General features: G+C 50.6%; 3 protein-coding genes across 4 annotated transcripts in view; 1 reads left to right on the top strand and 2 right to left on the bottom strand.

The window, feature by feature from the left end:
* The first annotated feature begins 657 nt into the window (after positions 1 to 657).
* On the top strand, positions 658 to 8,055 carry LOC109886668 (proteasome adapter and scaffold protein ECM29-like). Its single transcript, XM_031817285.1, has 12 exons — positions 658 to 1,217; positions 1,513 to 1,604; positions 1,974 to 2,040; positions 2,729 to 2,926; positions 3,624 to 3,835; positions 4,105 to 4,148; positions 4,376 to 4,568; positions 4,669 to 4,807; positions 5,391 to 5,496; positions 6,190 to 6,284; positions 6,963 to 7,034; positions 7,650 to 8,055. The coding sequence occupies exons 1-12, from the start codon at positions 1,115 to 1,117 to the stop codon at positions 7,787 to 7,789; spliced, it is 1,461 nt and encodes a 486-aa protein (XP_031673145.1). The 5' UTR covers positions 658 to 1,114; the 3' UTR covers positions 7,790 to 8,055.
* Positions 8,056 to 11,671: 3,616 nt separating this feature from the next.
* Positions 11,672 to 60,720, bottom strand: smc2 (structural maintenance of chromosomes 2). Of its 2 annotated transcripts, XM_031817283.1 has the most exons (27): positions 60,386 to 60,720; positions 60,033 to 60,182; positions 59,234 to 59,356; positions 56,494 to 56,532; positions 55,195 to 55,305; positions 54,761 to 54,805; positions 53,997 to 54,098; positions 53,338 to 53,469; positions 52,544 to 52,693; positions 52,070 to 52,303; positions 48,700 to 48,859; positions 42,556 to 42,673; positions 37,720 to 37,858; positions 37,051 to 37,170; positions 34,263 to 34,467; positions 31,946 to 32,081; positions 26,939 to 27,063; positions 25,870 to 25,934; positions 24,463 to 24,591; positions 23,690 to 23,833; positions 22,612 to 22,686; positions 20,823 to 20,942; positions 19,487 to 19,687; positions 17,952 to 18,068; positions 14,343 to 14,503; positions 12,585 to 12,732; positions 11,672 to 12,099 (listed from the first exon to the last, which is right to left on the bottom strand). In XM_031817283.1, the coding sequence occupies exons 1-27, from the start codon at positions 60,551 to 60,553 to the stop codon at positions 11,920 to 11,922; spliced, it is 3,597 nt and encodes a 1,198-aa protein (XP_031673143.1). In that variant the 5' UTR covers positions 60,554 to 60,720; the 3' UTR covers positions 11,672 to 11,919. The 2 variants fall into 2 exon arrangements, with proteins under 2 accessions (XP_031673143.1, XP_031673144.1); XM_031817284.1 differs by lacking the exons at positions 11,672 to 12,099; positions 12,585 to 12,732 and adding an exon at positions 13,264 to 13,384 and having other exon boundaries at positions 60,386 to 60,691.
* Positions 60,721 to 63,996: 3,276 nt separating this feature from the next.
* Positions 63,997 to 65,846, bottom strand: part of LOC116363970 (exocyst complex component 1-like) — a 2,383-nt gene continuing 533 nt past the window's right edge. Inside the window, exons 2-4 of the mRNA XM_031817286.1 lie at positions 65,748 to 65,803; positions 64,550 to 64,761; positions 63,997 to 64,327 (exon numbers count right to left, since the gene is read on the bottom strand). Coding sequence (XP_031673146.1) covers positions 64,061 to 64,327; positions 64,550 to 64,761; positions 65,748 to 65,803 — 535 coding nt within the window. The 3' untranslated portion in view covers positions 63,997 to 64,060. The remainder of the gene's footprint in view (positions 64,328 to 64,549; positions 64,762 to 65,747; positions 65,804 to 65,846) is intronic.

Raw genomic sequence — 65,846 nt, 5'->3', positions numbered from 1 at the left:
CCCCCCCCCCCCCCCCCCCCCCCCCCCCCCCCAGTGACATTTCATCACTGTAGCAGTTGTTAATATATATAGATGTTTGTTAATGCTCCCCCCCCCCCCCCACCCCAGTGACATTCATCACTGTAGCAGTTGTTAATATATATAGATGTTTGTTAATGCTCCCCCTATGCCGCCCCCCCCCCCCCCCCCCAGTGACATTCATCACTGTAGCAGTTGTTAATATATATAGATGTTTGTTAATTTAAACACTGTCTCCTCCAATCACAGCTGCAACCCTGAACATGTGACCATTTAAACACTGTCTCCTCCAATCACAGCTGCAGCCCTGAACATGTGACCATTTAAACACGGCCTCCTCCAGTCACAGCTGCAGCCCTGAACATGTGACCATTTAAACACTGTCTCCTCCAATCACAGCTGCAGCCCTGAACATGTGACCATTTAAACACTGTCTCCTCCAATCACACCTGCAGCCCTGAACATGTGACCATTTAAACACTGTCTCCTCCAATCACAGCTGCAACCCTGAACATGTGACCATTTAAACACTGTCTCCTCCAATCACAGCTGCAACCCTGAACATGTGACCATTTTAAACACCGTCTCCTCCAATCACACCTGCAGCCCTGAACATGTGACCATTTAAACACTGTCTCCTCCAATCACAGCTGCAGCCCTGAACATGTGACCATTTAAACACCGTCTCCTCCAATCACACCTGCAGCCCTGAACATGTGACCATTTAAACACTGTCTCCTCCAATCACAGCTGCAGCCCTGAACATGTGACCATTTAAACACTGTCTCCTCCAATCACACCTGCAGCCCTGAACATGTGACCATTTAAACACTGTCTCCTCCAATCACAGCTGCAACCCTGAACATGTGACCATTTAAACACTGTCTCCTCCAATCACAGCTGCAACCCTGAACATGTGACCATTTAAACACCGTCTCCTCCAATCACACCTGCAGCCCTGAACATGTGACCATTTAAACACTGTCTCCTCCAATCACACCTGCAGCCCTGAACATGTGACCATTTAAACACTGTCTCCTCCAATCACACCTGCAGCCCTGAACATGTGACCAGTCAACAGTCTGAATCTGAATTAATGTCACAATTACCAGTGTCTCCTCTGTTGTTCCAGGGTGGTTGTGCCAGTGTGATCGTGTCCCTCACCGTCCAGTGTCCCCAGGACCTCACCCCCTACTCAGGTAACCACGTTACCCTCTGGGGTACAGGTAGACTTTACCGTACCGACCCCCCCCAGATGTCCTGTCTGGTCAACATCCAAAAGGATAAATGGAGAGATGGAGTAGAGTTTTGTCTTTGTCAGTTCACTAAAACCTCTCCTCTATGGTCTGGTTTCCCTGGACTGGGCCTTCTTTACTGTCTCTGTCATGGTGTGTGTGTGTCTCTGTCTGTGTGTGTGTGGTGTGTGTGTGTGTGTGTGTGTGTGTATCTCTGTGTGTGTCTCTGTCTGTGTGTCTCTGTGTGTGTGTGAGACAGGTAAACTGATGAGTGCCCTACTGAATGGGATTCATGACCGTAGCAGTGTGGTCCAGAAAGCCTTCTCCTTCGCTCTGGGACATCTAGTCAGGGTGAGTAGGATGGCGTTATCTAACTAACTGCATCAGTGTTATACTGTATATCCATATAAACTGAGTACACCCCTCACATTTTTGTAAATATCTGAGGTTATCTTTTCATGTGACAACACTGAAGAAATGACACTTTGCTACAATGTAAAGTAGTGAGTGTACAGCTTGTATAACAGTGTACATTTGCTGTCTCCTCAAAATAACTCAACACACACCCATTAATGTCTAAACCGCTGGCCACAACAGTGAGAGCACCCCTAAGTGGAAATATCCAAATTGGGCCCAATTAGCCATTTTCCCTCCTCGGTGTCATGTGACTCGTTTAACCTGAAGTCAGGTTGTATTAATAGAACTGTCTTGTCTCCTCAGACAGCAAAGGACAGCAGTGTAGAGAAACTCCTACTGAAACTCAACACCTGGTACCTGGAGAAAGAAGGTGAGACAACAGGATCTGTCCCATCTACTTCCTCCTCTGATTGCCCAGTCCCCCAAAACAACCACGAGATACTGCTCCTAGATCAGCGGTGTCCGGCTCACTTCCTGGAGGGCCGAGTTATTGCCCAGTCCCCCAAAACAACCACGAGATACTGCTCCTAGATCAGCGGTGTCCGGCTCACTTCCTGGAGGGCCGAGTTATTGCCCAGTCCCCCAAAACAACCACGAGACACTGCTCCTAGATCAGCGGTGTCCGGCTCACTTCCTGGAAGGCCGAGTTATTGCCCAGTCCCCCAAAACAACCACGAGACACTGCTCCTAGATCAGCGGTGTCCGGCTCACTTCCTGGAGGGCCGAGTTATTGCCCAGTCCCCCAAAACAACCACGAGACACTGCTCCTAGATCAGCGGTGTCCGGCTCACTTCCTGGAAGGCCGAGTTATTGCCCAGTCCCCCAAAACAACCACGAGATACTGCTCCTAGATCAGCGGTGTCCGGCTCACTTCCTGGAGGGCCCGAGCGTCGGTGGGAATTCACTTGGTAGTTGATTTAGTTAGACAACCAGGTCACGAGAGTTCCTGTCTTTTTGTCATTGAAAGGATGAACAAAACTCAGCGGCCGTCCAGGAAGTGAGTTGGACGGCGTCTCTTCAGTCTCTAAAGATGACATGACTCTTTGTCTCCCCCCCAGAGCCGGTGTACAGGTCGTCGTGCGCCCTGACGGTCCACGCTATCAGCCACTACAGCCCTGATGTCCTGAAGGGGCATGCGGTGGTAGCGTTGCCGCTAGCCTTCTTGGGTATGCACCAGGCGCCGGGACCAGACGAGGAGAAGGGAGAGAGCCACGACGCCACGTTGTGGAACGAAGTCTGGCAGGAACACGTACCAGGTTAGAGAGAGAGAGAGGAGAGGAAGACACACCTGGTCAGAGAGAGAGGAGGGTAACACACCTGGTCAGAGAGAGAGGAGAGAAACACACCTGGTCAGAGAGAGAGAGAGAGGAGAGAAACACACCTGGTCAGAGAGAGAGAGAGAGGAGAGAAATGCTGCCCCCTACCCTAGTGAAGTTAAAGTGACAGTGCATATATGATGAACAGAGAGTAGCAGTAGCGTAAAAAGAGGGGTTGGCGGGTGGTGGGACACAATGCAGATAGCCTGGTTAGCCAATGTGCGGGAGCACTGGTTGGTCGGCCCAATTGAGGTAGTATGTACATGAATGTATAGTTAAAGTGACTATGCATATCTGATAAACAGAGAGTAGCAGCAGCGTAAAAGAGGGGTTGGGGGGGGCACACAATGCAAATAGTCCAGGTAACCATTTGGTTACCTGTTCAGGTGTCTTATGGCTTGGGGGTAAAAACTGTTGAGAAGCCTTTTTGTCCTAGACTTGGCACTCCGGTACCGCTTGCCGTGCGGTAGTAGAGAGAACAGTCTATGACTGGGGTGCCTGGGGTCTTTGACAATTTTTAGGGCCTTCCTCTGACTACCACTTGGATACCACGAAGACACAGGTTAAAAATATATCAATAGGAAAGACAAAACATTTGGACTTTTTCAACCCCTGACCTCTCGTCGTCGTCTTCCAGGAAGCTTTGGGGGCATCCGCCTCTACATGACGGAGCTGATCGACATTACCCAGAAGGCCTTGCAGTCCCAGTCGTGGAAGATGAAGGCCCAGGGCGCGGCTGCCATGGCGTCCATCGCTAAGCAACAGACGGGTTCTCTGGTCGCCCCTCACCTGGGTATGGTGTTGTCCGCTCTACTGCAGGGACTGGTTGGACGCACCTGGACTGGAAAGGTGTGTGTGTGTGTGTGATAAAGTGGTCAGTAGAAGGGGGGGGTGCTTATAAGAGTTGAGGTTGTAATTAACTTGACCAACTTGTGTTTAGTACAGATGTCTAGTGTCTAGTACAGATGTCTAGTGTCTAGTACAGATGTCTAGTGTCTAGTACAGATGTCTAGTGTCTAGTACAGATGTCTAGTACAGGTGTCATCTAGTACAGATGTCTAGTACAGGTGTCATCTAGTACAGATGTCTTCTCACTCCAGTTGTTTGTTTGTCCGCAGGAGGAGCTGTTGAACGCCATCGGCTCTGTGGTGTCTAAGTGCAGGTACGGTTTCTCCTCTCCTTCTGACACTAGGAGCAGTCTGTCTCTTGTCCCTGTGATGAGGATGTTGGTGACAATGGGGATGTTGGTGATAATGAAGGGGGATGTTGGTGATAATGAAGGGGGATGTTGGTGATAATGAAGGGGGATGTTGGTGATAATGAAGGGGGATGTTGGTGATAATGAAGGGGGATGTTGGTGATAATGAGGATGATGATGATGTGTGTTAGTGGTGAACTCCAGAAGTCCTCCCCGGGCCAGCCCAGTGTACCAGAGGTGATAGATCTGGTGTTGAAGGAGTGTCGTAAAGACAACCTGGTCTACAAGATGGCTGCCCTGGGCTGTGCTGCTGACGTCCTGCAGGCCACACAGGAAGACCGCTTCAGTGATATGGCAGACATACTCATACCACTCATTAAGAAGGTGAGAGAGACAGATGGACAGAGTTTGTGTATTTCTCCTTGATGACATCAGTGTTCTATCGATTGGTCCAAAATGTGTGATGTCTAATCCTGTGTTACAGAACTCTGCAGCAACTTCGAGGTTGAGACATGATAGTGATGACGATCGGGATGAGAAGGAGAAGGAGCTGCAGACTGAAGCGCTACTCTGTGCCTTCCAGACGCTGGGCAAGACTTGGCCCAACAACACACAAACCCAGGGTAAGGTTCTGACTGGCCCAACGGCGGCACAAACCCAGGGTAAGGTTCTGACTGGCCCAACGACGGCACAAACCCAGGGTAAGGTTCTGACTGGCCCAACGGCGGCACAAACCCAGGGCAAGGTTCTGACTGGCCCAACGGCGGCACAAACCCAGGGCAAGGTTCTGACTGGCCCAACGGCGGCACAAACCCAGGGCAAGGTTCTGACTGGCCCAACGGCGGCACAAACCCAGGGCAAGGTTCTGACTGGCCCAACGGCGGCACAAACCCAGGGTAAGGTTCTGACTGGCCCAACGACCGCACAAACCCAGGATAAGGTTCTGACTAGCCCAACGGCGGCACAAACCCAGGGTAAGGTTCTGACTGGCCCAACGACGGCACAAACCCAGGGTAAGGTTCTGACTGGCCCAACAGCGACACAAACCCAGGGTAAGGTTCTGACTGGCCCAACAGCCCGCACAAACCCAGGGTGAGATTTGTAAATGTCTAATTTCAATAGAAGCGTAAACATTAAGGTGATTATATCAGAAGTGATTGTAATTGTATTGTAGTACTGTGTGTTTAATGCTGTGTCTCTTCCCAGAGCGTTTCCAGTTGGACCTGTGCTGTCTGATGTGTGAGAGGTTGAAACTCAGTACATGGAGGGTCCAGGTGGGGGTGCTACAGTCTATGAAGACATACTTCCAGAGGTAAGGACACAAACACACAGTCTAGGAAGGTTGTAGAGGGTTAACCTACAGGAGGGTTTCTCTACAGGAGGGTCTCTCTACAGGAGGGTAACCTACAGGAGGTTCTCCAGGAACAGGGTTGGAGTTAAAACCTACAGGAGGGTTTCTCTACAGGAACAGGGTTGGAGTTAAAACCTATAGGAGGTTCTCTAGGAACAGGGTTGGAGTTAAAACCTACAGGAGGGTTTCTCTACAGGATGGTTTCTCTACAGGAACAGGGTTGGAGTTAAAACCTACAGGAGGTTCTCCAGGAACAGGGTTGGAGTTAAAACCTACAGGAGGGTCTCTCTCCAGGAACAGGGTTGGAGTTAAAACCTACAGGAGGTTCTCCAGGAACAGGGTTGGAGTTAACCTACAGGAGGTTCTCCAGGAACAGGGTTGGAGTTAAAACCTACAGGAGGGTTTCTCTACAGGAGGGTTTCTCTACAGGAGGGGTAACCTACAGGAGGGTTTCTCTACAGGAACAGGGTTGGAGAGCCCTGTTCTACCCCTATCTAGATCTGAAAGACTTAAAACATATTTCTAGCCTATTGGAGGGCGAGGTGGAGATGCTGCCATGTCTCTCCTGTCCTTTCTGACTCCCATCTGACTGGTACATGTTGTTCTCCATCTGATTTGATAAATGATTTTCTCTTGTTGTTCCTTCCTGTGTAGGTTGCTACTGTTGGAGAAAGAGAAAGACAACCAGAACTTCACAGCCTTGTCCCTTATTCTCACTGAGACATGCAGCGCTCTCACACACCCACTAGGTAAGACCTGTACACTGCTCTCACACACCCACCAGGGAAGACCTGAACACTACTCTCACACACCCACTAGGGAAGACCTGTACACTGCTCTCACACACCCACTAGGGAAGACCTGTACACTGCTCTCTCACACCCACTAGGGAAGACATGTACACTGCGCTCTCACACCCACTAGGGAAGACCTGTACACTGCGCTCTCACACCCACTAGGGAAGACCTGTACACTGCGCTCTCACACCCACTAGGGAAGACCTGTACACTCACACCCACTAGGTAAGACCTGTACACTGCGCTCTCACACCCACTAGGTAAGACCTGTACACTGCGCTCTCACACCCACTAGGTAAGACCTGTACACTGCGCTCTCACACCCACTAGGGAAGACCTGTACACTGCGCTCTCACACCCACTAGGGAAGACCTGTACACTGCGCTCTCACACCCCCACTAGGGAAGACCTGTACACTGCGCTCGCACACCCCCACTAGGGGAGACCTGTACACTGCTCTCAAACACCCACTAGGGAAGACCTATACACTGCTCTCACACAGCCACTAGGTAACATTTAACTTTCTGAGTAAATCATGATTTTTTAAATCCAGGTGTAGCGAAATTGATCCTAGATGTTTCTTATTAGAAAGATTCACCATGTTTTCATTTAAAATGTTTCCTCCTGTAGAGAATAAGAGTTACTCCTCTGTGAGGACCGAAGCGTTGTCTGTTGTGGAACTACTGGTGAAGAGGACAGGAGGTGAGTCTCCGTTCCGTCTGTTTACGGGGCTATATGACTAGTCCCACTTCTCTCAACTCTTCTAAAGGAGGTTTTTAACCCAGGAAGTAAAAGCACCAGTGTGCAGGACTTGACCTTCCATGCCTAGAATATAGGACTATGTTTGAGTTGAATTTTGATGCACAATGTCTATCTAGGAGGTAATTTTACTCAAACCTGAGGCAACATTTGAGAACAAAATATATTCATGATCACTGCGTCATCTTCTGTTTGAAAACTATTTACCTCCTAAACTCTGAAGGGGATGAATTATTTCCCCTCCTAGACCCCGAGGGGGACAGGTTGTGTCTCCCCTCCTAGACCCCGAGGGGGACAGGTTGTGTCTCCCCTCCTAGACCCCGAGGGGGACAGGTTGTGTCTCCCCTCCTAGACCCCGAGGGGGACAGGTTGTGTCTCCCCTCCTGGACCCCGAGGGGGACAGGTTGTGTCTCCCCTCCTGGACCCCGAGGGGGACAGGTTGTGTGTGTCGTTCCAGAGAGCAGTCAGTGGGAGTGTGTCTCCACTCCTATACCCCCTAGGGGGACAGAGTGTCTCCCCTCCTAGACCCTGAAGGGGACATTGTGTGTGTCGTTGCAGAGAGCGGTCAGTGGGAGTGTGTCTCGGGAAAGAGTCGCGAACAGCTGCAACGGTCACTGTCCACCCTGCAGACAGACAGCAGACCTGACCTCCGAGACAAGGCCCAGGAACTACGGAGGAACATCCAGAGTCAACCCTGAACACACACACGCCTACCTAGTCCACCCTGAACACACACACACCTACCTAGTCCACCCTGAACACACACACACACACCTACCTAGTCCACCCTGCAGACAGACAGCAGACCTGACCTCCGAGACAAGGCCCAGGAACTACGGAGGAACATCCAGTCAACCCTGAACACACACACACACCTACCTAGTCAACCCTGAACACACACACAAACCTACCTAGTCAACCCTGAACACACACACAAACCTACCTAGTCAACCCTGAACACACACACACCTACCTAGTCAACCCTGAACACACACACACACACACACACACACACACACACACACACACACCACCTACCTAGTCAACCCTGAACACACACCTACCTAGTCAACCCTGAACACACACACACACCTACCTAGTCAACCCTGAACACACACACACCTAGTCAACCCTGAACACACACACACCTAGTCAACCCTGAACACACACACCCTAGTCAACCCTGAACACACACACACACCTAGTCAACCCTGAAACACACACACCACCTAGTCAACCCTGAACACACACACACCACCTAGTCAACCCTGAACACACACACACCTACCTAGTCAACCCTGAACACACACACACCTACCTAGTCAACCCTGAACACACACACACCTACCTAGTCAAACCCTGAACACACACACACCTACCTAGTCAACCCTGAACACACACACACACCTACCTAGTCAACCCTGAACACACACACACACACCTACCTAGTCAACCCTGAAACACACACACACACCTACCTAGTCAAACCCTGAACACACACACACACCACCTACCTAGTCAACCCTGAACACACACACACACACCTACCTAGTCAACCCTGAACACACACACACACACACCTACCTAGTCAACCCTGAACACACACACACACACACCTACCTAGTCAACCCTGAACACACACACACAGACCACCTACCTAGTCAACCCTGAACACACACACACACACACCTACCTAGTCAACCCTGAACACACACACACACCACCTACCTAGTCAACCCTGAAACACACACACACACACCTACCTAGTCAACCCTGAACACACACACACAACACCTACCTAGTCAACCCTGAACACACACACACACACACCCTACCTAGTCAACCCTGAACACACACACACCACACACACCTACCTAGTCAACCCTGAACACACACACACACACACACACCTACCTAGTCAACCCTGAACACACACACACACACACACACCTACCTAGTCAACCCTGAACACACACACACACCTACCTAGTCAACCCACCACACACACACCCTACCTAGTCAACCCTGAACCACACACACACAACACTACCTAGTCAACCCTGAACACACACACCACACCACCTACCTAGTCAAACCCTGAACACACACACACACACACCTACCTAGTCAACCATGAATCACACCACACACACACTACCTAGTCAACCCTGAACACACACACCACACACACACACCTACCTAGTCAAACCCTGAACACACACACACACACACCTAGAGTCAACCCTGAACACACACACACACACACCTACCTTAGTCAACCCTGAACACACACACACACACCTACCTAGTCAACCCTGAACACACACACACCACACCTACCTAGTCAACCCTGAACACACACACACACACACCTACCTAGTCAACCCTGAACACACACACACACACACCTACCTAGTCAACCCTGAACACACACCACACACACACTACTACCTATCAACCCTGAACACACACACACACACCTACCTAGTCAACCCTGAACACACACACACACACACCTACCTAGTCAACCCTGAACACACACACACACACCTACCTAGTCAACCCTGAACACACACACACACACCTACCTAGTCAACCCTGAACACACACACACACACCTACCTAGTCAACCCTGAACACACACACACACACCTACCTAGTCAACCCTGAACACACACACACACACCTACCTAGTCAACCCTGAACACACACACACACACCTACCTAGTCAACCCTGAACACACACACACACACCTACCTAGTCAACCCTGAACACACACACACACACACCTACCTAGTCAACCCTGAACACACACACACACACACCTACCTAGTCAACCCTGAACACACACACACACACCTACCTAGTCAACCCTGAACACACACACACACACACACCTACCTAGTCAACCCTGAACACACACACACACACACACACACACACACACCTACCTAGTCAACCCTGAACACACACACACACACACACCTACCTAGTCAACCCTGAACACACACACACACACACACCTACCTAGTCAACCACTGAACACACACACCTACCTAGTCAACCCTGAACACACACACACACACACACACACACACACACACCTACCTAGTCAACCCTACACACACACACACACCTACCTAGTCAACCCTGAACACACACACACCTACCTAGTCAACCCTGAACACACACACACACCTACCTAGTCAACCCTGAACACACACACACACACCTACCTAGTCAACCCTGAACACACACACACACACCTACCTAGTCAACCCTGAACACACACACACACACCTACCTAGTCAACCCTGAACACACACACACACCTACCTAGTCAACCCTGAACACACACACACACACCTACCTAGTCAACCCTGAACACACACACACACACACACACCTACCTAGTCAACCCTGAACACACCCCCCAGATCTGTGGACAGGTGTGATGATTATAATGTCAATGGGTGGACGGCTGGCTGGGTCATTTATAATTGTAAACGCCATATCAACTCACTATGTAAACAAACAGCACCCTATTCCCTATATAGTGCACTGCTCTGAAGTAGTGCACTATTGTCGTCCAGGGATCATCAACTAGATTCAGCCGCGGGACAATTTATCATTTCTTTTCTTGAGCAGATGGATCACAATTGACTAAAAACATCAATTTTAAAATCTTGTTTGGATTTGTAAAGGATCACATGCATCTCTTGGAGACTTTGGAATAGATTTCCCAAACTAAAATCATTTAGAGATGTTTTTTTTTAGTCTTACATACTTTCTTTAAAAAAAACAAGTCCTGGGCAGTTTGGGAATCTGGTGCCGTTGGGTCCTGTGTAACAGCTTCTCTCCTACAGCAGCCAGTACAGTCCACCCCTACGTCCCACATGGTGCCCTGATTCCCTAAACACTACTAGTGGGAATAAGGGGTTGCCATTTGGGACGTAAACCCAGGATGATACTGCAACTTTATTTAATACATTGTCTGTCAACTCCTTGGTCCTGGAGAGCTACTGGGTGTTATGGAGGCTGTTGTTCCAGCCAATCAGATCATTCCACAGAGGGCTGAGTGTGTGTTTTGCCTTCTCCCTCAATGAATTTAAGGTCACTAATTAGTAAGGACCTCCCCTCACCTGGTTGTCTAGGTCTTTAATGGAATGAGATGATCAGCAGGCTTTTGTTCCAGCCCAACACTTATCACGGTTTGGACTGAAATAGGTGCCGGGGAGCTCCACAATACTGTTAATTTTCTGTCGAACGCCTGATAGGTAATGTTAACTAGTGCTGGGTTGGACCAAAAGCCTGCACCTACCTCTGGAGCTCTTCAGAACTAGAGTTGGTGACCAGTGATGTTTCTCTGTCTGAACTTGGTAATTACTTCTTTCTCTCCCCCAGTTTGCATGTGTAAAAAATATATTTTCAGCCATGTTGATTAAAAACCCAACAATGAACAGTGAGGGGTCGGTTGGTGTGAGAGGGAGGCATGTAATTCTTGTGAATTTGTCTCCAAAAATAAACTACCTTGAGCTTTGAAGATGTCATTATTTGGGTTTTAAACAACGCCAGACTGTGTTTGTGAAAACGGCTTTTATTTTAAGCAACAAGACATTGATAATATTCATGGTGTAGAACCAGTATGTTTCAGACACACAAACATCTGTATACAAGGACAGAAGAATTGCTATATGCAGGTTATGTTAAGCCAGACGGCTCGTTGGATGGACAAGTAAATCATTGTAGAAAGGCCTTAACGTACATAAGGACAAACAAGACGCGTAGAAACATCAGTTAGCCTCTCTAGCTAGCTACAGACATGAACTAGTTAGCGATTCTTTTTTGTGCCTGCGGCCGATGAGACGTGCCTTTCCGCGGCCCCCTGTTCTGGTCTGGTTGGGCCTGGGTGGTACGGGACACGGCAGACACCCCGTCTACAAACTTGGTCTTGAACAGAACGTTGGCGTTGGTGAACATGCCATCCTTCAGAGAGACCACCACAAACTACAGAGGAGAAACAAAAGTGGGTTCTGTTTAACATATTTTATTAGGCAAGTCAGTTTCAGGTGCAGAACGACCAGTGTGTATCCCCCGTGCTGACAAGGTAAAATCTTGCAACCTTTACGGTTACTAGGCTACTACCACCCCCAGTGTGTGTAGGACTGGTGTGTTACCTCCTCTAACCACTAGGCCACCCTGCCGCCTCTACACTCTAACCACTGGGCTACCCTGCCTCCTCTACACTCTAACCACTAGGCTACCCTGCCGCCTCTACACTAACCACTGGGCTACCCTACCTCCTCTACACTCTAACCACTAGGCTACCTCCTCTACACTCTAACCACTAGGCTACCCTACCACCTCTACACTCTAACCACTAGGCTACCCTACCTCCTCTACACTCTAACCACTAGGCTACCCTGCCACCTCTACACTCTAACCACTAGGCTACCCTGCCGCCCCCAGTGTGTGTAGGACTGGTGCGTTACCTGGGAGTGTGTGAAGTGTGTCCTCAACATCTGTCCTATGTTCTGTGTGTGTGAGAGGTCCAGGGCAGCATCCACTTCGTCCAAGATGTAGATGGGAGCAGGTTTAAACAGCAACATGGCCAGGATCAGAGACAAGGCTACTAGAGACCTGGAACACAGGTTTAAATAGGATCAGAGACAAGGCTACCAGAGACCTGGAACACAGGTTTAAATAGGATCAGAGACAAGGCTACCAGAGACCTGGAACACAGGTTTAAATAGGATCAGAGACAAGGCTACCAGAGACCTGGAACACACAGGTTTAAAACAGCAACATGGCCAGGATCAGAGACAAGGCTACCAGAGACCTGGAACACAGGTTTAAAAACAGCAACATGGCCAGGATCAGAGACCTGGAACACACAGGTTTAAACCGCAACATGGCCAGGATCAGAGACAAGGCTACCAGAGACCTGGAACACACAGGTTTAAACAGCAACATGGTCAGGATCAGAGACAAGGCTACCAGAGACCTGGAACACACAGGTTTAAAAACAGCAACATGGCCAGGATCAGAGACAAGGCTACCAGAGACCTGGAACACAGGTTTAAAAACAGCAACATGGCCAGGATCAGAGACCTGGAACACACAGGTTTAAACAGCAACATGGCCAGGATCAGAGACAAGGCTACCAGATACCTGGAACACACAGGTTTAAAACAGCAACATGGCCAGGATCAGAGACAAGGCTACCAGAGACCTGGAACACACAGGTTTAAACAGCAACATGGCCAGGATCAGAGACAAGGCTACCAGAGACCTGGAACACACAGGTTTAAAACAATACACAGTTACACGCGCTACTATAACACTGTCCAATACACTGTTACACACGCTACTATAACACTGTCCAATACACACAGTTCCACGCGCGTTCGGCCAGAGGACCATTCTGTACACAGTTCCACGTGCGTTCGGCCAGAGGACCATTCTGTACACAGTTCCACGCGCGTTCGGCCAGAGGACCATTCTGTACACAGTTACGTGCGTTCGGCCAGAGGACCATTCTGTTCACAGTTCCACGTGCGTTCGGCCAGAGGACCATTCTGTACACAGTTCCACGTGCGTTCGGCCAGAGGACCATTCTGTTCACAGTTCCACGTGCGTTCGGCCAGAGGACCATTCTGTACACAGTTACACGTGCGTTCGGCCAGAGGACCATTCTGTACACAGTTACACGTGCGTTCGGCCAGAGGACCATTCTGTACACAGTTACACGTGCGTTCGGCCAGAGGACCATTCTGTTCACAGTTCCACGCGCGTTCGGCCAGAGGACCATTCTGTTCACAGTTCCACGCGCGTTCGGCCAGAGGACCATTCTGTTCACAGTTCCACGCGCGTTCGGCCAGAGGACCATTCTGTTCACAGTTCCACGCGCATTCGGCCAGAGGACCATTCTGTTCACCGGAGTCCACTTCAATAGAATCCAAGCTAGTGTTACTGATCACTAGCCAATAAAAAAAGAGCTGTCTTAATCCATCATCTGACCTTTGACACCTTCTGGCTGCGCGTACACAGGCAGGACAATTCTGATATTTTTCACACCAATTGATGTTTTGGCCAAATCATATCAGATTTTTTCCCCCCAGAGCTGATCTGGGTAAACGGCCATTGTGTTTGCAGAGGTGAGGAAACTAGAAATTAGTAGCACAAGTCTAACACACACACTGTATGTATCAATAACCAATCAGTTAATGATTCAATTGATCCCCCGGTACCTCTGTCCTCCGCTGAGTTCAGTGAGGTTCTCCTTCCACGTGTTTCCCAGAGCCACCTTGAACTCCAGGCCCTCTAAGGCCCCGCAGCCCTCAGGAGGGGCCAGACGGGCATCAGCCCCCGGCAGCAGGGTGGAGAAGATACTGCCAAAGTCTTTATTCACCTGGAGACACACAGACAGGAGAACGAGAGGAGACAGGAGACAGGAGAGGAGACAGGAGACAGGAGAACGAGAGGAGACAGAGACAGGAGAACGAGAGGAGACAGAGACAGGAGAACGAGAGGAGACAGAGACAGGAGAACGAGAGGAGACAGAGACAGGAGAACGAGAGGAGACAGAGACAGGAGAACGAGAGGAGACAGAGACAGGAGAACGAGAGGAGACAGAGACAGGAGACCGAGAGGAGACAGGAGACCGAGAGGAGACAGAGACAGGAGACCGAGAGGAGACAGGAGACCGAGAGGAGACAGGAGACCGAGAGGAGACAGGAGACCGAGAGGAGACAGGAGACCGAGAGGAGACAGGAGACCGAGAGGAGACAGGAGACCGAGAGGAGACAGGAGACCGAGAGGAGACAGGAGACCGAGAGGAGACAGGAGAACGAGAGGAGACAGGAGAACGAGAGGAGACAGACAGGAGACAGGAGAACGAGAGGAGACAGGAGACCGAGAGGTAGACAGAGACCGAGAGGAGACAGGAGACCGAGAGGAGACAGGAGACCGAGAGGAGACAGGAGACCGAGAGGAGACAGGAGACCGAGAGGAGACAGGAGACCGAGAGGAGACAGGAGACCGAGAGGAGACAGGAGAACGAGAGGAGACAGGAGAACGAGAGGAGACAGGAGAACGAGAGGAGACAGGAGAACGAGAGGAGACAGGAGAACGAGAGGAGACAGGAGAACGAGAGGAGACAGGAGACCGAGAGGAGACAGGAGAACGAGAGGAGACAGGAGAACGAGAGGAGACAGACAGGAGAGGAGACAGGAGACCGAGAGGAGACAGGAGAACGAGAGGAGACAGGAGACCGAGAGGAGACAGGAGACCGAGAGGAGACAGGAGACCGAGAGGAGACAGGAGACCGAGAGGAGACAGGAGAACGAGAGGAGACAGGAGACCGAGAGGAGACAGGAGACCGAGAGGAGACAGGAGACAGGAGACCGAGAGGAGACAGGAGAACGAGAGGAGACAGAGACAGGAGAACGAGAGGAGACAGAGACAGGAGAACGAGAGGAGACAGGAGAACGAGAGGAGACAGGAGAACGAGAGGAGACAGGAGACCGAGAGGAGACAGAGACAGGAGAACGAGAGGAGACAGAGACAGGAGAACGAGAGGAGACAGAGACAGGAGAACGAGAGGAGACAGAGACAGGAGAACGAGAGGAGACAGAGACAGGAGAACGAGAGGAGACAGAGACAGGAGAACGAGAGGAGACAGGAGAACGAGAGGAGACAGGAGAACGAGAGGAGACAGGAGAACGAGAGGAGACAGGAGAACGAGAGGAGACAGGAGAACGAGAGGAGACAGAGACAGGAGACCGAGAGGAGACAGGAGACCGAGAGGAGACAGAGACAGGAGACCGAGAGGAGAAAGAGACAGGAGACCGAGAGGAGAAAGAGACAGGAGACCGAGAGGAGACAGGAGACCGAGAGGAGACAGGAGACCGAGAGGAGACAGGAGAACGAGAGGAGACAGGAGAACGAGGAACACGAGAGGAGAACAGGAGAACGAGAGGAGACAGGAGAACGAGAGGAGACGAGACAGGAGAACCGAGAGGGACAGCGAGACCGAAGAGGAGACAGAGACCGGCGAGAGGAGACAGGAGACCGAGAGGAGACGAGAAGGAGACCGAGAGGAGACAGGAGACCGAGAGGAGACAGGAGACCGAAGGAGACAGGAGACCGAGAGGAGACAGGAGAACGAGAGGAGACAGGAGAACGAGAGGAGACAGGAGAACGAGAGGAGACAGGAGACAGGAGAACGAGAGGAGACAGGAGAACGAGAGAGACAGGAGAACGAGAGGAGACAGGAGACAGGAGACCGAGAGGAGACAGGAGACCGAGAGGAGACGAGAGAGACCGAGAGGAGACAGGAGACAGAGGAGACGAGAGGAACAGGAGACCGAGAGGAGACAGGAGAACGAGAGGAGACAGGAGACGAGAGGAGACAGGAGAACGAGAGGAGACAGGAGACGAGAGGAGACAGGAGAACGAGAGGAGACAGGAGAACGAGAGGAGACAGGAGAACGAGAGGAGACAGGAGAACGAGAGGAGACAGGAGACCGAGAGGAGCAGGAGACCGAGAGGAGACGGAGACGAGAGGAGACAGGAGACCGAGAGGAGACAGAGAGGAGACAGAGACAGGAGAACGAGAGGAGACAGAGACAGGAGAACGAGAGGAGACAGAGTCAGGAGAACGAGAGGAGACAGAGACAGGAGACCGAGAGGAGACAGGAGAACGAGAGGAGACAGGAGAACGAGAGGAGACAGGAGAACGAGAGGAGACAGGAGAACGAGAGGAGACAGAGACAGGAGAACGAGAGGAGACAGAGACAGGAGAACGAGAGGAGACAGAGACAGGAGAACGAGAGGAGACAGAGACAGGAGAACGAGAGGAGACAGAGACAGGAGACCGAAGAGGAGACAGAGACAGGAGACCGAGAGGGAGACAGAGAGACAGGAGACCGAGAGGAGACAGGAGACCGAGAGGAGACAGAGACAGGAGACCGAGAGGAGACAGAGACAGGAGACCGAGAGGAGACAGAGACAGGAGACCGAGAGGAGACAGAGACCGAGAGGAGACAGAGACAGGAGACCGAGAGGAGACAGAGACAGGAGACCGAGAGGAGACAGAGACAGGAGACGAGAGGAGACAGAGACAGGAGACCGAGAGGAGACAGAGACAGGAGACGAGAGGAGACAGAGACAGGAGAACGAGAGGAGACAGAGACAGGAGAACGAGAGGAGACAGAGACAGGAGAACGAGAGGAGACAGAGACAGGAGAACGAGAGGAGACAGAGACAGGAGAACGAGAGGAGACAGAGACAGGAGAACGAGAGGAGACAGAGACAGGAGAACGAGAGGAGACAGAGACAGGAGACCGAGAGGAGACAGAGACAGGAGACCGAGAGGAGACAGAGACAGGAGACAGAGACAGGAGACCGAGAGGAGACAGAGACAGGAGACCGAGAGGAGACAGAGACAGGAGACGGAGAGGAGACAGAGACAGGAGAACGAGAGGAGACAGAGACAGGAGAACGAGAGGAGACAGAGACAGGAGAACGAGAGGAGACAGGAGACCGAGAGGAGACAGAGACAGGAGAACAAGAGGAGACAGAAAAGTTTGATGAGTCACTTTGCCAGAGACATGAAGACTTTGAGACTTTGTCTCAGAGGACAAACACAGTCTGGTGATGAAATAATGTCTTTGTCTCAGAGGACTGACAGTCTGGTGATGTCACTAACAGTCTGGTGTCTTTTTACCACAACTTGTTTTCACATCAAAATGGTTCTGTATCATTAAGACATTTATCAAACACAGAGACAGACAGACACACAGAGACAGAGACAGACAGACCTTCTGCCAGACAGACAGACAGACAGACAGACAGACCTTCTGCCAGGCGATGTTGAGGGCCTCCTTCTTCTTCTGGTCCAGCTCCTCTATGGTCTGGAGGATCTTAGACTTGTCATTCTCTACGATCCTCTTCTTCTTCATCAGGTCATTATACTGACGGGGCAAAAACAGGGTCACGGGTCACGTTCTCAACTCTCCTCCAATCATATCAAAGCTACCATTACCTATTGAGACCTGCCAGAACCTCGAGAAGGGCCCAAGAGGGGAAGGAGGAATCCAAATAGATTTGATATAAGGTCCAAAGGAAACACACACACACACCTCCCCAAACTCACCCTCTCCTCAGCCTGACTCAACATGTAAAACACACACCTCCCTAAACTCCCCCTCTCCTCAGCCTGACTCAACATGTGAAACACACACCTCCCCAAACTCACCCTCTCCTCAGCCTGACTCAACATGTAAAACACACACCTCCCCAAACTCCCCCTCTCCTCAGCCTGACTCAACATGTGAAACACACACCTCCCTAAACTCACCCTCTCCTCAGCCTGACTCAACATGTAAAACACACACCTCCCCAAACTCCCCCTCTCCTCAGCCTGACTCAACATGTAAAACACACACCTCCCCAAACTCCCCCTCTCCTCAGCCTGACTCAACATGTGAAACACACACCTCCCCAAACTCCCCCTCTCCTCAGCCTGACTCAACATGTGAAACACACACCTCCCTAAACTCACCCTCTCCTCAGCCTGACTCAACAAGGTCCAAAGGAAACATACACCTCCCCAAACTCCCCCTCTCCTCAGCCTGACTCAACATGTGAAACACACACCTCCCTAAACTCACCCTCTCCTCAGCCTGACTCAACATGTAAAACACACACCTCCCCAAACTCCCCCTCTCCTCAGCCTGACTCAACATGTGAAACACACACCTCCCCAAACTCCCCCTCTCCTCAGCCTGACTCAACATGTAAAACACACACCTCCCCAAACTCCCCCTCTCCTCAGCCTGACTCAACATGTAAAACACACACCTCCCCAAACTCCCCCTCTCCTCAGCCTGACTCAACATGTGAAACACACACCTCCCTAAACTCACCCTCTCCTCAGCCTGACTCAACATGTGAAACACACACCTCCCCAAACTCCCCCTCTCCTCAGCCTGACTCAACATGTAAAACACACACCTCCCCAAACTCCCCCTCTCCTCAGCCTGACTCAACAAGGTCCAAAGGAAACATACACCTCCCCAAACTCACCCTCTCCTCAGCCTGACTCAACATGTGAAAAACACACCTCCCCAAACTCACCCTCTCCTCAGCCTGACTCAACATGTGAAACACACCTCCCCAAACTCACCCTCTCCTCAGCCTGACTCAACATGTGAAACACACACCTCCCCAAACTCCCCCTCTCCTCAGCCTGACTCAACATGTAAAACACACACCTCCCCAAACTCCCCCTCTCCTCAGCCTGACTCAACATGTAAAACACACACCTCCCCAAACTCCCCCTCTCCTCAGCCTGACTCAACATGTAAAACACACAACTCCCCAAACTCACCCTCTCCTCAGCCTGACTCAACATGTTCATGGCTCTCTTGTTGACAGATCTCTCCAGTCGTGTCTTGGACTCTTCCAGCTTCCTCAGCCTCTGGCCCGCCTCTTTAGGGTTGTTGACCTTGAAGTCGTATCCCGTGTTGGGCTGGCCGAACAGGCCTCTCTCCTGACTGATCCACTCGTGTTCCTCTAACATACGAGACACCTGGAGAGAGGGATGGATAGAGGACAGGGAGAGATGGATAGAGAGAGCGGAGATGAGGGATGGATAGAGGACAGGGAGAGAGATGGATAGGGAGAGAGATGGATAGAGGACAGAGAGAGATGGATAGAGAGAGGGATGGATAGAGGACAGAGAGAGATGGATAGATAGAGGACAGAGAGAGATGGATAGACAGAGGGATGGATAGAGGACAGAGAGAGATGGATAGAGAGAGGGATGGATAGAGGACAGAGAGAGATGGATAGACAGAGGGATGGATAGAGAGAGCGGAGATATGAGACAGAGGCATGGATAGACAGAGGGATGGATAGAGGACAGGGAGAGATGGATAGGGAGAGAGATGGATAGAGGACAGAGAGAGATGGATAGACAGAGGGATGGATAGAGGACAGAGAGAGGGATGGATAGAGGACAGAGAGAGATGGATAGACAGAGGGATGGATAGAGAGAGCGGAGATATGAGACAGAGGCATGGATAGAGAGAGCGGAGATATGAGACAGAGGGATGGATAGAGAGAGCGGAGATATGAGACAGAGGGATGGATAGAGAGAGCGGAGATATGAGACAGAGGGATGGATAGAGAGAGCGGAGATATGAGACAGAGCGATGGATAGAGAGAGCGGAGATATGAGAGAGCGAGAGAGAGAGAGAGAGAAAAGAGATGTTAGTCTGGCTAGCGGAACTCTCACGGTCCTCTAGCAGAAGGAACATCTAGTGCTGTGATTTAGTCTCTTCTGAAGAGACGAACAGATCGATCTGGAAACAGACAGAATATGAACAACATAAAGAGATGAGACGACAGATCAAATGGAGATTAGAAAGCAGAGTTGATCAGTAACTGACGTCTTTACGGTGTTTGATCAGTAACTACCTTAGCAGCAGCATCCTGACTGTCTTTACGGTGTTTGATCAGTAACTACCTTAGCAGCAGCATCCTGACTGTCTTTACGGTGTTTGATCAGTAACTACCTTAGCAGCAGCATCCTGACTGTCTTTACGGTGTTTGATCAGTAACTACCTTAGCAGCAGCATCCTGACTGTCTTTACGGTGTTTGATCAGTAACTACCTTAGCAGCAGCATCCTGACTGTCTTTACGGTGTTTGATCAGTAACTACCTTAGCAGCAGCATCCTGACTGTCTTTACGGTGTTTGCTGATGTTGTGTTCCAACTCTTTAATCTTCAACTGAGACTCATTGGTTCTCTCTCTCATATGGTTGGCTTCTGTACTTTTACCCTGGAACACACACACACACACACCACACACCACACACCACACACCACACACCACACACCACACACACACACACACACACACACACACACACACACACACACACACACACACACACACCACACACCACACACACACACACACACACACACACCACACACACACCACACACACCACCACACACACACACACACATCCACACACACACACACACACACACACACACACACACACCACACACACACACATCCACACACACACACACACCACACACACACACATCCACACACCACACACACACACCACACACACACACATCCACACACACACACACACCACACACACACACACATCCACACACCACACACACACACACCACACACACCCACACACCACACACACACCACACACACACACACACACACACACACTTTGTTATTACATCTTCAAAGTAGCTCATAAGAGTTGGGTAGAACTGAGATATTTTTTTACAAAGTGATCTGATCCTAGATCAGAGGTTATAATAATCTCTCATGGACAGATGCACGTAACAACTGATATTGTAGCGTCTCTAGGAGCCTCTATTTTCTCAATTTTATTCTCAAAAATCTAACTTCAAGTCCATAACAATGTTTAAACCATATCAGGAGACCACTTGAGGTCTGTGTAAAATCTCACGACATGTTCATTTTGGGATATAGGATCCTCTTTAAATGGGTTGTAGATACTATGGATGTAGGACCCTCTTTAATTGGGTGGTAGATACTATGGATGTAGGACCCTCTTTAATTGGGTGGTAGATACTATGGATGTAGGACCCTCTTTAATTGGGTGGTAGATACTATGGATGTAGGACCCTCTTTAATTGGGTGGTAGATATATGGATGTAGGACCCTCTTTAATTGGGTGGTAGATACTATGGATGTAGGACCCTCTTTAATTGGGTGGTAGATACTATGGATGTAGGACCCTCTTTAATTGGGTGGTAGATACTATGGATGTAGGACCCTCTTTAATTGGGTGGTAGATACTATGGATGTAGGACCCTCTTTAATTGGGTGGTAGATACTATGGATGTAGGACCCTCTTTAATTGGGTGGTAGATACTATGGATGTAGGACCCTCTTTAATTGGGTGGTAGATACTATGGATGTAGGACCCTCTTTAATTGGGTGGTAGATACTATGGATGTAGGACCCTCTTTAATTGGGTGGTAGATACTATGGATGTAGGACCCTCTTTAATTGGGTGGTAGATACTATGGATGTAGGACCCTCTTTAATTGGGTGGTAGATACTATGGATGTAGGACCCTCTTTAATTGGGTGGTAGATACTATGGATGTAGGACCCTCTTTAATTGGGTGGTAGATACTATGGATGTAGGACCCTCTTAATTGGGTGGTAGATACTATGGATGTAGGACCCTCTTTAATTGGGTGGTAGATACTATGGATGTAGGACCCTCTTTAATTGGGGTGGTAGATACTATGGATGTAGGACCCTCTTTAATTGGGTGGTAGATACTATGGATGTAGGATCCTCTAATTGGGGCGGTAGATACTATGGATGTAGGACCCTCTTTAATTGGGTGGTAGATACTATGGATGTAGGACCCTGAGGAGCAGCATGGTAATAACACCAGTACTACTGACAATAATGTAGTGATCATACCTTGATCTCTTTGTCCTGGGCTACGATCACCTCTTTCTGTCTAGTCAACTCCTCCTGGGCCTTACGCACAGACTCCTGGAGAGAGAGGGGAGGAGAGAGAGGTTGAGGAAAGAGAGAGAGAGAGGGGAGGAGAGAGGGGTTGAGGAAAGAGAGAGAGAGAGAGGGGAGGAGAGAGGGGTTGAGGAAAGAGAGAGAGAGAGAGGGGAGGAGAGAGGGGTTGAGGAAAGAGAGAGAGAGAGAGGGGAGGAGAGAGGGGTTGAGGAAAGAGAGAGAGAGAGAGAGGGGAGGAGAGAGGGGTTGAGGAAAGAGAGAGAGAGAGAGAGAGGGGAGAGAGGGGTTGAGGAAAGAGAGAGAGAGAGAGAGGGGAGGAGAGGGGTTGAGGAAAGAGAGAGAGAGAGAGAGGGGAGGAGAGAGGGGTTGAGGAAAGGGAGAGAGAGAGAGAGAGGGGAGGAGAGAGGGGTTGAGGAAAGGGAGAGAGAGAGAGAGAGAGAGGGGAGGAGAGAGAGGTTGAGGAAAGAGAAAGAGAGAGGGGAGGAGAGAGGGGTTGAGGAAAGAGAGAGAGAGAGGGGAGGAGAGAGGGGTTGAGGAAAGAGAGAGAGAGAGAGGGAGGAGAGAGGGGTTGAGGAAAGAGAGAGAGAGAGAGGGGAGGAGAGAGAGGTTGAGGAAGGAGAGTGTTGTCAGTGATAAAGTATATAAACAAATATAGCTAGTTCATGTCAACAATCCAGACACACCCGGGCCGGGCTAACTGATGAGGTGGACACTCAGGGCCGGGCTAACTGATGAGGTGGACACTCAGGGCCGGGCTAACTGATGAGGTGGACACTCAGGGCCGGGCTAACTGATGAGGTGGACACTCAGGGCCGGGCTAACTGATGAGGTGGACACTCAGGGCCGGGCTAACTGATGAGGTGGACACTCAGGGCCGGGCTAACTGATGAGGTGGACACTCAGGGCCGGGCTAACTGATGAGGTGGACACTCAGGGCCGGGCTAACTGATGAGGTGGACACTCAGGGCCGGGCTAACTGATGAGGTGGAGGACATTTGACAGTATTGGACCAGGAGGTAAACGGTACCTTGTTCTCTGCCACGGTGGTGGACATGTTGTCTATCTGTTCCTGGATCGTCTTCATGGCTTCGTCTACTGCCAGGATCTGTTGTTCATAGCCAGTCTGCTCCCTCTTCAACTCCTCCAACTCTAGGACCAGGGACTCAGCCTCCTGCACACACACACACACACGCACACACACACCTCATGTCAAAAGTGCAACCCCTTGTTTGTACACTGTGGAGGGTCTTGAATAATGTAACCCGGGTTACGGCTGGGGTAATGTAACCCGGGTTATTGTGCTGTGTCTTTGGTTTTGGGAACATTTGTCACAGAATTAAAGTGTGTGTGTGTGTTTTGTGTGTGTGTCTCAGTGTGTGTGTGTGTGTGTGTGTCTCAGTGTGTGTGTGTGTGTCTCAGTGTGTGTGTGTGTGTCTCAGTGTGTGTGTGTGTGTGTGTGTGTGTCTCAGTGTGTGTGTCTCAGTGTGTGTGTCTCAGTGTGTGTGTCTCAGTGTGTGTGTCTCAGTGTGTGTATGTCTCAGTGTGTGTGTGTCTCAGTGTGTGTGTGTCTCAGTGTGTGTGTGTCTCAGTGTGTGTGTGTCTCAGTGTGTGTGTGTCTCAGTGTGTGTGTGTCTCAGTGTGTGTGTGTCTCAGTGTGTGTGTGTCTCAGTGTGTGTGTGTCTCAGTGTGTGTGTGTCTCAGTGTGTGTGTGTCTCAGTGTGTGTGTGTGTCTCAGTGTGTGTGTGTGTCTCAGTGTGTCTCAGTGTGTCTCAGTGTGTGTGTGTGTGTGTGTCTCTCCACCTGTTGTCTCTCCTTCAGTTTCTTGCTGAACGCGTCAGCCTTGGTTTTAGCAGAGTTGACTTTCTGTTGAGCAGCTTTCAGTTCCTTCTCCCTCTCTGCCTCCGCATTCTTCATCTTATCCTCCAACACCTGGTGGAGCAAGGAGAGGTTTAACACATCAACACCTGGTGGAGCAAGGAGAGGTTTAACACATCAACACCTGGTGGAGCAAGGAGAGGTTTAACACATCAACACCTGGTGGAGCAAGGAGAGGTTTAACACATCAACACCTGGTGGAGCAAGGAGAGGTTTAACACATCAACACCTGGTGGAGCAAGGAGAGGTTTAACACTCCAACACCTGGTGGAGCAAGGAGAGGTTTAACACCACATCAACACCTGGTGGAGCAAGGAGAGGTTTAACACCACATCAACAGAGAGAGGAGAGGTTTAACACCACATCAACAGAGAGAGGAGAGGTTTAACACCACATCAACAGAGAGGAGAGGTTTAACACCACATCAACAGAGAGAGGAGAGGTTTAACACCACATCAACAGAGAGAGGAGAGGTTTAACACCACATTAACAGAGAGAGGTTTAACACCACATTAACAGAGAGAGGTTTAACACCACATCAACAGAGAGAGGAGAGGTTTAACACCATATCAACAGAGAGAGGTTTAACACCACATCAACAGAGCTAGGACAGAGGTTTAACACCACATCAACAGAGCCAGGACAGAGGTTTAACACAATATCAACAGAGCCAGGACAGAGGTTTAACACCATATCAACAGAGAGAGGTTTAACACCATATCAACAGAGCCAGGACAGAGGTTTAACACCACATCAACAGAGAGAGGTTTAACACAATATCAACAGAGCCAGGACAGAGGTTTAACACCATATCAACAGAGAGAGGTTTAACACAATATCAACAGAGCCAGGACAGAGGTTTAACACCATATCAACAGAGCCAGGACAGATGGTTCCCGAGACCCATTCATATGGGGAAAAAACTAATTATGCACAGATGACTAAGTGGCTTTATAAGGGCGCCAGGTAGCCTAGCGGTTAAGAACATGGGGCCAGTAACCGAAAGGACACTGGTTTAAATACCCGAGCCGATGTGCCGCTGAGCAAGGCACTTAAATATATTAAAGAGTTTAATATGGTTTATGTTTTAATTGGGAGGGGAGGAAGGGGGGGGGGGGGTAATTAGGTTTGCTAAATGGGTAGATATGACCCATGTGATCCTGAATGGGGTCCACTGATAGGTCTAGATATGACCCGTGGGGATAATAAGTCATGTGATCCTGAAAGGAGACCACTGATAGGTCCAGATATGACCCATTGGGATAATAAGTCATGTGATCCTGAAAGGAGACCACTGATAGGTCCAGATATGACCAATGGGGATAATCTGACCTTGTACTTCTCATCTGCCTTCTTCTGGACCTCCTTACTGCTGCGCAGGGTCTCCTCACACTCCTCTGAGAGAGAGACACACACACTTTTAATGTGAGTCATACTGTATTAACAGGAAGTTTAAAATGCAGAAGGATAAAAAGTGTTTGTTCGACATGGTGGGATCTGTTCCGTGTTTGTTAAATGTAATTATGTGAGAAATGGGAGGTGGAAACATCTTTAATGGTGTAAATATCGATACAGTATAATAACTATCGTATATAACTCAACATGGAGTCACGCTGTGACGTGGTGTCTGGTCCTCCCGCTACGACTCAGGATAACATGCAGTTTAATGAGGCTACAGATTATATAAACGATGATGATGATGGACATCACAGGATGATGAAAGTGAAAAGGTGATGAGTTTGATGCTCCTTCTTATTCTGGTGACATGATGATCTGTCCACACTGTATCCTACCAGCTGTTGGCGAGAGAACAAGTGCCAACACCATCTGCTATTTAAAGTAACAGTTTTTATAAAAACAAAAACGACCAAATCAGCCACTTTGGGTTCATCCTGTTTTAATCTGCACCTGGAGTTATCTTATCTTAACCCCCCGACCCCTGACCTAATTTCCCAGATACCAGGAAGTCTAAGAACCATTGAGGCCTTTGTTCTACTCCTCTCTATCTCAGTTACAACCACCCCACTTCCTGTCACAGGAATACCAGCTGTAGGTTTAAATACCACCCCACTTCCTGTCACTGGAATACCAGCTGTAGGTTTAATCACCAAGTCAATCAATCGTCAGCTTCAAGCTACCTCTAGTAAAACCCATGTCCTCGACACACAGACTAGCTACAGGAAGCTAGAGTGGACACTATAAAACTCAGCATGAGGAGGGCACAAATATCTTACTGTTTGTTATTAACTAAATAATTGTTACGTTAACCAACAAATAAAAGGTAACTACATTCATTTTTTTCGCCTCACAGTTCAACTCTTTGGGATCAAGTGTTGTCCCACCTTAAGTGAGAGAGAGAGAGTGAGAGAGTGAGAGTGTGAGAGTGTGTGTGTGTGCTCACCGATGGTCTTCAGTAACATCTTCAGTTCTTCCTGTTGTTTATGGAAGGAGCTCTGATGGAGTTTAACCTGGAGAATATCTAACTCTTCTGTCTTCATGTCTAACTGCTGCTTGAACAGACGATACCTAGAGAGGAGAGGGGAGGGAGAGGGGAGGGGAGGGGAGGGAGAGGGGAGGGAGAGGGGAGGGAGAGGGGAGGGAGAGGGAGAGGGGAGGGGAGGGGAGGGAGAGGGGAGGGGGAGGGAGAGGGGAGGGAGAGGGGAGGGAGAGGGTAGAGGGTAGGGGAGGGAGAGGGTAGGGGAGGGAGAGGGGAGGGAGAGGGGAGGGGAGGGTAGGGGAGGGAGAGGGGAGGGAGAGGGGAGGGGAGGGGAGGGAGAGGGGAGGGGAGGGGGAGGGTAGGGGAGGGAGAGGGGAGGGAGAGGGGAGGGGAGGAGAGGGGAGGGGAGGGGAGGGAGAGGGGAGGGAGAGGGGAGGGAGAGGGAGAGGGTAGGGAGAGGGGAGGGGAGGGAGAGGGTAGAGGGTAGGGGAGAGAGAGGGGAGGGGAGGGAGAGGGGAGGGGAGGGGAGGGAGAGGGGAGGGGAGGGAGAGGGTAGGGGAGGGAGAGGGGAGGGGAGGGAGAGGGGAGGGGAGGGAGAGGGGAGGGGAGGGAGAGGGAGGGAGAGGGTAGGGAGAGGGGAGGGAGAGGGTAGGGAGAGGGGAGGGAGAGGGGAGGGGAGGGAGAGGGTAGGGGAGGGAGAGGGGAGGGAGAGGGGAGGGGAGGGGAGGGAGAGGGGAGGGGAGGGGGAGGGAGAGGGGAGGGAGAGGGGAGAGGGGAGGGGAGGGAGAGGGAGGGGAGGGAGAGGGAGAGGGGAGGGAGAGGGGAGGGGGAGGGAGGGAGAGGGGAGGGAGAGGGGAGGGAGAGGGGAGGGGAGGGGGAGGGGGAGGGAGAGGGGAGGGAGAGGGGAGGGGGAGGGAGAGGGGAGGGAGAGGGGAGGGGAGGGGGAGGGGGAGGGAGAGGGAGGGAGAGGGAGGGGAGAGGGGAGGGGGAGGGGAGGGTAGAGGAGGGAGAGGGGAGGGGAGAGGGGAGGGGAGGGAGAGGGGAGGGAGAGGAGAGGGGAGGGGAGGGAGAGGGAGGAGAGGGTAAGAGGAGGGAGAGGGGAGGGAGAGGGGAGGGAGAGGGAGAGGGAGAGGGAGAGGGAGAGGGAGAGGGGAGGGGAGGGAGAGGGGAGGGAGAGGGGAGCGGAGAGGAGAGGGGAGGGGAGGGGAGGGAGAGGGAGGGAGAGGGGAGGGAGAGGGGAGGGAGAGGGGAGGGAGAGGGTAGAGGAGGGAGAGGGGAGGGAGAGCGGAGGGAGAGGGGAGGGAGAGGGTAGAGGAGGAGAGGGTAGAGGAGGGAGAGGGAGGGAGAGGGGAGGGAGAGGGGAGGGTAGAGGAGGGAGAGGGGAGGGAGAGGGGAGGGGAGGAGAGGGGAGGGAGAGGAGAGGGGAGGGGAGGGAGAGGGGAGGAGAGGGTAGAGGGGAGAGGGGAGGAGAGGGAGGGAGAGGGAGAGGGAGAGGGAGAGGGAGAGGGAGGGAGGAGGGGAGGGGAGGAGAGGGAGGGAGAGGGAGAGGGGAGGGAGAGGGGAGGGAGAGGGGAGGGAGAGGGGAGGGAGAGCGGAGGGAGAGGGTAGAGGAGGGAGAGGGTAGAGGAGGAGAGGGAGGGAGAGGGGAGGAGAGGGTAGAGGGGAGGGGAGGGAGAGGGGAGGGAGAGGGTAGAGGAGGGAGAGGTAGGGTTAGAGAGGGAGAGGGTAGAGGAGGGAGAGGAGAGGGGAGGGAGAGGGGAGGGAGAGGGTAGAGGGAGGGGAGGGAGAGGGGAGGGAGAGGGTAGAGGAGGGAGAGGGTAGAGGAGGGAGAGGGTAGAGGAGGGAGAGGGTAGAGGAGGGAGAGGGTAGAGGAGGGAGAGGGGAGGGGGAGGGAGAGGGTAGAGGAGGGGAGAGGGGAGGGGAGGAGAGGGTAGAGGAGGGAGAGGGTAGAGGAGGGAGGAGGGTAGAGGAGGGAGAGGGTAGAGGAGGGAGAGGGTAGAGGAGGGAGAGGGTAGGGAGGGAGAGGTAGAGGAGGGAGAGGGTAGAGGAGGGAGAGGTAGGGAGGTGAGAGGGGGGGGAGGGGAGGGAGAGGGTAGAGGAGGGAGAGGGTAGAGGAGGGAGAGGGTAGGGAGAGGGTAGAGGAGGGAGAGGTAGGGGAGGGAGAGGGTAGAGGAGGGAGAGGGTAGGGGAGGGAGAGGGTAGAGGAGGGAGAGGGTAAAGGGTAGAGGAGGGAGAGGTAGGGGAGGGAGAGGGTAGAGGAGGGAGAGGGTAGAGGAAGGGAGAGGGTAAAGGGTAGAGGAGGGAGAGGGTAAAGGTAGAGGAGGGAAAGGGTAAAGCGGTAGAGAGGGAGAGGGTAAAGGGTAAGAGGAGTGAGAGGTAAGGGTAGAGGAGTGAGAGGGTAGAGGGTAGAGGAGGGAGAGGGTAAAGGGTAAGAGGAGGGAGAGGGTAAAGGGTAGAGGAGGGAGAGGGTAAAGGGTAGAGGAGGGAGAGCGGTAAAGGGTAGAGGAGGGAGAGGGTAAAGGGTAGAGGAGGGAGAGGTAAAGGGTAGAGGAGGGAGAGGGTAAAGGGTAGGGAGTGGAGAGGGTAAAGGGTAGAGGAGTGAGAGGGTAAAGGTAGAGGAGTGAGAGGGTAAAGGGTAGAGGAGTGAGAGGGTAAAGGGTAGAGGAGTGAGAGGGTAAAGGGTAGAGGAGTGAGAGGGTAAAGGGTAGAGGAGGGAGGGGTAAAGGAGGGAGAGGGTAAAGGTAGAGGAGGGAGGGGTAAAGGGTAGAGGAGGGAGAGGGTAGAGGAGGGAGAGGGTAAAGGGTAGAGGAGGGAGAGGGTAGAGGAGGGAGAGGGTAAAGGGTAGAGGTAAAGGGTAGAGGAGGGAAGAGGGTAGAGGAGGGAGAGGGTAGGGGAGGGAGAGGGTTAAAGGGTAGAGGAGGGAGAGGGTAGAGGAGGAGAGGGTAAAGGGTAGAGGGTAAAGGGTTAGAGGGTAAAGGGTTAGAGGGTAAAGGGTAAAGGGTTAGAGGGTAAAGGGTAGAGGAGGGAGAGGGTAGAGGAGGGAGAGGGTAAAGGGTAGAGGAGGGAGAGGGTAGAGGAGGGAGAGGGTAAAGGGTAGAGGAGGGAGAGGGTAGAGGAGGGAGAGGGTAGAGGAGGGAGAGGGTAGAGGAGGGAGAGGGTAGAGGAGGGACGAGGGTAAAGGGTAGAGGAGGGAGAGGGTAGGGGAGGGAGAGGGTAGAGGAGGGAGAGGGTAGGGGAGGGAGAGGGTAAAGGGTTAGAGGAGGGAAAGGGTAGAGGAGGGAAAGGGTAAAGGGTAGAGGAGGGAGAGGGTAAAGGGTAGAGGAGGGAGAGGGTAGAGGAGGGAGAGGGTAAAGGGTAGAGGAGGGAGAGGGTAGAGGAGGGAGAGGGTAAAGGGTAGAGGGTAAAGGGTAGAGGAGGGAGAGGGTAGAGGAGGGAGAGGGTAGGGGAGGGAGAGGGTAAAGGGTAGAGGAGGGAGAGGGTAGAGGAGGGAGAGGGTAAAGGGTTAGAGGGTAAAGGGTAGAGGGTAAAGGGTAGAGGGTAAAGGGTAAAGGGTAGAGGTAAAGGGTAGAGGAGGGAGAGGGTAGAGGAGGGAGAGGGTAAAGGGTAGAGGAGGGAGAGGGTAGAGGAGGGAGAGGGGTAAAGGGTAGAGGGTAAAGGGTAGAGGAGGGAGAGGGTAGAGGAGGGAGAGGGTAGAGGAGGGAGAGGGTAGAGGAGGGAGAGGGTAGAGGAGGGAGAGGGTAAAGGGTAGAGGAGGGAAGAGGGTAGGGGAGGGAGAGGGTAGAGGAGGGAGAGGGTAGGGGAGGGAGAGGGTAAAGGGTAGAGGAGGGAAGGGTAAAGGGTTAGAGGAGTGAGAGGGTAAAGGGTAGAGGAGTGAGAGGGTAGAGGGTAGAGGAGGGAGAGGGTAAAGGGTAGAGGAGGGAGAGGGTAAAGGGTAGAGGAGGGAGAGGGTAAAGGGTAGAGGAGGGAGAGGGTAAAGGGTAGAGGAGGGAGAGGGTAAAGGGTAGAGGAGTGAGAGGGTAAGGGTAGAGGAGTGAGAGGGTAAAGGGTAGAGGAGTGAGAGGGTAAGGGTAGAGGAGTGAGAGGGTAAAGGGTAGAGGAGTGAGAGGGTAAAGGGTAGAGGAGTGAGAGGGTAGAGGGTAGAGGAGGGAGAGGGTAAAGGGTAGAGGAGGGAGAGGGTAAAGGGTAGAGGAGGGAGAGGGTAAAGGGTAGAGGAGGGAGAGGGTAAAGGGTAGAGGAGGGAGAGGGTAGAGGAGGGAGAGGGTAAAGGGTAGAGGAGGGAGAGGGTAGAGGAGGGAGAGGGTAGAGGAGGGAGAGGGTAGAGGAGGGAGAGGGTAGAGGAGGGAGAGGGTAGAGGAGGGAGAGGGTAGAGGAGGGAGAGGGTAAGGGTAGAGGAGGGAGAGGGTAAAGGTAGAGGAGGGAGAGGGTAGAGGAGGGAGAGGGTAGAGGAGGGAGAGGGTAGAGGAGGGAGAGGGTAGAGGAGGGAGAGGGTAGAGGGTAGAGGAGGGAGAGGGTAGAGGTAGAGGAGGGAGAGGGTAGAGGAGGGAGAGGGTAGAGGAGGGAGAGGTAAAGGAGGGAGAGAGAGAGAGGGTAGAGGAGGGAGAGAGAGAGAGGGTAGGGTAGAGGAGAGGGGTAGAGGAGGAGAGGGGTAGAGGAGGGAGAGAGAGAGAGGGGAGAGGAGGGAGAGGAGAGAGGTAGAGGAGGGAGAGGAGAGAGGTAGAGGAGGGAGAGGAAGAGGAGGGAGAGGAGAGGGGTAGAGGAGGGAGAGAGAGAGGGGAGAGGAGGGAGAGAGAGAGGGGAGAGGAGGGAGAGGGAGGGGAGAGGAGAGGAGAGAGAGAGAGAGAGAGAGGGTAAAGGGAGAAGGTAGAGCGAGGAGGGATGGGGGAGAGAGAAGGAATATATAGAGAAATGTTTCAGAAATATTGAATTAGCTGAACTCCTAAAGCTACATAGTAAATGTTCCAGGACAGCCACCTCTCAGCGGTCCCCTTGAGACCAGACAGTTGTTTGTCCAGGGCCTGTAGCTCCGTCTCCGTGGCTGACAGACTGTCCTGAACCTCTCTCAGCTCCTGGAGGCTGGACAACACGGAGGCCGACTGGGAACGGGCTCCTACAGGGAGATGGAGAATAATCACCACATTACCGAGGAGGGAAGGAGAGATACACACAGTAAGACTGGACAACACAGACTGACTGACTCCTAGAGGGAGAGAGACACATGACAACACAGACTGACTGACTCCTAGAGGGAGAGAGACACATGACAACACAGACTGACTGACTCCTAGAGGGAGAGAGACACATGACAACACAGACTGACTGACTCCTAGAGGGAGAGAGACACATGACAACACAGACTGACTCCTAGAGGGAGAGAGACACAGGACAACACAGACTGACTCCTAGAGGGAGAGAGACACACGACAACACAGACTGACTGACTGCTAGAGGGAGAGAGACATGACACACACACAGACTGACTCCTAGAGGGAGAGAGACACACAACAACACAGACTGACTCCTAGAGGGAGAGAGACACACGACAACACAGACTGACTCCTAGAGGGAGAGAGACACACGACAACACAGACTGACTCCTAGAGGGAGAGAGACACATGACAACACAGACTGACTCCTAGAGGGAGAGAGACACATGACAACACAGACTGACTGACTGACTCCTAGAGGGAGAGAGACACACAACAACACAGACTGACTCCTAGAGGGAGAGAGACATGACACACAGACTGACTCCTAGAGGGAGAGAGACACACGACAACACAGACTGACTCCTAGAGGGAGAGAGACACACGACAACACAGACTGACTCCTAGAGGGAGAGAGACACATGACAACACAGACTGACTCCTAGAGGGAGAGAGACACACGACACACAGACTGACTCCTAGAGGGAGAGAGACACACGACAACACAGACTGACTCCTAGAGGGAGAGAGACACACGACAACACAGACTGACTCCTAGAGGGAGAGAGACACATGACAACACAGACTGACTCCTAGAGGGAGAGAGACACATGACAACACAGACTGACTCCTAGAGGGAGAGAGACACATGACAACACAGACTGACTCCTAGAGGGAGAGAGACACATGACAACACAGACTGACTGACTCCTAGAGGGAGAGAGACATGACACACAGACTGACTGACTCCTAGAGGGAGAGAGACATGACACACAGACTGACTGACTCCTAGAGGGAGAGAGACACGACAACACAGACTGACTCCTAGAGGGAGAGAGACACACGACACACAGACTGACTCCTAGAGGGAGAGAGACACACGACACAGACTGACTCCTAGAGGGAGAGAGACACATGACAACACAGACTGACTGACTCCTAGAGGGAGAGAGACACATGACAACACAGACTGACTGACTCCTAGAGGGAGAGAGACACATGACAACACAGACTGACTGACTCCTAGAGGGAGAGAGACATGACACACAGACTGACTGACTCCTAGAGGGAGAGAGACATGACACACAGACTGACTGACTCCTAGAGGGAGAGAGACACGACAACACAGACTGACTCCTAGAGGGAGAGAGACACACGACACACAGACTGACTCCTAGAGGGAGAGAGACACACGACACAGACTGACTCCTAGAGGGAGAGAGACACATGACAACACAGACTGACTGACTCCTAGAGGGAGAGAGACACATGACAACACAGACTGACTGACTCCTAGAGGGAGAGAGACACATGACAACACAGACTGACTGACTCCTAGAGGGAGAGAGACATGACACACAGACTGACTGACTCCTAGAGGGAGAGAGACATGACACACAGACTGACTGACTCCTAGAGGGAGAGAGACACGACAACACAGACTGACTCCTAGAGGGAGAGAGACACGACAACACAGACTGACTCCTAGAGGGAGAGAGACACACGACACACAGACTGACTCCTAGAGGGAGAGAGACACACGACACACAGACTGACTCCTAGAGGGAGAGAGACACACGACACAGACTGACTCCTAGAGGGAGAGAGACACGACAACACAGACTGACTCCTAGAGGGAGAGAGACACATGACAACACAGACTGACTGACTCCTAGAGGGAGAGAGACATGACAACACAGACTGACTCCTAGAGGGAGAGACATGACAACACAGACTGACTGGGAACAGGTTACCGGAGGGGGGAGACAGAAAGAGGAATAGGAAGAGAAACAGAACGAGACGATGGTAGAGAGAGAACATGTATAGAGAAGGAAAACGGTCTTCATCAGAGTCGTGTGTCTCACCTCCACTCAGCGTCCCCTGAGGATCGAAGACGTCTCCTCCCAGAGTAACAGTCTTGGTCATGACTCTCTTGTCGAAGGCCACTCGCTTGGCGTTGTCTAATGTATCACACACCAATGTAGAACCAAACACGTACTCCATGGCCTTCCTCAGGTCTGCCTCATAGCCAACCAGAGACAGCGCTGTATGGACGTTCTGCTCCCCAACCTACAGATGGAGAGAGAGAGAGGGAGAGAGACAGAGAGGGAGAGAGAGAGAGGGGCTCGTAACCAACCAACGTTGTTATTGAGAAGGGATGGCAGATATCATGTGGAGTAAGGGTGTACGGTCTGTGTGTGTGTGTGTGTGACAGAGGGCATAAGGTATGTGTGAGGGTGTATGGTGTGTGTAGGTCTGTTTGTGCTCAGTGTGTTTATGGGATTTTTTTAATGAATAATGACTAAATTATATATACATTTAACGTAGAACTTTAACTAACAGAATACTACTCTGTTACTGTATGGATGTATGAATCTCATTATAATCATAATACAGAATATAATGTGTGTAGTTTTAGTCAAGAATTAGAACAAGGACCGTCTGTTCCTTGTTAGAAACGAATGAAGTTATCGTCAGACCGGGCTAGAATGCTGTGTTCCTTACAGGACATCCTGTCCCCACCCAGGGAGGGGAGAGACCTTGGGCTTGTCGTAGATAATTTGTCAGACCGGGCTGGAATGCTGTGTTCCTTACAGGACATCCTGTCCCCACCCAGGGAGGGGAGAGACCTTGGGCTTGTCGTAGATAATTTGTCAGACCGGGCTGGAATGCTGTGTTCCTTACAGGACATCCTGTCCCCACCCAGGGAGGGGAGAGACCTTGGGCTTGTCGTAGATTGTTTAACAGGTGACAATTTGTGAGTAGGAGAAGACTTGTGAACTATGTTGCCATTGTATCTGAGAGGAGGAGGGACATTTATGACGAAACGTGAGGTATACAGTGCCTTGCGAAAGTATTCGGCCCCCTTGAACTTTTTGACCTTTTGCCACATTTCAGGCTTCAAACATAAAGATATAAAACTGTATTTTTCTGAGAAGAATCAACAACAAGTGGGACACAATCATGAAGTGGAACGACATTTATTGGATATTTCAAACTTTTTTAACATATCAAAAACTGAACAATTGGGCGTGCAAAACTATTCAGCCCCCTTAAGTTAATACTTTGTAGCGCCACCTTTTGCTGCGATTACAGCTGTAAGTCGCTTGGGGTATGTCTCTATCAGTTTTGCACATCAAGAGACTGACATTTTTTCCCATTCCTCCTTGCAAAACAGCTCGAGCTCAGTGAGGTTGGATGGAGAGCATTTGTGAACAGCAGTTTTCAGTTCTTTCCACAGATTCTCGATTGGATTCAGGTCTGGACTTTGACTTGGCCATTCTAACACCTGGATATGTTTATTTTTGAACCATTCCATTGTAGATTTTGCTTTATGTTTTGGATCATTGTCTTATTGGAAGACAAATCTCCGTCCCAGTCTCAGGTCTTTTGCAGACTCCATCAGGTTTTCTTCCAGAATGGTCCTGTATTTGGCTCTATCCATCTTCCCATCAATTTTAACCATCTTCCCTGTCCCTGCTGAAGAAAAGCAGGCCCAAACCATGATGCTGCCACCACCATGTTTGACAGTGGGGAAGGTTGGTTCAGGGTGATGAGCTGTGTTGCTTTTTCACCAAACATAACGTTTTGCATTGTTGCCAAAAAGTTCAATTTTGGTTTCATCTGACCAGAGCACCTTCTTCCACATGTTTGGTGTGTCTCCCAGGTGGCTTGTGGCAAACTTTAAACGACACTTTTTATGGATATCTTTAAGAAATGGCTTTCTTCTTGCCACTCTTCCATAAAGGCCAGATTTGTGCAATATACGACTGATTGTTGTCCTATGGACAGAGTCTCCCACCTCAGCTGTAGATCTCTGCAGTTCATCCAGAGTGATCATGGGCCTCTTGGCTGCATCTCTGATCAGTCTTCTCCTTGTATGAGCTGAAATTTTAGAGGGACGGCCAGGTCTTGGTAGATTTGCAGTGGTCTGATACTCCTTCCATTTCAATATTATCGCTTGCACAGTGCTCCTTGGGATGTTTAAAGCTTGGGAAATCTTTTGTATCCAAATCCGGCTTTAAACTTCTTCACAACAGTATCTCGGACCTGCCTGGTGTGTTCCTTGTTCTTCATGATGCTCTCTGCGCTTTTAACGGACCTCTGAGACTATCACAGTGCAGGTGCATTTATACGGAGACTTGATTACACACAGGTGGATTGTATTTATCATCATTAGTCATTTAGGTCAACATTGGATCATTCAGAGATCCTCACTGAACTTCTGGAGAGAGTTTGCTGCACTGAAAGTAAAGGGGCTGAATAATTTTGCACGCCCAATTTTTCATTTTTTGATTTGTTAAAAAGTTTGAAATATCCAATAAATGTCGTTCCACTTCATGATTGTGTCCCACTTGTTGTTGATTCTTCACAAAAAAATACAGTTTTATATCTTTATGTTTGAAGCCTGAAATGTGGCAAAAGGTCGCAAAGTTCAAGGGGGCCGAATACTTTCGCAAGGCAGTGTATAGACCAATGTACCCGGGAAATGATAGCTCTCATAAATAAACATTCCTGACCATTGTATCTGGACCTCCGTCTGATTCAGTACAACCAGTTTCCTACACATTCTGGGTGTCAGGCTGAGTAAGCAAATCAAATTGGGTTTATGAACACTGAGAAGTTAATTCTCTTAACAGTGTTGTATCTCACCAGACTCTTGGCTGTGTTGACCACACTGGCATTAAGTGTCCTGGCAGAGATCTTGTTGAGGGGGATGATGGTGTATCTACGCTTCAGCTCTCCTTTCTCCAACAACTTCTTACCTGTCACCTAGAGAGACAGAGACAGAGAGAGACAGACAGAGAGACAGAGCGAGAGAAACAGAGCGAGAGAAACAGAGAGCGAGAGAAACAGAGCGAGAGAGACAGAGAGCGAGACAAACAGAGAGCGAGAGAAACAGAGAGCGAGAGAAACAGAGAGCGAGAGAAACAGAGAGCGAGAGAAACAGAGAGCGAGAGAAACAGAGAGCGAGAGAAACAGAGAGCGAGAGAAACAGAGAGCGAGACAGCGAAAGAGACAGACAGCAAGAGAGAGAGACAGACGGCAAGAGAGAGACAGACAGCGAGAGAGAGAGAGACAGACAGCAAGAGAGAGACAGACAGCAAGAGAGAGACAGTGTTATGGGAGCTAAGCCCCTCCTCCTTTCACATTCCAGTACAGAACCAGGAACAGCAGCTCCCGGACAGAACTATCATCATGACGACAGTAGCAAACACACAGTTCTTCTTCTCTACCAATGAAAGCATGGCAACGGTTGACCCTGATATATAAAGTGTTCTGCAGTGAACGTTGTGTCAGGAACAGTCAGAACACACTAACCTCAGTGTCCACCACAACATTGTAGAGTTTCCCTCCAGCCACCACCTCCAGTCCAGTAGAGTAGCACACATCACTGACTGTTATCAGGTTAGCTAGGAGCCCTTTAACTCTGCTACGGTCCCAGTCACGTTCTGGGTCACTATGAGGGAGACAGAGACACTGACTGTTATCAGGTTAGCTAGGAGACACTATGAGGGAGACAGAGACACTGACTGTTATCAGGTTAGCTAGGAGACACTATGAGGGAGACAGAGACACTGACTGTTATCAGGTTAGCTAGGAGACACTATGAGGGAGACAGAGATACTGACTGTTATCAGGTTAGCTAGGAGACACTATGAGAGAGACAGAGATACTGACTGTTATCAGGTTAGCTAGGAGACACTATGAGAGAGACAGAGATACTGACTGTTATCAGGTTAGCTAGGAGACACTATGAGGGAGACAGACACTGACTGTTATCAGGTTAGCTAGGAGACACTATGAGGGAGACAGAGACACTGACTTATCAGGTTAGCTACGAGACACGATGAGGGAGACAGAGATACTGACTGTTATCAGGTTAGCTAGGAGACACTATGAGGGAGACAGAGATACTGACTGTTATCAGGTTAGCTAGGAGACACTATGAGGGAGACAGAGACACTGACTGTTATCAGGTTAGCTAGGAGACACTATGAGGGAGACAGAGACACTGACTGTTATCAGGTTAGCTAGGAGACACTATGAGGGATAAGAGACACTGACTGTTATCAGGTTAGCTAGGAGACACTATGAGGGAGACAGAGACACTGACTTATCAGGTTAGCTAGGAGACACTATGAGGGAGACAGAGACACTGACTGTTATCAGGTTAGCTAGGAGACACTATGAGAGAGACAGAGACACTGACTGTTATCAGGTTAGCTAGGAGACACTATGAGGGATAAGAGACACTGACTGTTATCAGGTTAGCTAGGAGACACTATGAGGGAGACAGAGATATTGACTGTTATCAGGTTAGCTAGGAGCCCCTGCTAAATGACTCACTACTGTCAATCTCTCTGGATAAAAGAGTCTGTTAAATGACTCCCTACTGTCAGTCTCTCTGAATAAGAGAGTCTGCTAAATGACTCCCTACTGTCAGTCTCTCTGGATAAGAGAGTCTGCTAAATGACTCCCTACTGTCAGTCTCTCTGGATAAGAGAGTCTGCTAAATGACTCCCTACTGTCAGTCTCTCTGGATAAGAGAGTCTGTTAAATGACTCCCTACTGTAAGTCTCTCTGGATAAGAGAGTCTGCTAAATGACTCCCTACTGTCAGTCTCTCTGGATAAGAGAGTCTGCTAAATGACTCACTACTGTCAGTCTCTGGATAAGAGAGTCTGTTAAATGACTCCCTACTGTCAGTCTCTCTGGATAAGAGAGTCTGCTAAATGACGCCCTACTGTCAGTCTCTCTGGATAAGAGAGTCTGCTAAATGACTCCCTACTGTCAGTCTCTCTGGATAAGAGAGTCTGCTAAATGACTCCCTACTGTCAGTCTCTCTGGATAAGAGAGTCTGCTAAATGACGCCCTACTGTCAGTCTCTCTGAATAAGAGAGTCTGCTAAATGACTCCCTACTGTCAGTCTCTCTGGATAAGAGAGTCTGCTAAATGACGCCCTACTGTCAGTCTCTCTGGATAAGAGAGTCTGCTAAATGACTCCCTACTGTCAGTCTCTCTGGATAAGAGAGTCTGCTAAATGACTCCCTACTGTCAGTCTCTCTGGATAAGAGAGTCTGCTAAATGACTCCCTACTGTCAGTCTCTCTGGATAAGAGAGTCTGCTAAATGACTCACTACTGTCAGTCTCTCTGGATAAGAGAGTCTGCTAAATGACTCACTACTGTCAGTCTCTCTGGATAAGAGAGTCTGCTAAATGACTCCCTACTGTCAGTCTCTCTGGATAAGAGAGTCTGCTAAATGACTCCCTACTGTCAGTCTCTCTGGATAAGAGAGTCTGCTAAATGACTCCCTACTGTCAGTCTCTCTGGATAAGAGAGTCTGCTAAATGACTCCCTACTGTCAGTCTCTCTGGATAAGAGAGTCTGCTAAATGACGCCCTACTGTCAGTCTCTCTGGATAAGAGAGTCTGCTAAATGACTCCCTACTGTCAGTCTCTCTGGATAAGAGAGTCTGCTAAATGACTCCCTACTGTCAGTCTCTCTGGATAAGAGAGTCTGCTAAATGACGCCCTACTGTCAGTCTCTCTGGATAAGAGAGTCTGCTAAATGACGCCCTACTGTCAGTCTCTCTGGATAAGAGAGTCTGCTAAATGACTCCCTACTGTCAGTCTCTCTGGATAAGAGAGTCTGCTAAATGACGCCCTACTGTCAGTCTCTCTGGATAAGAGAGTCTGCTAAATGACTCCCTATTGTCAGTCTCTCTGGATAAGAGAGTCTGCTAAATGACTCCCTATTGTCAGTCTCTCTGGATAAGAGAGTCTGCTAAATGACGCCCTACTGTCAGTCTCTCTGGATAAGAGAGTCTGCTAAATGACTCCCTACTGTCAGTCTCTCTGGATAAGAGAGTCTGCTAAATGACTCCCTACTGTCAGTCTCTCTGGATAAGAGAGTCTGCTAAATGACTCCCTACTGTCAGTCTCTCTGGATAAGAGAGTCTGCTAAATGACTCCCTACTGTCAGTCTCTCTGGATAAGAGAGTCTGCTAAATGACTCCCTACTGTCAGTCTCTCTGGATAAGAGAGTCTGCTAAATGACTCCCTACTGTCAGTCTCTCTGGATAAGAGAGTCTGCTAAATGACTCCCTACTGTCAGTCTCTCTGGATAAGAGAGTCTGCTAAATGACTCCCTACTGTCAGTCTCTCTGGATAAGAGAGTCTGCTAAATGACTCCCTACTGTCAGTCTCTCTGGATAAGAGAGTCTGTTAAATGACTCCCTACTGTAAGTCTCTCTGGATAAGAGAGTCTGCTAAATGACTCCCTACTGTCAGTCTCTCTGGATAAGAGAGTCTGCTAAATGACGCACATGTAAATATGACATCAATAATCAAGTTTGCAAGGGGAAGTTTTTTTTGTGCTGAGGTTGAACGCCACAGGAGAGGAGAGGAGCACACGGAGGTTGAACGCCACAGGAGAGGAGAGGAGCACACGGAGGTTGAACGCCACAGGAGAGGAGAGGAGCACACGGAGGTTGAACGCCACAGGAGAGGAGAGGAGCACACGGAGGTTGAACGCCACAGGAGAGGAGAGGAGCACACGGAGGTTGAACGCCACAGGAGAGGAGAGGAGCACACGGAGGTTGAACGCCACAGGAGAGGAGAGGAGCACACGGAGGTTGAACGCCACAGGAGAGGAGAGGAGCACACGGAGGTTGAAAGCCACAGGAGAGGAGAGGAGCACACGGAGGTTGAACGCCACAGGAGAGGAGAGGAGCACACGGAGGTTGAACGCCACAGGAGAGGAGAGGAGCACACGGAGGTTGAACGCCACAGGAGAGGAGAGGAGCACACGGAGGTTGAACGCCACAGGAGAGGAGAGGAGCACACGGAGGTTGAACGCCACAGGAGAGGAGAGGAGCACACGGAGGTTGAAAGCCACAGGAGAGGAGAGGAGCACACGGAGGTTGAAAGCCACAGGAGAGGAGAGGAGCACACGGAGGTTGAAAGCCACAGGGGAGGAGAGGAGCACACGGAGGTTGAACGCCACAGGAGAGGAGAGGAGCACACGGAGGTTGAAAGCCACAGGAGAGGAGAGGAGCACACGGAGGTTGAAAGCCACAGGGGAGGAGAGGAGCACACGGAGGTTGAACGCCACAGGGGAGGAGAGGAGCACACGGAGGTTGAACGCCACAGGAGAGGAGAGGAGCACACGGAGGTTGAACGCCACAGGGGAGGAGAGGAGAGGAGAGGTGAGGAGCACACGGAGGTTGAAAGCCACAGGGGAGGAGAGGAGCACACGGAGGTTGAAAGCAACAGGAGAGGTGCACACGGAGGTTGAAAGCCACAGGAGAGGAGCACACGGAGGTTGAACGCCACAGGTGAGGAGCACACGGAGGTTGAAAGCCACAGGAGAGGTGCACACGGAGGTTGAAAGCCACAGGAGAGGTGCACACGGAGGTTGAAAGCCACAGGAGAGGAGCACACGGAGGTTGAAAGCCACAGGAGAGGAGAGGAGCACACGGAGGTTGAACGCCACAGGAGAGGAGAGGAGCACACGGAGGTTGAACGCCACAGGGGAGGAGAGGAGAGGTGAGGAGCACACGGAGGTTGAAAGCCACAGGGGAGGAGAGGAGCACACGGAGGTTGAAAGCCACAGGAGAGGTGCACACGGAGGTTGAAAGCCACAGGAGAGGAGCACACGGAGGTTGAACGCCACAGGAGAGGTGCACACGGAGGTTGAACGCCACAGGAGAGGAGCACACGGAGGTTGAACGCCACAGGAGAGGAGCACACGGAGGTTGAACGCCACAGGAGAGGTGCACACGGAGGTTGAAAGCCACAGGAGAGGAGAGGAGCACACGGAGGTTGAAAGCCACAGGAGAGTTGCACACGGAGGTTGAAAGCCACAGGAGAGGAGAGGAGCACACGGAGGTTGAACGCCACAGGAGAGGAGAGGAGCACACGGAGGTTGAAAGCCACAGGAGAGGAGAGGAGCACACGGAGGTTGAAAGCCACAGGAGAGGAGAGGAGAGGAGCACACGGAGGTTGAAAGCCACAGGAGAGGAGAGGAGCACACGGAGGTTGAACGCCACAGGGGAGGGGAGGAGAGGAGCACACGGAGGTTGAACGCCACAGGAGGAGAGGAGCACACGGAGGTGTCGTCTCTCTGAGCTGGGTGACCCCACACACAGCGTACCTGTAGTCGAAGCGTAGGTTCGGGAAGCGGGACATCAGACTCTCGTAGGTATTTCTGAGGGTGGTGACCTCACGGTTCAGCTGTCTCTTCCTGTCCAGAAGACCCTCCTCCTTCCCATCTGATAAACAACACATCAGACGTCAACACCAGCCTCCCTCCTCATCTACCTTGGTACTGTAGTTTCTCCATATCAGCCTCTAGTTCCTCCTCCTCTACCTTGGTACTGTAGTTTCTCCATATCAGCCTCTAGTTCCTCCTCCTCCTCCTCCTCTACCTTGGTACTGTAGTTTCCCCATATCAGCCTCTAGTTCCTCCTCTACCTTGGTACTGTAGTTTCCCCATATCAGCCTCTAGTTCCTCCTCCTCCTCCTCCTCTACCTTGGTACTGTAGTTTCCCCATATCAGCCTCTAGTTCCTCCTCTACCTTGGTACTGTAGTTTCTCCATATCAGCCTCTAGTTCCTCCTCCTCCTCTACCTTGGTACTGTAGTTTCCCCATATCAGCCTCTAGTTCCTCCTCTACCTTGGTACTGTAGTTTCTCCATATCAGCCTCTAGTTCCTCCTCCTCCTCTACCTTGGTACTGTAGTTTCCCCATATCAGCCTCTAGTTCCTCCTCCTCCTCCTCCTCTACCTTGGTACTGTAGTTTCCCCATATCAGCCTCTAGTTCCTCCTCCTCTACCTTGGTACTGTAGTTTCCCCATATCAGCCTCTAGTTCCTCCTCCTCCTCCTCCTCTACCTTGGTACTGTAGTTTCTCCATATCAGCCTCTAGTTCCTCCTCCTCCTCCTCCTCTACCTTGGTACTGTAGTTTCTCCATATCAGCCTCTAGTTCCTCCTCTACCTTGGTACTGTAGTTTCTCCATATCAGCCTCTAGTTCCTCCTCTACCTTGGTACTGTAGTTTCTCCATATCAGCCTCTAGTTCCTCCTCCTCTACCTTGGTACTGTAGTTTCCCCATATCAGCCTCTAGTTCCTCCTCTACCTTGGTACTGTAGTTTCTCCATATCAGCCTCTAGTTCCTCCTCCTCTACCTTGGTACTGTAGTTTCTCCATATCAGCCTCTAGTTCCTCCTCCTCTACCTTGGTACTGTAGTTTCTCCATATCAGCCTCTAGTTCCTCCTCCTCTACCTTGGTACTGTAGTTTCCCCATATCAGCCTCTAGTTCCTCCTCTACCTTGGTACTGTAGTTTCTCCATATCAGCCTCTAGTTCCTCCTCCTCTACCTTGGTACTGTAGTTTCCCCATATCAGCCTCTAGTTCCTCCTCCTCCTCTACCTTGGTACTGTAGTTTCTCCATATCAGCCTCTAGTTCCTCCTCCTCTACCTTGGTACTGTAGTTTCCCCATATCAGCCTCTAGTTCCTCCTCTACCTTGGTACTGTAGTTTCCCCATATCAGCCTCTAGTTCCTCCTCCTCCTCTACCTTGGTACTGTAGTTTCCCCATATCAGCCTCTAGTTCCTCCTCTACCTTGGTACTGTAGTTTCCCCATATCAGCCTCTAGTTCCTCCTCTACCTTGGTACTGTAGTTTCCCCATATCAGCCTCTAGTTCCTCCTCTACCTTGGTACTGTAGTTTCCCCATATCAGCCTCTAGGTCCTCCTCTACCTTGGTACTGTAGTTTCCCCATATCAGCCTCTAGTTCCTCCTCCTCTACCTTGGTACTGTAGTTTCCCCATATCAGCCTCTAGTTCCTCCTCCTCCTCTACCTTGGTACTGTAGTTTCTCCATATCAGCCTCTAGTTCCTCCTCTACCTTGGTACTGTAGTTTCCCCATATCAGCCTCTAGTTCCTCCTCCTCTACCTTGGTACTGTAGTTTCCCCATATCAGCCTCTAGTTCCTCCTCCTCCTCTACCTTGGTACTGTAGTTTCCCCATATCAGCCTCTAGTTCCTCCTCTACCTTGGTACTGTAGTTTCCCCATATCAGCCTCTAGTTCCTCCTCCTCCTCTACCTTGGTACTGTAGTTTCCCCATATCAGCCTCTAGTTCCTCCTCTACCTTGGTACTGTAGTTTCTCCATATCAGCCTCTAGTTCCTCCTCCTCCTCTACCTTGGTACTGTAGTTTCCCCATATCAGCCTCTAGTTCCTCCTCCTCTACCTTGGTACTGTAGTTTCCCCATATCAGCCTCTAGTTCCTCCTCCTCCTCTACCTTGGTACTGTAGTTTCTCCATATCAGCCTCTAGTTCCTCCTCCTCCTCCTCCTCCTCTACCTTGGTACTGTAGTTTCCCCATATCAGCCTCTAGTTCCTCCTCCTCTACCTTGGTACTGTAGTTTCCCCATATCAGCCTCTAGTTCCTCCTCCTCTACCTTGGTACTGTAGTTTCTCCATATCAGCCTCTAGTTCCTCCTCCTCTACCTTGGTACTGTAGTTTCCCCATATCAGCCTCTAGTTCCTCCTCTACCTTGGTACTGTAGTTTCTCCATATCAGCCTCTAGTTCCTCCTCCTCCTCTACCTTGGTACTGTAGTTTCCCCATATCAGCCTCTAGTTCCTCCTCCTCTACCTTGGTACTGTAGTTTCCCCATATCAGCCTCTAGTTCCTCCTCCTCTACCTTGGTACTGTAGTTTCTCCATATCAGCCTCTAGTTCCTCCTCTACCTTGGTACTGTAGTTTCTCCATATCAGCCTCTAGTTCCTCCTCCTCCTCCTCCTCCACCTTGGTACTGTAGTTTCCCCATATCAGCCTCTAGTTCCTCCTCTACCTTGGTACTGTAGTTTCCCCATATCAGCCTCTAGTTCCTCCTCCTCCTCCTCTACCTTGGTACTGTAGTTTCCCCATATCAGCCTCTAGTTCCTCCTCCTCTACCTTGGTACTGTAGTTTCCCCATATCAGCCTCTAGTTCCTTCTCCTCTACCTTGGTACTGTAGTTTCCCCATATCAGCCTCTAGTTCCTCCTCCTCCTCCTCCTCTACCTTGGTACTGTAGTTTCTCCATATCAGCCTCTAGTTCCTCCTCCTCCTCTACCTTGGTACTGTAGTTTCTCCATATCAGCCTCTAGTTCCTCCTCTACCTTGGTACTGTAGTTTCTCCATATCAGCCTCTAGTTCCTCCTCCTCCTCCTCCTCCACCTTGGTACTGTAGTTTCCCCATATCAGCCTCTAGTTCCTCCTCTACCTTGGTACTGTAGTTTCCCCATATCAGCCTCTAGTTCCTCCTCCTCCTCCTCTACCTTGGTACTGTAGTTTCCCCATATCAGCCTCTAGTTCCTTCTCCTCTACCTTGGTACTGTAGTTTCCCCATATCAGCCTCTAGTTCCTCCTCCTCCTCTACCTTGGTACTGTAGTTTCCCCATATCAGCCTCTAGTTCCTCCTCCTCCTCCTCCTCTACCTTGGTACTGTAGTTTCTCCATATCAGCCTCTAGTTCCTCCTCTACCTTGGTACTGTAGTTTCTCCATATCAGCCTCTAGTTCCTCCTCCTCCTCTACCTTGGTACTGTAGTTTCCCCATATCAGCCTCTAGTTCCTTCTCCTCTACCTTGGTACTGTAGTTTCTCCATATCAGCCTCTAGTTCCTCCTCCTCCTCCTCCTCCACCTTGGTACTGTAGTTTCCCCATATCAGCCTCTAGTTCCTCCTCTACCTTGGTACTGTAGTTTCTCCATATCAGCCTCTAGTTCCTCCTCCTCCTCTACCTTGGTACTGTAGTTTCCCCATATCAGCCTCTAGTTCCTCCTCCTCCTCTACCTTGGTACTGTAGTTTCCCCATATCAGCCTCTAGTTCCTCCTCTACCTTGGTACTGTAGTTTCTCCATATCAGCCTCTAGTTCCTCCTCCTCCTCTACCTTGGTACTGTAGTTTCCCCATATCAGCCTCTAGTTCCTCCTCCTCCTCCTCTACCTTGGTACTGTAGTTTCCCCATATCAGCCTCTAGTTCCTCCTCCTCCTCTACCTTGGTACTGTAGTTTCCCCATATCAGCCTCTAGTTCCTCCTCCTCCTCTACCTTGGTACTGTAGTTTCCCCATATCAGCCTCTAGTTCCTCCTCCTCCTCCTCTACCTTGGTACTGTAGTTTCTCCATATCAGCCTCTAGTTCCTCCTCCTCCTCCTCCTCTACCTTGGTACTGTAGTTTCCCCATATCGGCCTCTAGTTCCTCCTCCTCCTCCTCTACCTTGGTACTGTAGTTTCTCCATATCAGCCTCTAGTTCCTCCTCCTCCTCTACCTTGGTACTGTAGTTTCCCCATATCAGCCTCTAGTTCCTCCTCCTCCTCTACCTTGGTACTGTAGTTTCCCCATATCAGCCTCTAGTTCCTCCTCCTCCTCCTCTACCTTGGTACTGTAGTTTCTCCATATCAGCCTCTAGTTCCTCCTCCTCCTCTACCTTGGTACTGTAGTTTCCCCATATCAGCCTCTAGTTCCTCCTCCTCCTCCTCTACCTTGGTACTGTAGTTTCCCCATATCAGCCTCTAGTTCCTCCTCTACCTTGGTACTGTAGTTTCCCCATATCAGCCTCTAGTTCCTCCTCCTCCTCCTCCTCTACCTTGGTACTGTAGTTTCCCCATATCAGCCTCTAGTTCCTCCTCTACCTTGGTACTGTAGTTTCCCCATATCAGCCTCTAGTTCCTCCTCTACCTTGGTACTGTAGTTTCCCCATATCAGCCTCTAGTTCCTCCTCTACCTTGGTACTGTAGTTTCCCCATATCAGCCTCTAGTTCCTCCTCTACCTTGGTACTGTAGTTTCCCCATATCAGCCTCTAGTTCCTCCTCTACCTTGGTACTGTAGTTTCTCCATATCAGCCTCTAGTTCCTCCTCCTCCTCTACCTTGGTACTGTAGTTTCCCCATATCAGCCTCTAGTTCCTCCTCTACCTTGGTACTGTAGTTTCCCCATATCAGCCTCTAGTTCCTCCTCCTCCTCCTCTACCTTGGTACTGTAGTTTCTCCATATCAGCCTCTAGTCCCTCCTCCTCCTCCTCCTCTACCTTGGTACTGTAGTTTCCCCATATCAGCCTCTAGTTCCTCCTCTACCTTGGTACTGTAGTTTCCCCATATCAGCCTCTAGTTCCTCCTCCTCCTCTACCTTGGTACTGTAGTTTCCCCATATCAGCCTCTAGTTCCTCCTCTACCTTGGTACTGTAGTTTCTCCATATCAGCCTCTAGTTCCTCCTCCTCCTCCTCCTCCTCCTCCACCTTGGTACTGTAGTTTCCCCATATCAGCCTCTAGTTCCTCCTCTACCTTGGTACTGTAGTTTCCCCATATCAGCCTCTAGTTCCTCCTCTACCTTGGTACTGTAGTTTCCCCATATCAGCCTCTAGTTCCTCCTCCTCCTCTACCTTGGTACTGTAGTTTCCCCATATCAGCCTCTAGTTCCTCCTCTACCTTGGTACTGTAGTTTCTCCATATCAGCCTCTAGTTCCTCCTCCTCCTCCTCCTCCAACTTGGTACTGTAGTTTCCCCATATCAGCCTCTAGTTCCTCCTCTACCTTGGTACTGTAGTTTCTCCATATCAGCCTCTAGTTCCTCCTCCTCCTCCTCCTCCACCTTGGTACTGTAGTTTCCCCATATCAGCCTCTAGTTCCTTCTCCTCTACCTTGGTACTGTAGTTTCCCCATATCAGCCTCTAGTTCCTCCTCCTCCTCTACCTTGGTACTGTAGTTTCTCCATATCAGCCTCTAGTTCCTCCTCCTCCTCTACCTTGGTACTGTAGTTTCCCCATATCAGCCTCTAGTTCCTCCTCTACCTTGGTACTGTAGTTTCTCCATATCAGCCTCTAGTTCCTCCTCCTCTACCTTGGTACTGTAGTTTCTCCATATCAGCCTCTAGTTCCTCCTCCTCTACCTTGGTACTGTAGTTTCCCCATATCAGCCTCTAGTTCCTCCTCCTCCTCCTCCTCCTCTACCTTGGTACTGTAGTTTCTCCATATCAGCCTCTAGTTCCTCCTCCTCCTCCTCTACCTTGGTACTGTAGTTTCTCCATATCAGCCTCTAGTTCCTCCTCCTCTACCTTGGTACTGTAGTTTCCCCATATCAGCCTCTAGTTCCTCCTCTACCTTGGTACTGTAGTTTCCCCATATCAGCCTCTAGTTCCTCCTCCTCCTCTACCTTGGTACTGTAGTTTCCCCATATCAGCCTCTAGTTCCTCCTCTACCTTGGTACTGTAGTTTCCCCATATCAGCCTCTAGTTCCTCCTCCTCCTCTACCTTGGTACTGTAGTTTCTCCATATCAGCCTCTAGTTTCTCCTTGTTCTTCTTGACAGTGTTGAAGGCCTCCTGGTCTTTCTTGTAACCAGAGTCCATCTTCTTCACCTCAGTTTGCTTGGCCTTCAACTCCTGCTGGGCATGTTTCAGCTTCATCTGGGCCTGAAGAACCGACAGGGAGAGAAGGAACACGTGAAGAGACACTCATCCAACACAGCAGGACAAAAAAATAATAACTCATCCACAACTCTTTTATTGAGGTCATCATTCTCATGGAGTTTGCATTCTTTGAAAGTCGTAGGTCAGAGGTCAACTGTTGGGCCTGTGTCAGCTTGACTCATATCCTTCCTTCAATCAATTCTCCGTTTCAAATATGTTTCAATACAAATCAATCAACTCATATATATAACGATTTTTTAAATCTATTATTATTATTTTTTTTCACCTTTATTTTACTAGGCAAGTCAGTTAAGAACAAATTCTTGTTTTCAATGACGGCCTAGGAACAGTGGGTTAACTGCCTGTTCAGGGACAGAATGACAGATTTGTACCTTATCAGCTCGGGGGTTTGAACTTGCAACCTTCCGGTTACTAGTCCAGCCCTGCCGCCTCTACGCTCTAACCACTAGGCCACCCTGCCGCCTCTACGCTCTAACCACTAGGCCACCCTGCCGCCTCTACGCTCTAACCACTAGGCCACCCTGCCGCCTCTACGCTCTAACCACTAGGCCACCCTGCCGCCTCTACGCTCTAACCACTAGGCCACCCTGCCGCCTCTACGCTCTAACCACCAGGGGCTGAGTCACTGGCTTGCTGGGGCTCTCTCATGCCGTCCCTGGAGGGGGTGCGTCACCTGAGTGGGTTGATTCACTGTTGTGGTCATCCTGTCTGGGTTGGCGCCCCCCCCCTTGGGTTGTGCCGTGGCGGAGATCTTTGTGGGCTATACTCAGCCTTGTCTCAGGATGGTAAGTTGGTGGTTGAAGATATCCCTCTAGTGGTGTGGGGGCTGTGCTTTGGCAAAGTGGGTGGGGTTATATCCTTCCTGTTTGGCCCTGTCCGGGGGTGTCCTCGGATGGGGCCACAGTGTCTCCTGACCCCTCCTGTCTCAGCCTCCAGTATTTATGCTGCAGTAGTTTATGTGTCGGGGGGCTGGGGTCAGTTTGTTATATCTGGAGTACTTCTCCTGTCCTATTCGGTGTCCTGTGTGAATCTAAGTGTGCGTTCTCTAATTCTCTCCTTAGAGACCATGCCCCAGGACTACCTGACATGATGACTCCTTGCTGTCCCCAGTCCACCTGGCCATGCTGCTGTTCCAGTTTCAACTGACCTGAGCCCTAGGACCATGCCCCAGGACTACCTGACATGATGACTCCTTGCTGTCCCCAGTCCATCTGACTGTGCTGCTGCTCCAGTTTCAACTGTTCTGCCTTATTATTATTCGACCATGCTGGTCATTTATGAACATTTGAACATCTTGGCCATGTTCTGTTATAATCTCCACCCGGCACAGCCAGAAGAGGACTGGCCACCCCACATAGCCTGGTTCCTCTCTAGGTTTCTTCCTAGGTATTGGCCTTTCTAGGGAGTTTTTCCTAGCAACCGTGCTGGCTGTTTGGGGTTTTAGGCTGGGTTTCTGTACAGCACTTTGAGATATCAGCTGATGTACGAAGGGCTATATAAATAAATTTGATTTGATTTGATTTAACCACTAGGCCACCCTGCCGCCTCTACGCTCTAACCACTAGGCCACCCTGCCGCCTCTACGCTCTAACCACTAGGCCACCCTGCCGCCTCTACGCTCTAACCACTAGGCCACCCTGCCGCCTCTACGCTCTAACCACTAGGCCACCCTGCCGCCTCTACGCTCTAACCACTAGGCCACCCTGCCTCCACTACGCTCTAACCACTAGGCGACCCTGCCACCTCGACCCACTAGGCCACCCTGCCAATCTAACCACTAGGCCACCCTGCCACCTCTAACCACTAGGCCACCCTGCCACCTCTAACCACTAGGCCACCCTGCCACCTCTAACCACTAGGCCACCCTGCCACCTCTAACCACTAGGCCACCCTGCCACCTCTAACCACTAGGCCACCCTGCCACCTCTAACCACTAGGCCACCCTGCCACCTCTAACCACTAGGCCACCCTGCCACCTCTAACCACTAGGCCACCCTGCCACCTCTAACCACTAGGCCACCCTGCCACCTCTAACCACTAGGCCACCCTGCCACCTCTAACCACTAGGCCACCCTGCCACCTCTAACCACTAGGCCACCCTGCCACCTCTAACCACTAGGCCACCCTGCCACCTCTAACCACTAGGCCACCCTGCCACCTCTAACCACTAGGCCACCCTGCCACCTCTAACCACTAGGCCACCCTGCCACCTCTAACCACTAGGCCACCCTGCCACCTCTAACCACTAGGCCACCCTGCCCACCTCTAACCACTAGGCCACCCTGCCACCTCTAACCACTAGGCCACCCTGCCACCTCTAACCACTAGGCCACCCTGCCACCTCTAACCACTAGGCCACCCTGCCACCTCTAACCACTAGGCCACCCTGCCACCTCTAACCACTAGGCCACCCTGCCACCTCTAACCACTAGGCCACCCTGCCACCTCTAACCACTAGGCCACCCTGCCACCTCTAACCACTAGGCCACCCTGCCACCTCTAACCACTAGGCCACCCTGCCACCTCTAACCACTAGGCCACCCTGCCACCTCTAACCACTAGGCCACCCTGCCACCTCTAACCACTAGGCCACCCTGCCACCTCTAACCACTAGGCCACCCTGCCACCTCTAACCACTAGGCCACCCTGCCACCTCTAACCACTAGGCCACCCTGCCACCTCTAACCACTAGGCCACCCTGCCACCTCTAACCACTAGGCCACCCTGCCACCTCTAACCACTAGGCTACCCTGCCACCTCTAACCACTAGGCTACCCTGCCACCTCTAACCACTAGGCTACCCTGCCACCTCTAACCACTAGGCTACCCTGCCACCTCTAACCACTAGGCTACCCTGCCACCTCTAACCACTAGGCTACCCTGCCACCTCTAACCACTAGGCTACCCTGCCACCTCTAACCACTAGGCTACCCTGCCACCTCTAACCACTAGGCTACCCTGCCACCTCTAACCACTAGGCTACCCTGCCACCTCTAACCACTAGGCTACCCTGCCACCTCTAACCACTAGGCTACCCTGCCACCTCTAACCACTAGGCTACCCTGCCACCTCTAACCACTAGGCTACCCTGCCACCTCTACACTCTAACCACTAGGCTACCCTGCCGCCTCTACACTCTAACCACTAGGCTACCCTGCCGCCTCTACACTCTAACCACTAGGCCACCCTCACCTGTTTGGCCTCGGTGTCAGCTTTACTAATGTCGTTCTTGCAGGTCATCATCTGTCCGGCGAGCGTGGCCTCTTCTCCGTCCTCATTGGTGGACAGCCCAGCGGACACAGCCTTGAAGTGACACTGTGCTGCCTCTAGGGCGGCGCTATCCTTCTGACCTTCCTCCTGTAGGGCAGACAGCTTCTCTGCTACCTTGGACACCTCCGCTTCCTTAACCACTAGTATCTTCTTATCCTGGGGGAGGAGACAGAGAGAGAGACAGAGAGAGAGACAGACAGAGACAGAGAGAGAGAGAGACAGAGAGGAGGAGACAGAGAGAGAGACAGAGAGGAGACAGAGAGAGAGACAGAGAGGAGACAGAGAGAGAGACAGACAGACAGACAGAGACAGAGAGACATTGGTTTTAGTTAGTCATACTTCAGGCTACACCCCCTCCTCTCTCACACACCACCCCTACACCCTCTCTCCTCTCACCTCCGCCATGCTCTTCACCAGTTCCTTCCTCTTCTTGGTCTCCTCTGCCAGGTTCTGTTTCTTCATGTCCACAGCACTCTGGGCTTTAGCATCGACCCGCTGGACCTCAGACAGAGTCTCCTCTAACCCCTTCAACACTCCACCAACCTCCTGTAGGACAGGAGACAGACAGACAGACGTCAGGACACCCCCCCGACAGACACCAGGACCCCCCCCTCCCCCCTCCCCCCCGACAGACACCAGGACCCCCCCGACAGACACCAGGACCCCCCCCCCCCCCCCCGACAGACGCCAGGACACCCCCCCGACAGACGTCAGGCCAGGACACCCCCCCCCCCCCCCCGACAGACATCAGGACACCCCCACCCCCCCGACAGACACCAGGACCCCGACAGACATCAGGACACCCCCACCCCCCCGACAGACACCAGGACACACCCCCCTCCGACAGACACCAGGACCCCCCCCCCCCCCGGACAGGCGTCAGGACACCCCCCTTCCGACAGACACCAGGACCCCCCCCCCAGGCGCCAGGACACCCGACAGAACATAATCAAATAACCTCTGAGCTAAATGTTTGAAATGCATCTGTCCGTGAAGAGTGAGATTCAATGAGATTCAACAGCTGCAGATAGAAACGTGTTGCATAGATCTGCCACTATCATTCGTTCACATTAGAGAAGTGGTGCCCATCCGCATTCTATGTTATCTGCAACATGGTTGTGTTTTTTCTCTCCCCAAAGCTCCCAGAATGGATTAATAAAGTTGAATTGAATTGAATAGCATTTCATTACTTGGTCTCTCTTCTTCTGCAGTTCCTGTATCTGGGCGGAGAGTTCCTGGACCTTGTTTTCGTTGTCTGCCATGTTGGCCTGCAGCTGAGTGATGGAGTCCTGCATCGCCTTCAGGTCCTCCGCAGACTTCACCTGAGATTTAAATTAACAACAGATCCATTAAACTTCACCTGTAAACCCAAATCACATTCAATTCTATTCACTTTGTTATTCATCCTCAACGGACATTGCTGGGCTGACAGGACAAGACACCATGACAACATGAAAAGACCACAACAACAAGACACCACGACATTAACAAGACACCACAACAAGACACCACAACAACAATGACACCACAACAAGACACCACGACAACATGATAAGACCACAACAACAAGACACCACGACATTAACAAGACACCACAACAACAATGACACCACAACATGATAAGACCACAACAAGACACCACGACATTAACAAGACACCACAACATTAACAAGACACCACAACAAGACAACAATGACACCACAACAACATGATAAGACCACGACAACATGACAAGACACCACGACAACATGACAAGACACCACGACAACATGACAAGACACCACGACAACTAAAACATGACGTAATATTCCACACAGGACCTTCAGTGTGTGTGTGTGTGTGTGTGTACCTTGGTCTCCTCAGCGCAGACAAACAGCCAGGCCACGTACAGACGACTCAGGTGTTCTATCTCCCTCATCAACTTCTGGTACTCCAGGTATGAAGAACGCTCCTACAGGAGGACGGAGAGGACGGAGGACAGGGAGAGGACGGAGGACAGAGAGGACGGAGAGAGGACAGAGGGACGGAGAGAGGACAGAGGGACGGAGAGAGGACGGAGACAGGACAGAGGGACGGAGGACAGGACAGAGGGACAGGACAGAGGGACAGAGGGACGGAGAGAGGGACGGAGAGAGGACAGAGGGGCGGAGAGAGGGGGGGAGAGAGGAGCGGAGAGAGGACAGAGACAGGACAGAGGGGCGGAGAGAGAGACGGAGAGAGGACAGAGGGGTGGAGAGAGGACAGAGACAGGACAGAACGACGGTGAAGGAAGACAGAAAGGATAAAGATGGTTAATGAAAGGGGAGTCATTTAGCAGACGCTCTTATCCAGAACCACTCACTCTACTCACAAGCTTACATTATTAATTCCTACTGGTCTCCTGTGGGAAACGAACCCACAGCCCCTGGCATTACAAGTGCCCTACGCTCTACCAACTGAGTCACCCTTCGATGGACGGAGGGGACAGGAAGGAGCGTGCAGTAAACATCCTCGGGGGTGTTTATTCCAGGGTCACACTCATCAGGGGACAAACGGACAGAAAAGGTCTTGGTGTTGAACTGAAGTGATGATTTCATGCCCCTAAAAACACATGTTAAAAACAGGACTTCCTACCTCCTTTAGCTTCTGCATGGTAGGAGTGATCTCTTCATCCAGGATCTGAACACAAACAAACACAAGTTCCTCAAATGACACCAATATCCAAGGCACCATTGTTGATAGAAGGAGCTATGTCCATTTCCCCAATCCTGGGGATCCCCAGCACTAACACACTAGACTCAACTAAAGGCCTGATGAAGAGTTGAACCTAGATTCAACTAAAGACCTGATGAAGAGTTTAACCTAGACTCAACTAAAGACCTGATGAAGAGTTGAACCTAGATTCAACTAAAGACCCGATGAAGAGTTGATTAATTGAACCTAGATTCAACTAAAGGCCTGATGAAGAGTTGAACTTAGTCTTCTAGAGAGCAAAAACAAACTCCGCCCCTTTGGGTCCCAGGACAGGAAACAGAGCTACGTCACCACAGGTAAGATGGCTGCCGCACCGTCTGGATTTCTTTCAGTTTGGCTTCTTTCTTCTCAATGGTTTTCTGGGCACTGATCTTCTTACACTCGTACATCCTGGTTCCTGCTGCCTCTTCTATCATGGCTAGGATCTACGGAGGAGAGAGAGGAGGGTCAGAGTGGTACATCCTGGTTCCTGCTGCCTCCTCTATGGCTAGGATCTACGGAGGAGAGAGAGGAGGGTTAGAGTGGTACATCCTGGTTCCTGCTGCCTCTTCTATCATGGCTAGGATCTACGGAGGAGAGAGAGGAGGGTCAGTGGTACATCCTGGTTCGGATCTACGGAGGAGAGAGAGGAGGGTCAGAGTGGTACATCCTGGTTCCTGCTGCCTCTTCTATCATGGCTAGGATCTACAGAGGAGAGAGAGGAGGGTCAGTGTGGTACATCCTGGTTCCTGCTGCCTCTTCTATCATGGCTAGGATCTACGGAGGAGAGAGAGGAGGGTCAGAGTGGTACATCCTGGTTCCTGCTGCCTCCTCTATGGCTAGGATCTACGGAGGAGAGAGAGGAGGGTCAGAGTGGTACATCCTGGTTCCTGCTGCCTCTTCTATCATGGCTAGGATCTACGGAGGAGAGAGAGGAGGGTCAGAGTGGTACATCCTGGTTCCTGCTGCCCCCTCTATGGCTAGGATCTACGGAGGAGAGAGAGGAGGGTCAGAGTGGTACATCCTGGTTCCTGCTGCCTCCTCTATGGCTAGGATCTACGGAGGAGAGAGAGGAAGGTCAGAGTGGTACATCCTGGTTCCTGCTGCCTCCTCTATGGCTAGGATCTACGGAGGAGAGAGAGGAGGGTCAGAGTGGTACATCCTGGTTCCTGCTGCCTCCTCTATGGCTAGGATCTACGGAGGAGAGAGAGGAGGGTCAGAGTGGTACATCCTGGTTCCTGCTGCCTCCTCTATGGCTAGGATCTACGGAGGAGAGAGAGGAGGGTCAGAGTGGTACATCCTGGTTCCTGCTGCCTCCTCTATGGCTAGGATCTACGGAGGAGAGAGAGGAGGGTTATAGAAGAGCTGTAGAGAGGAGGGCAAAGGAGTTTGTGTGTATATATACTACGGAAGTGTGTGTGTCGTTCCCCAGGAAGCGTGTGTGGAGTGTGTGTGTGTGTACTACGGAAGCTTCAAGTAGCTACAAGACTTCATGATTCTACAGTGTGTGTGTGTGTGTGTCGTTCCCCAGGAAGCTTGTGTGGAGTGTGTGTGTGTGTACTACGGAAGCTTCAAATAGCTACAAGACTTAATGATTCTATAGTGTGTTAGTGTGTGTGTGTATATAGACATACCTCAGGCGGTTTCATGTTCAGAACCTTGGTGATTCTCCCCTGAAATAATGTAAAGAGAAAAATATATATATATATATGAAAGTTATTTATAAAACATGTGGTACCACAGAACGATGTCACTCAGACCTACAAATATATAGAGTCTGCTCGTCAACTCTACAAATAGAGAGGGCCGCTCGTCAACTCTACAAATAGAGAGGGCCGCTCGTCAACTCTACAAATAGAGAGGGCCGCTCGTCAACTCTACAAATAGAGAGGGCCGCTCGTCAACTCTACAAATAGAGAGGGCCGCTCGTCAACTCTACAAATAGAGAGGGCCGCTCGCCAACTCTACAAATAGAGAGGGCCGCTCGCCAACTCTACAAATAGAGAGGGCCGCTCGCCAACTCTACAAATAGAGAGGGCCGCTCGCCAACTCTACAAATAGAGAGGGCCGCTCGCCAACTCTACAAATAGAGAGGGCCGCTCGCCAACTCTACAAATAGAGAGGGCCGCTCGCCAACTCTACAAATAGAGAGGGCCGCTCGCCAACTCTACAAATAGAGAGGGCCGCTCGCCAACTCTACAAATAGAGAGGGCCGCTCGCCAACTCTACAAATAGAGAGGGCCGCTCGCCAACTCTACAAATAGAGAGGGCCGCTCGCCAACTCTACAAATAGAGAGGGCCGCTCGCCAACTCTACAAATAGAGAGGGCCGCTCGCCAACTCTACAAATAGAGAGGGCCGCTCGCCAACTCTACAAATAGAGAGGGCCGCTCGCCAACTCTACAAATAGAGAGGGCCGCTCGCCAACTCTACAAATAGAGAGGGCCGCTCGCCAACTCTACAAATAGAGAGGGCCGCTCGTCAACTCTACAAATAGAGAGGGCCGCTCGTCAACTCTACAAATAGAGAGGGCCGCTCGTCAACTCTACAAATAGAGAGGGCCGCTCGTCAACTCTACAAATAGAGAGGGCCGCTCGTCAACTCTACAAATAGAGAGGGCCGCTCGTCAACTCTACAAATAGAGAGGGCCGCTCGTCAACTCTACAAATAGAGAGGGCCGCTCGTCAACTCTACAAATAGAGAGGGCCGCTCGTCAACTCTACAAATAGAGAGGGCCGCTCGTCAACTCTACAAATAGAGAGGGCCGCTCGTCAACTCTACAAATAGAGAGGGCCGCTCGTCAACTCTACAAATAGAGAGGGCCGCTCGTCAACTCTACAAATAGAGAGGGCCGCTCGTCAACTCTACAAATAGAGAGGGCCGCTCGTCAACTCTACAAATAGAGAGGGCCGCTCGTCAACTCTACAAATAGAGAGGGCCGCTCGTCAACTCTACAAATAGAGAGGGCCGCTCGTCAACTCTACAAATAGAGAGGGCCGCTCGTCAACTCTACAAATAGAGAGGGCCGCTCGTCAACTCTACAAATAGAGAGGGCCGCTCGTCAACTCTACAAATAGAGAGGGCCGCTCGTCAACTCTACAAATAGAGAGGGCCGCTCGTCAACTCTACAAATAGAGAGGGCCGCTCGTCAACTCTACAAATAGAGAGGGCCGCTCGTCAACTCTACAAATAGAGAGGGCCGCTCGTCAACTCTACAAATAGAGAGGGCCGCTCGTCAACTCTACAAATAGAGAGGGCCGCTCGTCAACTCTACAAATAGAGAGGGCCGCTCGTCAACTCTACAAATAGAGAGGGCCGCTCGTCAACTCTACAAATAGAGAGGGCCGCTCGTCAACTCTACAAATAGAGAGGGCCGCTCGTCAACTCTACAAATAGAGAGGGCCGCTCGTCAACTCTACAAATAGAGAGGGCCGCTCGTCAACTCTACAAATAGAGAGGGCCGCTCGTCAACTCTACAAATAGAGAGGGCCGCTCGTCAACTCTACAAATAGAGAGGGCCGCTCGTCAACTCTACAAATAGAGAGGGCCGCTCGTCAACTCTACAAATAGAGAGGGCCGCTCGTCAACTCTACAAATAGAGAGGGCCGCTCGTCAACTCTACAGGGCCGCTCGTCAACTCTACAAATAGAGAGGGCCGCTCGTCAACTCTACAAATAGAGAGGGCCGCTCGTCAACTCTACAAATAGAGAGGGCCGCTCGTCAACTCTACAAATAGAGAGGGCCGCTCGTCAACTCTACAAATAGAGAGGGCCGCTCGTCAACTCTACAAATAGAGAGGGCCGCTCGTCAACTCTACAAATAGAGAGGGCCGCTCGTCAACTCTACAAATAGAGAGGGCCGCTCGTCAACTCTACAAATAGAGAGGGCCGCTCGTCAACTCTACAAATAGAGAGGGCCGCTCGTCAACTCTACAAATAGAGAGGGCCGCTCGTCAACTCTACAAATAGAGAGGGCCGCTCGTCAACTCTACAAATAGAGAGGGCCGCTCGTCAACTCTACAAATAGAGAGGGCCGCTCGTCAACTCTACAAATAGAGAGGGCCGCTCGTCAACTCTACAAATAGAGAGGGCCGCTCGTCAACTCTACAAATATAAAGGCCGCTCGTCAACTCTACAAATATAAAGGCCGCTCGTCAACTCTACAAATAGAGAGGGCCGCTCGTCAACTCTACAAATAGAGACGGCTTATCAACAAGTGGAACAACATTCAGTGGTGTGTTCACTAGAAACCAAAAACAGAACCCGAATTTGTCCAATAGAATCTCTTCTTCGTTGCAAAAAAAAAAAACGATTTGCTACAGTGTGCGACTAATGAATACACCCCAGGCTCCTGGAGGTGTTGAAAAAAAACCTACCTGCATTATGAGGAAGTGGGGGTTGTTAACGTTGAGTCCTACAGAGCAGAACAGATCCTGTACCCTGGTGTTGTTGGCATTCACCCCGTTGATCAGATACTTGTTCCTACCACCAATCACCACCTGGGATCGGAGACGGATACAGAGGAGTGAGCATCCACTCCAACATAGTAACATTTTAAGAGAGTGTCCTCTACAGTAAAGCAGCAGTTTGATTGGCTAATAATAGCTACTATCATAGTAAAAGCATTAACGTTAGTTTGAATAGCTAATAATACTGCCTGTTCAGTAGTTAGCAGTCAACATCAGTGTAGTGATTGTGATAAAAACAGGAGACATCATCATGAAAAGCATTACTAGTTTTTTTTTACTTAACTAGGCAAGTCAGTTAAGAACAAATTCTTATTTTCAATGACGGCCTGGGAACAGTGGGTTAATTGCCTGTTCAGGGGCAGAACGACAGATTTGTCTTGCAACCTTTTGGTTACTAGTCCAACACTCTAACCACTAGGCTACCCTGTCGCCCCAGTTTGAGCAGCTCGTAACAATACATCTGATAAATCACGTCAGTGGACAGTTAGTGTAGTGATTATGGGAAAGGGAACAGTCATATAGTTGGGACTATTTTCAGACCTAACGCAGTAGCTACCATCTACTGCCATAAAAGGTTCAAGTCAGACCACTTGACAGAAGTTGTAGTTAACTAGTAGAATCCCTCAGTTTGGAACTGCTGGAACAAGGTATACATCCGGAACTCTTCCCACAAACAGGAATAGAGACAAGAGGACAACAACGGTACCTGTCTTGTGACCGTGATCTCGTCGTGGGTCTCGAATCCAAGCGGACTCTGACTCTTGTTTGCGTTGTCGAAAGTTATGGACACGGTGGCTTTGGTGATACCGGCCTGACCGTTCTTGTACACCAAATCCTGGAGATTGGCCGCTCGCACCTGGAAAAGAGAAGTTCAGATCAGACGGAAGTAACGTTACAGATCAATAACTTCTCTACTAACGTTACTGTAACCCTCGATTGAACGTAAGGCACCGTAAGCTAACGTTAACTAGCTAACACAACAAGCTTCAAGGAAATGTCTTTAGCTCACCGGATTAAAAACTAACTTTTCTGCGAATTAAAGAATAAGTAGCATATTACCTGAGACAAGTTGGATATCCCCAGTAGAAAGCATATCGAGTCGAGAATATTGGATTTTCCACTTCCGTTGAGTCCGGTAATAGCGTTGAAGAGCGGATCAAATCCGTTGATTTCTGTCCTCTGCGCGTAGGACTTGAACCCTTCTAAGATAATAGATTTGATGTGCATCTTTCCGTTGTCCTTTTTCCAAAGTAATCCTTTTTCGATATATCGTAATAACGTCTAAACAAACCACGACGTTATACCGAGAGCTGTTGTTGTCAACAGAAACACTTCTCGCTTTTCAGAATTTGGCGCCAGGCACGCTACTGTTCTCTGGTCCTGCGCATGCGCCTATTCGGACAAATGTCGTTTTCGAGACCATTTTAAATCTTGCAAATTTATTTGATACCTTTTTTTAAAATTCATTTATTTGAAGTGTTGTAATAATTGTAATAATGTGGCTTTAAATATTAAACAATGTGTTTTTTTCTTGTTGTTTTTATATCAGGCAATTTGGTCATAGAGTTTTTAAACCCAGAGCGGCAACATCGCGAAACAGACCAGACCGGGGTTTGAGAAATCAACGGGAGAAGTGAAAGATTTTTTTCAATATTTGTTAATTTTCACGAAATCGAAAGCCACTACCTAGATTAGAGCCAACGTCTTAAAGTAGTTGTGAACATGTTGTTACTACAACCTCGTGAAAGTCAAGGAGTGTCTTTGACGGTTTGCACATGCGCAATTTTGGCGGGAGACGACCGTTAGACCGGATGACGTGTTTCTGCGCATGAGCTTAGCTAGCCAGCGTCGCCATGACATCACCTACAACTGTGATCGGGGATTTCTGTTGGAGAAGCACTTTCAGCCTGTCTTTATACTATACTGTCTTTGATTTGGTCATCTTTATACTATACTGTCTTTGATTTGGTCATCTTTTATACTGTACTGTCTTTGATTTGGTCATCTTTATACTATACTATCTTTTATTGTGTCATCTTTATACTGTACTGACTTTGATTTGGTCATCTTTATACTATACTGTCTTTGATTTGGTCATCTTTATACTATACTGTCTTTGATTTGGTCATCTTTATACTGTACTGACTTTGATTTGGTCATCTTTATACTATACTGTCTTTGATTTGGTCATCTTTATACTATACTGTCTTTGATTTGGTCATCTTATACTATACTGACTTTGATTTGGTCATCTTTATACTGTACTGTCTTTGATTTGGTCATCTTTATACTATACTGTCTTTGATTTGGTCATCTTTATACTGTACTGACTTTGATTTGGTCATCTTTATACTATACTGTCTTTGATTTGGTCATCTTTATACTATACTGTCTTTGATTTGGTCATCTTTATACTATACTGTCTTTGATTTGGTCATCTTTATACTATACTGACTTTGATTTGGTCATCAAAAATAAACCGCACGATGTCAGAGTTTGTTGATTTAGTTCTGCTGCTGCCATCTACGGAAGATATTTGAAAGAGGAACAATGATGAAAAACTTGTCAAACTGATGGAATGACAACGTAAGAAGACAAAAAGGGAAAGTTGTTATATTTTAATTCAGATTATTAGCTTGAGTCATTTCACATGCTTAGGGAACAGTGTTCGGAACAAAAGGTTTACAAGAACATGCAACACAGAGACTTAGAAACCTGGAAAGACAATCATTTTAAATAGTGTATTATCGATACAATGATAGAGCCTATGATTCACACACACACACACACACACACGGCAGGGTAGCCTAGTGGTTAGAGTGTAGAGGTGGCAGGTAGCCTAGTGGTTAGAGTGTAGAGGAGGCAGGGTAGCCTAGTGGTTAGCGTGTAGAGGTGGCAGGTAGCCTAGTGGTTAGAGTGTAGAGGTGGCAGGTAGCCTAGTGGTTAGAGTGTAGAGGTGGCAGGGTAGCCTAGTGGTTAGAGTGTAGAGGTGGCAGGGTAGCCTAGTGGTTAGAGTGTAGAGGCGACAGGGCAGCTTAGGGTTTAGAGTGTAGAGGTGGCAGGGTAGCCTAGTGGTTAGAGTGTAGAGGTGGCAGGGTAGCCTAGTGGTTAGAGTGTAGAGGCGACAGGGTAGCCTAGTGGTTAGAGTGTAGAGGTGGCAGGTAGCCTAGTGGTTAGAGTGTAGAGGTGGCAGGGTAGCCTAGTGGTTAGAGTGTAGAGGTGGCAGGGTAGCCTAGTGGTTAGAGTGTAGAGGTAGAGGTGGCAGGGTAGCCTAGTGGTTAGAGTGTAGAGGCGACAGGGTAGCCTAGTGGTTAGAGTGTAGAGGTGGCAGGTAGCCTAGTGGTTAGAGTGTAGAGGTGGCAGGGTAGCCTAGTGGTTAGAGTGTAGAGGTAGAGGTGGCAGGGTAGCCTAGTGGTTAGAGTGTAGAGGCGACAGGGTAGCCTAGTGGTTAGAGTGTAGAGGTGGCAGGTAGCCTAGTGGTTAGAGTGTAGAGGTGGCAGGGTAGCCTAGTGGTTAGAGTGTAGAGGTGGCAGGGTAGCCTAGTGGTTAGAGTGTAGAGGCGACAGGGTGGCCTAGTGGTTAGAGTGTAGAGGTGGCAGGTAGCCTAGTGGGTAGAGTGTAGAGGTGGCAGGGTAGCCTAGAGTGTAGAGGTGGCAGGGTAGCCTAGTGGTTAGAGTGTAGAGGTGGCAGGGTAGCCTAGTGGTTAGAGTGTAGAGGCGACAGGGTAGCCTAGTGGTTAGAGTGTAGAGGCGGCAGGGTAGCCTAGTGGTTAGAGTGTAGAGGAGGCAGGGTAGCCTAGTGGTTAGAGTGTAGAGGCGGCAGGGTAGCCTAGTGGTTAGAGTGTAGAGGTGGCAGGGTAGCCTAGTGGTTAGAGTGTAGAGGCGACAGGGTAGCCTAGTGGTTAGAGTGTAGAGGTGGCAGGGTAGCCTAGTGGTTAGAGTGTAGAGGTGGCAGGGTAGCCTAGTGGTTAGAGTGTAGATGGTGGCAGGGTAGCCTAGTGGTTAGAGTGTAGAGGTGGCAGGGTAGCCTAGTGGTTAGAGTGTAGAGGCGACAGGGTAGCCTAGTGGTTAGAGTGTAGAGGCGGCAGGGTAGCCTAGTGGTTAGAGTGTAGAGGAGGCAGGGTAGCCTAGTGGTTAGAGTGTAGAGGTGGCAGGGCAGCCTAGTGGTTAGAGTGTAGAGGTGGCAGGGTAGCCTAGTGGGTTAGAGTGTAGAGGCGACAGGGTAGCCTAGTGGTTAGAGTGTAGAGGTGGCAGGGTAGCCTAGTGGTTAGAGTGTAGAGGAGGCAGGGTAGCCTAGTGGTTATAGTGTAGAGGAGGCAGGGTAGCCTAGTGGTAGAGTGTAGAGGCGACAGGGTAGCCTAGTGGTTAGAGTGTAGAGGTGACAGGGTAGCCTAGTGGTTAGAGTGTATAGGTGGCAGGGTAGCCTAGTGGTTAGAGTGTGGAGGTGGCAGGTAGCCTAGTGGTTAGAGCGTTGGACTAGTAACCCGAAAGGTTGCACAATTGAATCCCCGTAGCTGACAAAGTACAAATCTGTCGTTCTGCCCCTGAACAAGGCATTTAAACCCACTGTTCCTAGTCCGTCATTGAAAATAAGAATTTGTTCTTAACTGACTTTCCTAGTTAAATAATGGTAACACACTCAGTCTCTCTAAATGGTATAACTGTCTTCATTTTGCCGGACCCCAGGAGGAGTAACTGCTGTCTTGAGGATCCATAATAAATAGAAACATCTCTCTCAGTCCAGAGGTACGGGGCACAAGGACAGACACACCAGGTTAGCGGCGTAGAAACATATCTGCATCAGCACCACACAGTCTCCTCTGTTCAAATATATAGACGACGGGCCGATGTAGGCCAGGTCATAGTTCACCAGAGTCAAAGGTCGCCCGCAGTGCTTGTCGCTCAGGGCAACCAGGGCCCGCGCCATGCTGTACTTGGCGCCGCAGCTGAAGGCCGTCACCGACCTCACAGTGGAGAAGTGCATCAGGAAACACGGGTCGTCCTATAGGAGGGGGGGGGGTCATCAAAAGGGGGACGGAGGGGGAGAAGAAAGGTGAGGTCATCAAAGGGGGACGAGAAGAAGAATCCGACAGAGAGGGTGTGTTGTAATGGAACCCCTGTTCGCCTTGCAGCGAGGACAGAATCACGGAGGCCCCTAGAGTCAACACTTAAATGTAAACAATGATGATATGTCAAAATGTGAGAATGATGATGTGTTCCTTACCACGTCGGGATCCCGCCCGTCCAGCAGGGTGAGGTCCTGGAGGAGCCAGACTTCTGTCCTCAGGTAGGAGTCCTCCAAGCAGAACTCAGGCAAACTGAGACTTGAGCTTCTTTTTGATCCAGAATTCTGGGAATTCAGCAACTTGTTTGATCCAGAATAGAGTGATTTCTGAGATCTCACCACACACAGCTGCACCTCTTTGGTCTTGGTCACTGTGGACCAGAGGACAACGATTATGTTTCGGGAAAAGAAAAAGTCAAGTAGTTTTTTCTCAAACAAAACCAATGTCGTCGCCCCCCCCCCCCCCCAATAGTGGATAAAATGCATTGTTCCAAACGGGATGTCGTTTTCCTGAGGACAACGGATGTCGTCTTCCTGAGGACAACGGATGTCGTTTTCCTGAGGACAACGGATGTCGTTTTCCTGAGGACAACGGATGTCGTTTTCCTGAGGACAACGGATGTCGTGCAGCAACGGAAATTCAATTAGCGAGAAGAAGTAACACTCCTCTATTTGGTGACGTTCACGGACTGAATCCACAGACAAACTATTCAAGCCTATTTTACATAGCAGATGTAGTGTAGATGAGAGGGAGAGGGGTTGTTGAGGGAGGGAGGGAGGGGAGGGAGGGGGGTTGGTGAGGGAGGGAGGGAGGGGGGGTGTGGTGGGAGGGAGGGAGGGAGGGGGGTTGGAGAAACCTCACTAGGTGACCCTTTAGTATCCTCATCAACAAGACTTCAATCCATCAATCATTAAAAAGAACAGGTAGACCTAATAACAGATTGCACAGAAACATCGTCATCTCTGCGTCAGAGACCAAAGGAAAGTAACAACGGAGAAAACAGAAGAAAAACCACGGGGGGAGAAGAAAAAAAACAGAACATCATTTTAGAAAGAGAATTGGTCCCACGTGGGAATTGAACCCACAACCCTGGCAATACAAGCATCGTGCTCTACCAACTGAGCCACACGGGACCGTCGACCCATCAGTTTAAAAAAAAGAAGAAACGCACGGAAGCAGACAGAGCGTTATTTAGAAAGAGAAATAGAATAGCAAGATGATTGAATAAATAAATGAACAGTAAAAGGAACCAGAAGATGCTGTTTTTGTTACCGTAGACACAGAGAAAATGTCTTCCCGACGTTGCTCATGTATCTCTATAACTTCTGCAGCTTCTGTCCTTCAGGTCTAAACAACAATCCTCTGCATCTCCTTCCTCAGTAGGGACGACATCTCCCACAGCGATGGACAGGCTGGACAGAGGAGGAGAGGAAGAGAGCAACAGAGGAGGAGAGG

This window comes from Oncorhynchus kisutch, unplaced genomic scaffold, assembly GCF_002021735.2.
Source record: "Oncorhynchus kisutch isolate 150728-3 unplaced genomic scaffold, Okis_V2 scaffold976, whole genome shotgun sequence".
Lineage (NCBI taxonomy): Eukaryota > Metazoa > Chordata > Actinopteri > Salmoniformes > Salmonidae > Oncorhynchus > Oncorhynchus kisutch.
The sequence above is the reverse complement of the archived record's forward strand: the minus strand, read 5'-3'. Positions and strand labels throughout refer to the sequence as shown.

Coding starts and splice junctions, on each gene's coding strand:
- smc2 (XM_031817283.1), bottom strand. CDS start 60,553: ATGCACATCAAATCTATTATCTTAGAAGGGTTCAAGTCCTACGCGCAG. Junction 60,183..60,385: donor GGATATCCAACTTGTCTCAG/GTAATATGCTAC, acceptor TCTCTTTTCCAG/GTGCGAGCGGCCAATCTCCA. Junction 19,688..20,822: donor GTCAGGATGCTGCTGCTAAG/GTAGTTACTGAT, acceptor CCCTCTCTCCAG/GTGTCTCGTATGTTAGAGGA.
- LOC109886668 (XM_031817285.1), top strand. CDS start 1,115: ATGTCACAATTACCAGTGTCTCCTCTGTTGTTCCAGGGTGGTTGTGCC. Junction 2,041..2,728: donor CTGGTACCTGGAGAAAGAAG/GTGAGACAACAG, acceptor TCTCCCCCCCAG/AGCCGGTGTACAGGTCGTCG. Junction 4,808..5,390: donor CAACAACACACAAACCCAGG/GTAAGGTTCTGA, acceptor GTCTCTTCCCAG/AGCGTTTCCAGTTGGACCTG.